General features: G+C 40.9%; 1 protein-coding gene across 1 annotated transcript; it reads right to left on the bottom strand.

Moving 5' to 3' along the window:
- Positions 1-40,103: 40,103 nt before the first annotated feature.
- On the bottom strand, positions 40,104-71,519 carry LOC140185872 (pancreatic lipase-related protein 2-like). Its single transcript, XM_072239667.1, has 13 exons — positions 71,502-71,519; positions 65,558-65,606; positions 62,365-62,519; positions 57,917-58,042; positions 56,366-56,500; positions 56,165-56,273; positions 54,349-54,468; positions 54,138-54,257; positions 53,873-53,991; positions 45,865-45,994; positions 45,657-45,768; positions 41,964-42,131; positions 40,104-40,176 (listed from the first exon to the last, which is right to left on the bottom strand). Exons 1-13 carry the CDS (start codon positions 71,517-71,519, stop codon positions 40,104-40,106), a joined length of 1,434 nt encoding a protein of 477 aa, XP_072095768.1.
- Between the last annotated feature and the right edge of the window lie 570 nt (positions 71,520-72,089).

Raw genomic sequence — 72,089 nt, 5'->3', positions numbered from 1 at the left:
CATTTTACTACTTCAATATTAATACCTAATGATTGAACCTTCCTAACTAACCTTCCGTGTGGAACCTTGTCAAAGGCCTTACTGAATACCACATAGACAACATCCACCGCTTTACCCTCGTCAACTTTCCTAGTAACCTCTTCAAAAAATTCAATAAGATTTGTCAAACATGAATTTCCACGCACAAATCCATGTTGACTGTTCGTAATCAGACCCTGTCTATCCAGATACTTATGTATACCATCTCTAAGAATACTTTTCATCAATTTACCCACCACTGATGTCAAACTCACAGGCCGATAATTACTAGGTTTACTCTTAGAACCCTTTTTAAACAATGGAACAACATGAGCAATACGCCAATCCTCTGGCACCATCCCCGTTTCTAATGACATTTGAAATATTTCTGTCAGAGCCCCTGCTATTTCCACAGTAACTTCCCTCAAGGTCCTAGGGAATATCCTGTCAGGACCCGGAGACCTACCCACTTCTATATTCCTTAAAAGCGCCAGTACTTCCTCTTCTTTAATCATCATAGTTTCCATAACTACTCTCCTTGTTTCCCTTACCTTACAGAATTCAATATCCTTCTCCTTAGTGAATACCGAAGAAAAGAAATTGTTCAAAATCTCCCCCATCTCTTTTGGCTTCGCACATAGCCGTCCACTCTGATTCTCTAAGGGACCAATTTTATCCCTCACTATCCTTTTGCTATTAATATAACTGCAATGCAAGTATTGTAAGTATTGTGCAATGAACAGGATTTGATAAGTGATCTTGAAGTAAAGGAGCCATTAGGAGGTAGTGACCATAATATGATAAGTTTTTATCTGCAAGTTGAGAGGGATAAGGGCAGATCAGAAGTGTCAGTATTGCAGTTGAACAAAGGAGACTATGGAGTCATGAGGGAGGAGCTGGCCAAAGTTGACTGGTCAGATATCCTAGCAGAAAAGACAGTGGAACAGCAATGGCAGGTATTCTTGGGAATAATGCACAAGGTGCAAAATCAGTTCATCCCCCGGAGAAGGAAGGATTCAAAGGGGGGAAAGTGGCCACAGTGGTTGACAAAGGAAGTCAGAGATAGCATAGCATTAAAAAAGAAGTATAACAGAGCTAAGGTGAGTGGGAAGACGGATGATTGGGAAATTTTTAAGGAGCAACAGAACTTAGCTAAAAGGGCTATACGGGGAGAAAAAATGAGGTATGAATGCAAGCTAGCTAGGAATATAAAGGAGGATAGCAAAAGTTCTTTTAGGTATGTGAAGAGAAGGAAGATAGTTAAGAACAATGTTGGACCCTTGAAGAATGAATTGGGAGAAATTGTTATGGGAAACAGAGAAATGGCAGACGAATTTAATAAGTACTTTGGATCTGTCTTCACTAGGGAAGACACAAGCAATCTCCCAGATGTATGGATGGGCCAAGGACATAGGGTAACAGAGGAACTGAAACAGATTGACACTAGGAAGGAAACGGTGATGAGTAGACTGATGGGACTGAAGGCTAACAAATCCCCAGGTCCAGATGGTCTGCATCCTAGGGTACTAAAGGCGGTGGCTCTGGAAATTGCGGATGCATTGGTGATCATTTTCCAATGTTCCTTAGATTCAGGATCAGTTCCTGAGGATTGGCGAATGGCTAATGTTATCCCACTTTTTAAGAAAGGAGGGAGGGAGAAAACAGAGAACTATCGCCCTGTTAGCCTAACATCAGTAGTAGGGAAGATGCTAGAGTCCATTATTAAAGATGAAATAGCGGCATATCTTGATAGCAGTGATAGGATTGGGCCAAGCCAGCATGGATTTACCAAGGGCAAATCATGCTTGACTAATCTATTGGAGTTTTTCCAGGATATAACCAGGAAGATAGATGCAGGTGATGCAGTGGATGTGGTGTACCTTGACTTTCAGAAGGCATTTGATAAGGCCACATAGGAGATTGGTGGGTAAAGTCAGAGCTCATGGCATTGGGGGGAGGATATTGACATGGATAGAAAACTGGTTGGCAGATAGAAAGCAAAGGCTAGCAGTGAATGGGTGTTTCTCGGAATGGCAGGTGGTGACTAGTGGGTTGCCACAGGGTTCGGTATTGGGACAACAGCTGTTTACGATTTACGTCAATGATTTAGAGGAAGGCATTGTGAATAACATCAGCAAGTTTGCTGACGATACTAAGCTGGGTGGCAGTGTGACATGTGATGAGGATGTTAGGAGAATTCAAGGTGACTTGGATCGGCTGGGTGAGTGGGCAGAAACTTAGCAGATGGCGTTTAATGTGAATAAGTGTGAGGTTATTCACTTTGGGAGCAAGAACAGGAAGGCAGATTATTATCTGAACGGTGTGGAGTTAGGTAAGGGAGAAATACAAAGAGATCTAGGAGTACTTGTTCATCAGTCTCTGAAGGTGAATGAGCAAGTGCAGCAGGCAGTTAAGAAGGCTAATGGAATGTTGGTCTTTATTACAAAGGGAATTGAGTACAAGAGCAAGGAAATCCTTTTGCATTTGTACAGGGCCCTGGTGAGACCATACCTGGAATATTATGTGCAGTTTTGATCTCCAGGGTTAAGGAAGGACATCCTGGCTGTGGAGGAGGTGCAACGTAGGTTCACTAGGTTAATTCCTGGGATGTTCGGACTGTCTTACACAGAGAGGTTAGAGAGACTGGGCTTGTACATGCTGGAATTAAGGAGATTGAGGGGGGATCTGATTGAGACATATAAGATTATTAAGGGATTGGACAAGATAGAGGCAGGAAATATGTTCCAGATGCTGGGAGAGTCCAGTACTGGAGGGCATGGTTTAAGAATAAGGGGTAGGTCATTTAGGACAGAGTTGAGGAGGAACTTCTTCTCCCAGAGAGTTGTGGAGGTGTGGAATGCGCTGCTTCAGAAGGCAGTGGAGGCCAATTCTCTGGATGCTTTCAAGAAGGAGCTAAATAGGTATCTTATGGATAGGAGAATCAAGGGTTATGGGGACAAGGCAGGAACCAGGGTATTGATAATAGATGATCAGCCATGATCTCAGAATGGCGGTGCAGGCTCAAAGGGCCGAATGGTCTACTTCTGCACCTATTGTCTATTGTCTATTGTATTGAGTGCAAGTAGTTTATAGAATAAGGCCTTGGTGAGACCACACCTGGAGTATTGTGTGCAGTTTTGGTCCCCTAATCTGAGGAAAGACATCCTTGCCATAGAGGGAGTACAAAGAAGGTTCACCAGATTGATTCCTGGGATGGCAGGACTTACATATGAAGAAAGACTGGATGAACTGGGCTTGTACTCGTTGGAATTTAGAAGATTGAGGGGGGATCTGATTGAAACGTATAAAATCCTAAAGGGATTGGACAGGCTAGATGCAGGAAGATTGTTCCCGATGTTGGGGAAGTCCAGAACAAGGGGTCACAGTTTGAGGATAAAGGGGAAGCCTTTTAGGACTGAGATTAGGAAAAACTTCTTCACACAGAGAGTGGTGAATCTGTGGAATTCTCTGCCACAGGAAACAGTTGAGGCCAGTTCATTGGCTATATTTAAGAGGGAGTTAGATATGGCCCTTGTGGCTATGGGGATCAGGGGGTATGGAGGGAAGGCTGGTGCAGGGTTCTGAGTTGGATGATCAGCCATGATCATAATAAATGGCGGTGCAGGCTCGAAGGGCCGAATGGCCTACTCCTGCACCTATTTTCTATGTTTCTATGTTTCTATGATCTGGTTGCACATTTAAAGATTGGCAGGTATGACATTGTAGGTATCACCGAGTTGTGGCTGAAAGATTATAGTTGGGAGCTTAACATTCAAAGATATGCATTGTTTCGAAAGGATAAGCAGGTAGGAAGAGGTGTTAGCGTGGCTTTGTTGGTAAAAAATGAAATCAAATCCTTAGAAAGAGGTGACAAGGGATCGGAAGATGTAGAATACTTGTGGGCAGAGTTAGGAAACTGCAAGGGTAAAAAGACCCTGATGGGAGTTACATACAGGCCTCCGAAAAGCAGCCAGGATGTGGCCTACGAATTACAAAGGCAGATTGAAAAGCCATGTCAAAAGGGCAATGTTTTGATAGTTCTGGTGGATTTCAATATGCAGATAAATTGGGAAAATTAAGTTGGTGCTGGATCCCAAGAGAGAGAATTTGTAGAATGTCTACAAGGTGTTTTTTTTAGGGGATTAGCCATTCTGGACTCAGTGTTGTTATGAAACAGATTTGATTAGGGAGCTTAAGGTGAAGGAACCCTTAGGAATCAATGATAATAATAAGATAGAATTCATTTAGCAATGTGAGAGGAAAAGCTAAAATCAGATGTATCAGTATTACAGTGGAGGAAAGGGATTTACAGAGGTATGAGAGAGAACCGAGAGAAGAGCTGGCCAAAGGTGATTGCAGGGATCAATCTCAAGCAGGGATAATGGCAGAACAGCAATGGCTGGAATTTAGTCATACTTTATTGATCCCGGGGGAAATTGGTTTTCGTTACAGTTGCACCATAAATAATAAATAGTAATAAAACCATAAATAGTTAAATAGTAATATGTAAATTATGCCAGTAAATTATGAAATAAGTCCAGGACCAGCCTATTGGCACAGGGTGTCTGACCCTCCAAGGGAGGAGTTGTAAAGTTTGATGGCCACAGGCAGGAATGACTTCCTATGACGCTCTGTGCTGCATCTCGGAGGAATGAGTCTCTGGTTGAATGTACTCCTGTGCCCACCCAGTACGTTATGTAGTGGATGGGAGACATTGTCCAAGATGGCATGCAACTTGGACAGCATCCTGGGTGTAATTCAGAAGGTGCAGGAAAGATACATACCAAAAAAGATGCAGTATTCTAAGGTGTGTCTTAGCTGCAGAAGAGAAGTTAAAGCCAACATAAAAGCCAAAGAGAGGGTATAAAATAAAGCTAAAAATTAGTGGGAAGGTGGAGATTTGGGAAACATTTAAAAACCAACAGAAGGCAATTAAAAGCCAAAAGGGAGAAAAGATGGAATATGAAGGTAAGCTAGCCAATAATATCAAAGGGGATTCGAAAAGTTTTGTTCAGGTATATTAAGAGTCAATGAGAAGTGAGAGTACATATTGGACTGCTGGAAAATGACACTCGAGGGTTAGTAGTGGGGGACAAGGGAGTGGCAGATGAACTGAATAAGTATTTGTAATAGTCGTCACTGTGGAAGACATTAGCAGTATGCTGCAAGTTCTAGAGTATCAGGGGGTAGAAGTGAGTGTAGTTGCTATTACTAGGGAGAAGGCGCTTGGGAAACTGAAAGGTCTGGTCCAGATGGACTACATCCCAGGGTTCTGAAAGAGGTGGCTGGAAAGATTGAGGAGGCATTAGTAATGATCTTTCATTTGCGTTAAGGAAGCAGGGAGGTTACAGGATGACTTAGACAGATTAGGAGAACGGGCAAAGAAGTGGCAGATGGAATATAGTGTCAGGAAGTGTATGGTCATGCACTTTGCTAAATGGAATAAATGACATTAGCCAATTTCTGCAGATATTGCACTAGGCATATGGCAGACATTTCTTGCATAACAACAGTGCCTATCGGTTATAAATCTTCATCCCTTTAGAGGATCTTGTTTGTAAGACTGAATCAGAATCAGAATCAGGTTTCAAATAATTAGCATGTGCTGTGAAATGCATTGTTTTGTGGCAGCAGAACATTACAGTATGTAATAGTTTTTAAAAGCTATAACTTACAATAAGAAATATATATTAAAAATTTAAGTAAGATGTGCAAAAAACCCATAAGACCATAAGACTTAGGAGCAGAATTAAGCCATTTGGCCCATCGAGTCTGCTCCACCATTCCATCATGGCTGAGTTATTATCCCTCGCAACTCCATTCTCCTGCCTTCTCCCCGTAATCTTTGACACCTTTAGTAATCAAGAACCTATCAATCTCTGCTTCAAATATACTCAGAAAGAGAGCAAAAAAATTGTGAGGTAGTTTCATGTGTTTAATGTCCATTCAGAAATCTAATGGCAGAGAGGAAGAAGCTGTTCCTGAAACGTTGAATGTGTGTCTTCAGACTCCCTCCTGTACCTCCTCCCTGATGGTAGCAATGAGAAGAGGGTGATGGAAGTCCTTGATGGTAGATGCTGCTTTTCTGAGGCATCACCTTTTGAAGGTCTCCTCGATGCTGGAGAGGTTAGCGTCCATGATGGAGCTGGTTGAGTTAATTTCTGCAGCTTTCTCCGATCCTGTGCAGTAGCCCCTTCATACCAGATGGTGGAGCAACCATTTAGAATGCACCTGCAGAAATTTGCAAGAGTTTTTTGTAAACATTGAATAATTGTAGATTCATGAGTCTAGATGCTCACTCCCAGCCAATTGCATTAAATACCTGCCATGGTAATGGTAGGACATCATACTTCTGTCTCCCTTATTCACTTCAGTAGACCTCAATGCTGCTGATAAAAGATGAACTTCAATCTATGAGCCTATTTGAATTATACAATCTGTCCACCAGGTGTCACTGCAGACCCAAATCTCACCACCATTAAAAATGGGGACAGTTATGCAGACATTGTCACTGCTCGGAAACATTCAGATTGGAAAGATCAGTCTGGGCAATACAGTAAACAAATTAAGTATAGCACTGAAAACGAGAATTTCACAGTTTTAAACTTAAGCCAGAGCATGCAAAATAAAAAAGAAATGCAATTTAATAGAATACAATGTAGATAATAGCAAAAATAGACAACAGCAGCAACATAGAAATTTTGATAATTTAATCAAATGATTTTCTTTCACTTCCAGTGGATTATTGAACACAACACTGACAATTGTTTCTTCAAAGCTTAGGAGTTGGGATCTCAGGTAGACTGTTGACTTCTTCAATATATGCTATGAAGCTGTGGAAGTAAGTGGTCTACCTCAAGCATTAACTGATCGGAAAACAGACACCCAGAGTGCAGACAACCCTTTAGTGAATTATATTTTTGTTGTTACATCACTTTCTAGTTTCCCACATTTAATGTGATATGCTATTTCTCGAGCAACACACAAATACATGTGAATATCATATTTCTTGTTTATTAATCAGATGACCCTTTAGAACAGATATGAGGAGGGATTTCTTTAGCCAGAGGATGGTGAATCCAGGGAATTCATTGCTACAGACGGCTGTGGAGGTCAAGTGGCTGAGTAGGTTAATCATCATCAGTATTGGCCATGTTGTATGATGTGGCCAAATTTCTCTACAGAAATGGTTTGCCATTGCCTTCTTTTGGTCAGTGTCTTTACAAGCTGGGTGTTCCCAGCCATTATCAATACTCTTCAGAGATCGTCTGCCTGGCGTCAGTGGTCACATTATCAGGACTTGTGATATGCACCAGCTGCTCCCATGGCTTCACCTTATGGGTGGCAGGGTGGAGATACGTCTCTACCAAAGGAGGGGTAATGTGCTGCTTTCCTCGCTAGCCTGCAGGTCACCCTTGGGAGAGGTGTAGCATCTGCTTAGCCCCCCCATTCAGGAGGTTGATGGGTTCTTGATTAGTCAGGGCATCAAAGATTACAGGGAGAAATCAGGAGAATGGGGTTGAGGGGGGTAATACATCAACCATGATGGAATGGCCGAGCAGACTCGATGGGCTGAATGGCCTAATTCTGTCTCTATGTCTTATAGTTTTATGGTCTTACATTCCCTTTTTAACAAGTCACAAAACAGCATTGAACATCCAAGAATTTTAGCAGAAATATATTTCTGTCATTGAGGAAAATATATTCACTGTTTTTATTTTAGTAGTAAATAGTGGAGAATTCCATAAACACACAGCAGGTCAGGCTGTCTCTGTAGAATGAGTGAACATTTCTGCTTGATAAAGATTCATCAGAATAATTCATGGACATGAAGTGCTTCTTGTTCCACAGATGACTGTTTCAACTGCCTTGGTTTTTGTTTCAGACTTCTAGCATTCACATTTTTTGAATTTTTTATCTCAGTCATTCATTTCTAAATCCAGTAAAACTAATCAGATGAAAGTTTCTTTTCTGCTGGCTGTGAGATTCTCACGCAAATTCAGTCTTATTCTATCTTTCAACAAGATGGGGTCCACAAGGCAATACTATTTATCATTCAGCAAAATATGATACTGGAAACTGCTTAGAAAAAGCTTTAATAAGGTTCAGGGAAGAGAATAATTCATAGAACTGTCCTGATTTCCTGAAGTTGGAGTTAAAATACAGAATCTATTCAGTTTAAATTGTTCTGTAATATTTCCTGAGGGTGGCGGGGTGGAGATCTGTCAAAAGAGGTGTGAGGTGCTTCTTCCCTCCGCTAACCTTCAGGTTGCCTTTGGCTAAGGTGTAATACCTGCTTTGCTCCCTCTCACCCTCCCATCAGGGTCACGTGAAGCCGTGGAAGCAGGTGGTAGATGGTCGTTATGAGTAGCTGGTGCATATCACAAGTCCTGGTTATGCAACTGCTAACGCCAGGCAGAAAATCTCCGAAGAGTATAGGGTCATCTGTCTTGTAAAAACACTGCCCAGAAGAAGGCAATGGCAAACCATTTCCGTAGAAAAATTTACCAAGAAGAATTATGGTCATGGAATGACCATTATCACCTATGTCATACGTTGCAGTACATAACAAACAAATGAATGAAGATATCCAATGGTTAATTTTATATTTTGTCACTTGGTAGAGTTCCCACTATCCCACTGAGATGTGTATTTTATTATTTTTATTTTGTAATACAGTGCGAACCATGGTGATCCAGACCTTCAAACCACACTGTCCCAACAACCCCGATTAATCCTAACCTAATCATGGAACAATTTGCAATGGCCAATTATCCCAACCTGTACATCTTTGGACTGTGGGAGGAAACCGAAGCACCGGGGAAAACCCATACATTACATGTGGAGAATGACACCACATTGAACTCCAAACTCGGGAATGCCCTGAGCTGTAACAGTGTCACGCTAACCTCTACGCTGCCATGGTGCTCTGTGTGAATTGGGTCTGATACACTATGGAAATTTGGTGCAATTAACGCAGCCTGTGATCTTGGGTGATCGAAGCTCATAGTTTTGCTAAATCTGACCATCTGTTGTATTAGCTCAACAGTCTTTCGCATTCCTACCATCATTTTACTGGGAAAAGATATTAAACAAGCAAATACAATGCTATCCCTTCCTATTGTTTTTATATACCAGTTGGAAGGTTGATTGGTCATTCTAAATTGTTTTGTGATTAGGCAGGTGTTAAATGGAGGGTTTTGGGAGCCGAACGGCTTGAAGACCAGAAGGACCTCATTCCCCACTGTACCTCTCAATAAAAATAAAACATAGAAGCAAAATGAGAAAGAAGGCATCTGACTCACTTATGAGTTCTTCTATCTTGTGGTGACATCTCATGGCCTAAAAATCACCAAGTCTTTCTGTATGGAAATGAGCAAATTTGAGCATTTGGGGAAATCCACAGCATTTAACTAAAAGTGAAACTACTGTATTTCCTGTAGACGATGCAATCAAAGTTCAAAGTCACTTTATTATCAGAGTGGATGTATGAAACCTTGACATTCATTTTTCTTGTGTGCATACTCAATAAATCCATAATAGAAAAATACCAAGAATACAATCACTGGAAGACCATACCAACCTGCGCGTTCAAACAGTGTCCAAAAGACAACATACTGTACAAATACAAAAAGAAAAAAGACTAATGATAAATAAATAAGCAATAAATATTGCGAACATGAGATGAAGAGTTCTTGAAAGTGAGCCCATAGGTTGTGGGAACATTTCAATGATAGGGTGAGTGAAGTTATCCCCTTTGATGTGGTTTGAGGAAGTCAATCCACCAGAAGTGCTGATGTTGGTAAAGAAATAACCAGTAAGACAAAAGTCTATTTTCATTTTGGTTTTGGAGTTTTAAACTAACAAACCATAAAACCATAGTCGTAGGCAGTCCTGGGTTATGTTATGGCTCTGGGTGCTCCAGTTTCCTCACACAGTCCAAAGATGCTCCGACTAGTAGGTTAATTGGTCAATGTAGATTGTCCTGTGCTTCGACTGCAGTTAAATCAGCATTTGCTGTGTGGTGTGGCTCAGGGGGCTGGAAGGAGCTGTTCCGTGCGGTATCTCTAAGTCAGGGGTTCGCAACGTTGGGGTTACGGACCCCTCTGTTAAAGGTAAGGCTTCATGGCATAAAAAAGGTTGGCAACCCACTGTTCTAAATATGCAATTATGGGTCAGATTGATGGTCTGTTACTGAAAAAGAAAAGAAGAATTTCCTTGAACTCTTCAAAACTCCTGAGGGATTTCGGGGTCAACCATGGATGTTGCGCCCCAGCTGTCTGTGAGATACGCAAGCTGGGGCAGGGGCAGTATGATGTTGAAAGCCAAGCTGCAGATCCAAAGGAACAGCAGAGAGCAGTGCAGTTTGGTACCATTGGTGTCACAGGAGTTGCCAGTTAGCATTGAACTCAATGTAGGTCTGCTTTAGAGAATCCAGCTCCAGATTTTTCTTTGGGGTTTACTCCTGAAACCTTCCCCATCAGGCTGTGAGGGTTTAAGGTCAGAATTTTCCTTCTCCTGGGTGAGCTGCCAAACTTGGCTGATGACCCTCATCTGCCAAAAGCAACTGGTTTTAAGGCACCAGGAGCCCACCTTTGCCCCTTCTCCTGTCAGTAAAAACAGAGTCACCAAGTTTAGTAGCTAAGCCACACGTGAAAGCCAGGAACTGGATCTGGTTATCAGTGGCTATTTGAGATGCATGTCATTGGGAGCATTTAATAGATAGAAAGTTAGAACATTGGAAAGAGTTTGACAAGAACAGGCTGTTCGGCCCAACAAAACTTGCCAAATTCTTACTCATGTACTGTGTTGAAATAACTATCGAGTATAGAGTTGAAAGCCTCTAAGGTTCTACTCTCAACTACATAACAACGTGTCCACCACTCATTGTGTAAAGAAATGCTTCCTGATTTTAGCCTGAAATCTCCCCTTAACTAATATCCACCTTTGGCCCCGTGTCCTTGATGATGGATTAATTTTGAAGTAACAGTCGGCATCCACTTTACTTATACCATTAATGATTTTGAACACCTCTATTATGTCTCATCTCATTCTACGTCTAGTTAGGCTAAAGAGATTTAACTTATTCAATCGTTCTTCATAGCTCATACCCTTGCAGACCTGGAATAAGTCTAGTCGTCCTTCTCTGGGCTCACTCCAGTGCCTTCACATCCTTCACAAGAGCATTATACAACTTAAGGAGAACGTCCCCTGACTTGAAACTCCACTGACTGCATTATGTAGCCCAACGTTCTATTAGCTTTCCTAATTGCTTCTGCGTATTGTCTAGATGTTGATAGCGATGATTCTTCCAGGATGCCCAAATCCTTCCCATACAGTGGTCTTTCTACTCAATACCGCCGCCCCCAGTATAAATTTATATCTAATATTTCTACTTCCTGTATGTAATATTTTGCATTTACGTACATTAAATTTCACCTGCCATGTATCTGCCCACGTCTGGATTTTGTTCAGATCTAACTGTATTGATTCTGCTGCCTAAATGTTATCAGCACATCCCCGTAATTTTGCATCATTGGCAATCTTTACTGTGTTATGTTCTTATTCAAATAGAAACATGAATTTCAGCAAGGCATTTGATAAGGTACCCCATGCAAGGCTTATTGAGAAAGTAATGAGGCATGGGATCCAAGGGGACATTGCTTTGTGGATCCAGAACTGGCTTGCCCACAGAAGGCAAAGAATGGTTGTAGATGGGTCATATTCTGAATGGAGGTTGGTGACCAGTGGTGTGCCTCAGGGATCTGTACTGGGACAGATGCAAAACTGGGCTGAAAAGTTGCAGATGGAGTTCAACCCAGATAAGTGTGAAGTGATTCATTTTGGCAGGTCAAATATGATGAGAGAATATAGTATTAATGGTAAGACTCTTGGCAGTGTGGAGGATCAGAGGGATCTTGGGGTCCGAGTCCATACGACACTCAAGGCTGCTGCGCAGGTTGACTCTGTGGTTAAGAAAGCATACGGTGTATTGGCCTTCATCAATCATGGAATTGAATTTAGGGGCACAGAATGTCAAATCTAGACAGGCCTCCCTTCTTGTTAGTAAATTTACATATTGGGCCAAAAAACAATCATTCAATAACTCAGTGAATTCACTTTCCTGTAATCCATTAGTCACTGGGTTCTCCCTCTCAATATTTGGGAAATTAAAGTCATCTATCACCCTCAGAACTTGCTTTTCTCATATTCTGATAGAGTTGTTTATTAAAACCACTCTCAGCATTAGGAAGTCTATAGCATACACCGAATCTTATTCCTTTACAGCTTTCAATTCTCAACCAGATGATGTGACTAAGTCTTGATTCATCTATCATAAGCAGCCTCATGTTTAAATTCCCTCTTATGTACTGTATATGACTACTCCTCCACCCTTACAATCTTGCCTCTCTTTCCTAGGTAGATTAGAACCCTTAATACTATATTCATCACCATTGGTTGAGGTTTCAATTTTTCCTATTATGTCATACTTACATACACGCATATAATTCAGGCTTGTTTATTTTATTTTTAATACTCCTTGCATTTATACAGGCCATCCTGTATTATTGATATTTTTCATCCTATTCCAACCCACCTTCATATTTTTGAAGCCTTTCGGTTTATGTCCTAACATGTTATTCTCCACTGAGTGTTTAAATATTTGAGCCTGGCCTGGTCTAACTTCCCTGCACTCCACCTCCCCCACCCCCATCCCGAGTTTAAACAGTCCTCAACTGATTGAAGCGCATACATCTGCCCAGTACAGTAGGACCCTCTGGTTCAAATACAACTCGTACCATCTGCCGACTACCCTCCACCCCGACTATAACAACCACAAGGAACTACATTATGAATTAGCTGCAATTTATTCATTTTTTTATTTAAACACATGCTTTTTAAAATTTTTGTTTAGTAAATAAGCTGATGCTTATTCTCTCCAGGGAAACAGGATCATTTTTTTTCAAGGCTTGAAGAAAATGGCTGGAATAGAATTCACTATCACTGCGTGTATCTTGGGACATGAGAGACAATATTGAACATAACCATCGAACTAGAGTTCATTTTAACCAGTAGATGACCGCAGAAGAGAGAGGGCACTGAATCATTCATTTCTGAATGAGGAACACTCCTTCACAATGATAAGGAGTGCAGATTTGCATTCCAAGATATCATTGCTATTTGTTGCTACATGCTTTATGGAAGTGCTTATGGGCATTGATGTAGTGATGCTTATTTATGATAAAAGCCAATAACAAAGAATGTACCAGCCTCAGCAGAAATGTCTCATCAGCATGCAACTGTCTTCCTTGCCCTGGAGATAAAAGACAAGTTTACAGGCCTCAGAGAGTATATCGAATGGTCTTGCCATTTCGCTCAGTAGCAGATTCACCTTTCATTAGTGCCATGTTCTCACAAAAACCATTTCCAGTAAATCTTTCTTGTTGTCGTTTGCAGTTCTTGAAATTCATAACAAAATGTTTCACAGCTGCTGAAATTGCTGTAATGTGATGCAAAGTGACATAATGAATTGTGAATGGTAGTCACTGTTGCAGGAAATGCAAAAACAACTTGTACCCAGCAATTTCCCATTTAAAACAAAACATTTAGATAAAATCAAGAATGTCTGTCTTTGGTGATGTTGGTTGAGCAATCAAGAGTGGGTAGGATAAACAGAAGAAGCTCCTCTGCTCTCTTCAAAGAATGGCACAGAATACTTTTCAGTTAAGTAATTGTGGCACATCAACAGTGCACCGTTAGCTAGTACAATGTCCTGAGAAAGAAGCTTAAACCTTCAACCAAGTAGCATATCAAGTTCCAGTTCAAGTTTAATTATTATTCAACTATACGTCAACACTGCCAAAAGAAACAGTGGTCATCTGAGGCCAAGGTGCAAAACACATTACCAACAGCACAAATAGTGCACATGGTTATGATTTCAGAAAAAAAAACATAGTCACAACAAGAAAAACATATAAAGGCTGTGTGGCATGACCAGATTGATGGTAAATTGTCCTGGTCCAGCTTATCCTTCCACTAGGCAACTGGGAAGGCAGCACTGGAGAGCAGTATCACCTCAGCATCTTCTCTCCTGGGTGACTATCACAGCCCTGGCCTAGACATAGTGTTCGTCACAACCAAGGCAACTCAACTCCCCTGCCATTGGTCTCACCAATGAGCCAGTGAACTGGGCTTGGAGTATTCTATGATACAGTCTTGCAATTATCATAAATAGTCCTAAACAATCATTCACACCACACACCTTCTCGGCACAATGCCACACAACAAGTCCATGCAACAACACAACAGAGGGATGCAGTACGTCCAGCTCCAATGCTATCGAGCATTTGCTGTTGGGATAGACCTGAAGTACTTGATGCTGCTGGTATCCAGCAGTGACTTGGATCATAGAAAAGACTTACAAGACAGAGAAAAACACCTTTGATTGGAACTGGAGTGGCCGCTACATCGCAGAGCACTTCCGTTTTACCAGATAGTTTACAATATGCTGGTGATATTAAATCTGATTCTCATTCTGATTAGAGAGTTAACATTCAATCGGCATGGTAGAGTGACACTTGGGGTATCATTTTACAGGGTCGGCAAGCATCGATCGGGCTTCAATTCTTGCCACTGTCGGTACAGAGTTTGTACCTTCTCCCCGTGAATGCCAGGGTTTCCCCTGGATGCCCTGGTTTCCTCCCACAGTCCAAAAGACGGCTACACTAGCAGGTTGCTCCAGTACAATCCTCAGACTGTTGCTCGTTGATGCATTTCACTGTCTGGTTTGATGTGCATGTGAGAAATCTTCAGGTAGTATATCATAGTAATATATAATATAAAAAAGTGATTTAAAAATTGGGACACATAAGATCCTGTAGATGTGGGTTCTGGAGCAAAACATAAACTTAAAAGGTCTCAACCTGAAACACTGACTCCCTTTTTCCCTCTGCGATGCTGTCTGATCCATTGAACCATCCCAGAGAGCTCATCTTTGAGTGACGAGTCGGTTGGAGTATTAATAATAAAAATGTCCATTAGTCAAGCAAAGCTGCTATTCTGGCACCTCCAAAGGTAATGTCCCAAGGTACTGGATTAACCAAATCCATATATGTCACCATATACAACCATGAGATATATTTTCTTTCAGGCGTACTCAGTAAACACAAGAAACACAATGGAATCGATGAAAAGTCACACTCAACAAGACAGATGAGATATCAATGCTCAAAGGACAACAAACTATGCAAATACAAAACAGAAGAGAATAATAATAATAATAATAAATAAACAATAAATATCAAGAACATAAGGAGAGTCCTTGAAATTGAGACCATAGGTTATGGGAACAGTTCAGTAATGGGGTGAGTGAAGTTGGGTGACGTTATCCCCTCTGGTAGAAGCTCTTGAAGCAGAGGGGATAAACAATAATTGTTCCTGAACCTGGTGGTGTGGGTCCTGAGGCTCCTGTACCTTCTTCCTGATGGCAGCAGTGAGGGGACAGCATGGCTTGGGTAGTGGTGGCCATTGATGACGGACGTTGCTTTCCTGTGACGATGCTCCATGTCGATGTGCTCAATGGTGGGGAGAGTTTTACCCGTTATGGACTGGGCCATATCCACTATGATTTGAGTTTTTCTGCCAGTGATGTGATCTGTGGAAGGTGATAAGAATAAAAATGGAATGAGTGTAAACGTGGGCTTGATTCAGGCCAGACAGTTAATCTCTGGGTTGGAGGGCTTGTTTCTATGTTCAATCATTCTACAAAAAGAGTAAAATAAAAACTACTCAAACGCATAAAGCAATTTTTAAAAATTAACAAATTAATCTGAAAATGTAAGCATTTTTTCTCTTGCTCTTGTCCTTCAGGACAAGTATTTTCAAGTGTAAGTATAAATGTAAGATGTTATGTTTTCTAACTTCGAAACATTAAACTAATTCAAAGGAAGACACAGGAGTCTGAAATGTGCATCTAAGTTCGTGTTTACTTTAACCAAGGTGCAGATGTATCATGTGGAAATATGATATATACAATTCACATATTTATACATATAAATCATAATTTAAAAAAACAAAATGCTTAATCAAACAATATATATGCAAGATAACTTAATTATTCCTGAAGTATTAAATACACAACAGAAGTATTTGTTCTTGGCTTGTAGGTCCAGCGGTAACTGTAATCAGTCACAGCCTCCAAAAGCAGAATCACAGGGGAACTACAGTAAGCTTACACTCCATTTGGCATCTAATGTCACAGTGAAGACAGGGAAAACCCCTGGTGAAGGATCAGTACTCACAAATTTGCCGAGGAAATTTGCTTGCTTCACTCAATTTCACTTGCTTAAGTCCACAACCTATGGACTCGCTTTCAAAGACACTTCATTTCTTGTTCTCCATCTTTATTTACTATTATTATTTCTTTCTTTTTGTATTTTCAGAGTTAGTAGTCTTTTGCACTCTGGTTTAATGTCCAAGTTAGTGCAGCCTTCAATGATTCTGTTATGGTTATTATTCTCAGAATCTGATTCATGCTTAATATCACCAACATATTTCGTGAAATTAGTTGTCCTTATGGCAGCAGTACAATAATAGAGAAAAAACTGTAAATTACAGTAAGTATATATAGCTGTATATTTTTAATATATATATAAATAACCCTCGTCATTGTGGCTATCCCTATCCCTCGAGGTCGAGGATGATGGTCTTCGTTCTGAAGAAGTGGCCCACAGAGTGAAGACGCCTGTGTGTGTATTTGTTTAACGTGTACTTGATGTTGCACTCCAAGAAGCACACGATACTTCACAAATCAACCAACTGATTCCAACGGCGTGGAAACCACGACGATTGGAGCTGATGGATTTGTTACAGCCTTCATCCGCCTTCACAGCCGTTGAGTTCGGAGTAACTTCTTCCGTCTGTTCCACCGTTGAGGTCTTGGTTGCATTGTTCTTTGTCAGGGACCTCACCCTCAACCTTACCGCCATGGGTGACCCTACCAGGAGCATAGCCCCAGACGGCGTTGCTCTCGGGATCACAGAACCACACAAGCCCCTCCACCGCGACAAGGTGACAATCCACTGAGAAGATAAAACCCTATCCCATATATAAAATAGTTAAATTAAATCAGTAGTGCAAAAATAAAAAATAAAAAGAAGGTAGTGATGTGGTGTTCATGGGATAGGGATAGGGTTACAGTTATAGATTTATTGAATATGCTGTCAAGAAAGTGAATCTCAGGGTTGTATAAGGTGACGTTTATACAGGGTATGTAACTTTGAACTTTGAAGTTTGATTCCCAGAATGTGCAACACTCCTGTGGAGGAATGTGCACTTTGCACGGAAATGTCAGTGTTTCCTGACAAGTTAAAGCTCAATATTGTCGCTTAGCATTTTGTGTGTGTGTGCGCCGTATGTGTGGTGGTCACCAGACTTCCTGAGCGACATTGAATACATTTCAAATGTATTTCTATTGCTGAAAGGTGAAGGCACTAAATTCTTTTTCCACCAGTGTCTTAGAAGTATTTTTTCAAACATAAAATGAGACACTGAACTTTATTTAATAACATGACCTGCTGTGGAAGAGTTTCCAGTTGACCCTAGAATTAGCTGTTGGGTTCATTTACAGTTTCATTTCAGCCTTTAATAGGGTCATAGAGTCATAGAAAAGTACAGCACAGAAACAGGCCCTTCTGCCCATCTAGTCCATGCTGAACACTTAAACTACCTACTCCCATTGACCTGCACTGGGACAATAGCCCTCCATACCCCCGTCATCCATGTACCTATCCAAACTTCTCTCAAACATTGAAATCGAGCTGGCATGCATCACTCGGGCTGGTAGCTCGTTCCACACTCACATGATCTTCTGAGTGAAGAAGTTTCCCCTCATGTTCCCATCATGATACCTGATGTACACTCCAAAATTCAGCTGAAGTCTGAAACAGTTTCAGTTTTTAATGATGATGTGAACGTGTGAATGCTCCATAAAAATCAAATAAAAAACTAAATTATAAACCAGAAGCCAGAATAACTTTTCCCAATACAATTCTTTCTCATAATTGTTGTATTAACTCAGATGACTCTCTGTACACACATATACACACTAAAATCACTATCTGCATTATTTCATTTCCAGTATTTTGATGTTATCAAATTTATTTATCTTGACATTCTGTTAATGCAGGAAGAGTTTTTAACTGGGTCTGAATAGTTTCTGGTAAAGTCACTTTAGATTAAAGTTCAATGAACCTTAAGATGGTCATAGTCACTGAATCATAGTCTACAGCGCGGAAAAATGTCCTTCAGCCCATCTAGTCCATGCCAACCTGTTATTCTGCCTAGTCCCATTGACCACATCTGGACCATCTATGAACATTCAATATTTCTCCATACCCCTGTCATCCATGTACCTATCCAGACTTCTCTAAATGTTGCAATCAAACTAGCATCCACCACTTGTGCTGGCAGCTTGTTGCACCCTCTGTCTGAAGAGGTATATTTGTTTTTTTATACAGCAATACAGCAAGGGCCCTTCCGGCCCTTCAAGCCACAGCGCACCAGCAACCCCGACAACCCCAATTAATGTACAGAAGCTCCTCACAGAGGACACTGGATTGAGTTCTGAACTCTGCCACCCTGAGCTGTAATGACATCACGGTATTCCCTTGATGTTAACCTTTAATATCTCACCTTTCCTCTTTAACCTATGACCTCTAGTTCTAGGCTCACCCATCTTCATTTGGAAAAGGCCTGCTTGCATTTACCCTTCATAATTTTGTATACCTCTGTCAAATCCCCTTTGTTCTTTTTATGGTTGGGACATACAGTAGGATTGTTACTTTGCAGAAGAAGAACATTAAGCCCGATGGCTCCCTCTGCTCTCTGCGTGACTGATTTGTACAGTCTCTGTTACCCTGCAGTGTTTTTCTCCTTCAAGTGTCTGAGGGTGGTTGCACTCTGTAGCGGACTGCCTGAGAAGGAGGTGGAGGCAGATGCTCCCACAGCATTTAACAAGCATCTAGAGGAACATTTGAATGGCCAAGACACAGTAAGCCACAGACTAAGGGCTGGTAAGTGGGATTAATAATTATAAATTTATTTATTGAGATACAGTGCAGAACAGGCCCTTCCAGTCCTTTGAGCTGCACTACCAGCAACCCCTCAATTTAATCCTAGCTTAATCATGGGACAATTTACAATGATCAATTAACCTACCAACCAGAGTGTCCTTGGACTGTGGGAGGAAACCCACACTATCGCAGGAAGAACATATAAACTTCTCACAGACAGAGGCAGTAAATGTAAATCATTCTGCGCTAATCACTATTCTACCATAGATGTGTACTTAATGGATGGCATACACAGGTAGGGGTTTAAAGTTTTGTCTCAGTGCTGCTTGATTCTACCCTGTACACTTCCGGAAGCGACAATTGAGCTTTCCTTCGCCACCCTCTCAGAGAGAGTACTATTCACTGTATGTTCAAGATACAGTATTCCTCATGCCAGTCTTACTTCTAAATCTGTCCTCTCATTCTTAGGAGATACAAGCAACCGCAGAAGCTGGAATATGGAGTGAAAAACAATGGTACTTTTCGAGTCTGTGAGGGAAATGGACAATTGTTTTATAGGTTACAGGGAGAAGGCAGGAGAACGGGATTGAAAGGGAAATGGTCTTGGTGAAATGGTTGCATAGTTCCCTGAAGGTGGAATCTCATGTGGATACGGTGGTGAAGAAAGCTTTTGGTATGCTGGCCTTTATAAATCAGAGCATTGAGTATAGGAGTTAGGATGTAATGTTGAAATTGTATAAGGCATTGGTAAGGCCAAATTTGGAGTATTGTGTTCAGTTCTGGTCACCGAATTATAGGAAAGATGTCAATAAAATTGAGAGAGTACAGAGGAGATTTACTAAAATGTTGCCTGGGTTTCATCTCCTAAATTACAGAGAAAGGTTGAACAAGTTAGGTCTTTATTCTTTGGAGTGTAGAAGGTTGAGGGGGGACTTGTTAGAGGTATTTAAAATTATGAGGGGGATAGATAGAGTTGACATGGATAGGCTTTTTCCATTGAGAATGGGGGGGATTCAAACAAGAGGACATGAATGGAGAGTCAATGGGCAAAAGTTTAGGGGTAACATGAGGGGGAACTTCTTTACTCAGAGAGTGGTAGCTGTGTGGAACGAGCTTCCAGCAGAAGTGGTTGAGACAGGTTCGATGTTGTCGTTTAAAGTTAAATTGGATAGATATATGGACAGGAAAGGAATGGAGGGTTATGGGCTGAGTGCAGTTTGGTGGGACTAGGTGAGAGTAAGAGTTTGGCATGGACTAGAGGGGCTGAGATGGCCTGTTTCCATGCTGTAATTGTTATATGGTTATATGGTTAATGGTGGAGCAATCTCAATGGGCCAAATGGCCTAATTCTGCCCCTATGTCTGATGGTCTTATGGAGATTTTGAGTCACTTTTTAAAAAAAAATTTAGCTCCTCCTCCAGTGAGAACAGTTTCTAATTGCAAATCTTGCATGCTTTTGAAAATCTATCTAGTCATCTCTCTCATCTGAAGAGAACATTGCCAGCTTATACTATGTGTTTGTCCAAAAACCTATCAGAAGATTAGTGTATCCTCAGTTGTGGCTTAAAATCATTTATCATGCACTCAACACCACTTGTAGTTAAACCAGTTTCAACAGTATCTTCCAACAGTTTGTACTCCACATCCCACTGGCTATAAAGCAAAGAATGTTCTTTTCAGAAAATGTAGCAGGAACAGCAATATTCACTTGGCTAGTTGGTATGAAATATGTGTTTTTTGGCAGTGTAGATTGCAACTTATGTCAAACTATTCACATTGCAATAGCAGAGAATGTTAAGGAAAGTAAGGAGAGCAGTTTTACTTCAAAATGTATTATTACCTTCCTTTCCAAATGTGCTGTACACTCTTCTGTTTACAGTACTTTCTTGTAAAGGATGTGCAGTGAAGTCTGTTTTGCAAATCTGCTCTGTTGTAGAGAAGGTTTCCCTGCCACGTTATTATCAAATACAGAATTTTCTTTCCTACCATGGGAATTTTTGTTGTCTCAAGGGATGCAAAGAAATTCTGGAAAGTTGTCATGTTCTCGGTGAAGTGGAGTTTTCAGCAGGACCTTTCCACCCACCAACGACTTTACCCCTAAACAATCCACATTAGATTTTCTTCAGAAAAATGGGATGTAAGACCCCCATGCATATTCGTCATAGCCTATGCTCCAAAAAGTTTGCTTTTTAAGGTTTGGTTTTCCTTAATGCAATTGAATGCAGAGCAGTCAATATCAGTGGCAGCATTTAAGGAAAATAGGCAGAGCGAGCATCAAAAAGAGAGTTACTGAGTTTGCTACTTATACCATCTGAACTGACAACCCAATGATACCAATTGAAGAATTTCTACTTGAAACATTGAAATGTCTCTGACCAGGAGATTGACTCAAATTCTGAGGACTTGCACTTGCCCAGAATTTGTTAAGGAATGACAAGTTCTGTCCTTTCACCTTTCTCAGTGACTGTAATTAATGATTTATTTGTTTGCATGTTGCAACTTTTGGATTAATGCGCAAATAATCTTGAAAGTTCTACAGCTGCTCTAACTTTTGGAGAAAACATCTGTCAACCTCAACTTACCTTTTGAAAGCTTCAAACATTAACTATCCACCTAACTGGTACATTTGAACTCCACAAATGGAAACTTCATTGATTTATTTCCAGCAGTTTTACTGAAGAAGTATAATTGTGTGTGGGGTGTCCATCTCTTTGTTTTGTACTCCATTTCCTTCTTTACGAGTTCTGACCCATTAAACCTTTGCTTTGCTTATCTGTCAGATCACCTCCTTGTGTTCAAATTCCTCTGATGTCCTTCCAGTCTGTGAGAATCTGACATTCCTCCGATTTTACACATTTCTCCAAAGCAGGCCGTCCAAACCCAATACCCATCATAGACAGCCATGTCTTTCGTTATTTAGGACCCAATATTTCTAAGTTCAAAGTAAATTTATTATCAAAGTACATACATGTCAGCATATGAGATTCATTTTCCAATAGGCGTACTCAGCAAATCTATTGAGTAGTAACTATAATGGGTTCAGTGAAAGATCAACCAGAGGACAGAAGACAACAAAATATTTGCAATTTTAACCCCAAACCTGTCTATTTCACCATTCCTTTGTCTCCCCTTATGGGTCCTACTTCAGACCTACCTCTTGGACCAAGTCTTTGCTCAGCTGATCTAGTATTTTGTTCTATTGTTTGTGGTCAATGTTGAATTAATTTGTCTATTATAGAGATACAGTGTGGAGTGGGCCCTTCCAGCCCTTTGAGCTGTGCTGCCCAGCAAGCCCCGATTTAACCCTAGCCTACTTACAATGACCAATCAACCTACCAGCCAGTACGCCTTTAGGTCTCCTACCCTTGGCTCAAGGCACAGTGGGACATTTTAAAAAGCAGCACCTTCTGTTGTGTACATACACCTACCGATGCCTCTGGACACATCTTCAGTGATGTTCCTGGAATCTTCGGGTGTTTTGGGTCTTTCAACATCATACAGCCTCCTCCAGATGACCCAGCCGGGGCTGATCAGACCCCAGCTTGTGTCCAGATGGCTAGCTACTTATGACTCCATGGCTCCCCTCTTTTGAGCCACAGCCATCTTGAGGCCCTCTCTGCCGCATCGGTGGTACTGCGGATGGCTCTCCTCTTCCTCTCTCCCTTGATGCCCAGAATGCTGAAGGCTCTAGCTAAGGAACGGGCTACGAATAACTATCGATCCCTCCCTTCACCGTTGCCTCCGGAATTTGGTTGACATCTTCATCAGACTGTTTCCACAGTGAATTCATGTCAGCTGCAGGCCATTTGATCTGCCTCCTGTTAGACTTGATGTTAGAGGTGTTAGTTTGCAACACTTGGAGGTTCCAGGCACTATGGGGTGACTCCAGGCCTGGCACCTCCTTCGTCTCATCAGGTTGGACACCTGCACGTTGTGCTGCTCCTGCTCCTGCCAAATACTTCATCCTCGCTTGGTGGATCTTCAAGCCGCGATCGTTCTTGCAGATTTTACCACATGCACACTGCTTCCTCATAGTTGTTTGTTCATTGCCGGGGTCTGATGTCGTTGTGTCCGTCCAACTGGGGTGCTCATCCTCCCCCCTTGTCGGGCACCCCTGGGGGTATATAATCTGTATTTTTTCTCCTCACCACCTGTGTTGGAATATCCTTTCCTCATGATCAAATTCCTTTTCTATTACAAGATAATTGCAATGTTTACAAGATGATAAGAAGCATTGTGGACAGATAAGAAGACAGCTATAGACTTTTCCCCAGGGTGGAAATGACTAATACAACAAGTTTAAGGTGTTTGGAAGGAAGAATGGGGGGGTTATCAGAGGTGTGTTTTTTACACAGAGGTGGTGGGTGCACAGAATGCGCTTCTGAGTGTTGGTAGAGGCAGATATATTAGCGACATTTAAAAACACTTACAAAGGCAATTGGAAGATAGAAAAATAGAGGAGTATTTAGGAAGGAAGGGTTAGATTGATCCTAGAGGAGGTTAAGAGTTTGGCACAGTATTGTGGGTTGAAGGTCCTGGACTGTGCTGTGATGTTCTATGTTTTGATTTCCTTTTAATTTGAAATGAAAAGCATCTTTGAGGGGAGCAAACAGAATTTTAAGGAAATGGTTCGGGAAATCTTGCCAGTGTACAATGGGCATTACTGAGTTATTTTACCAAGGGCATCTGTTAAACACTTAACTGGGCTGTAATGAGGTGGCGATATTTACACTTTCCGATGTGGCTGAAGTCCCTCATAAGCCGTGTTGCCTCAAAGTTATTATGTTGATGGCTTTGTGGACCTTGTTCCATTTAATTCCTTTGCTGTTTTCAAAGTTCAAGTTCAAAGTAAATTTATTTTCAAAGTACATACATGTCACCATATATGAACTTGAGATTCATTTTCTTGCAGGCATACTCAATAAATCCAATAATCATAACAGAGTCAATGGAAGACCATACTAACAGGGCGAACAACCGCTGTGCAAAAGGAACAAACTGCAAATACAAAAAGAAAGAAATAATAATAATAATAAAAAATAAATAAGCAATAATTATTGAGGCCGTGAGATGAAGAGTCCTTGAAAGTGAGTTCATAGATTGTGAGAACAGTTCAGTGATGGGGCAAGTAAAGTTGAGTGAAGTTATCCCCTTTGGTTCAAGAGTCTGGTTGTCGAGGGGTAATAATTTTTCCTGAACCTGATGGTGCGAGTCCTGAGGCTCCTGTACCTTCTTCCTGTTGGCAGCAGCAAGAAGGGAGCATGATTTGGGTGGTGGGGGTCCCTGATGATGCATGCTGCTTTCCTGCGACAACATTTCATGTAGATATGTTCAATGGTGGGGAGGGCTTTACCTGTGATGGACTGGGCCATAACCATTACTTTCTGTAGGGTTTTCCATGCAAGGGCGTTGGTGTTTCCATACCAGGTTGCGATGCAGTAAATATTCTCTCATAATTTGTCATATTTTGTAAAATATGAGAAATTTCATCACTAACTACACAAGCAAGATATGAAGCAAACATATGGCAACTAAGATGTCATCAAGAAGGTAAAGGTAGAATACGAAACTCAGCTAGCCAATAATATTAAAGAGGATACCAAAAGTTTCTTTAGATACGTAAAGTGTAAAAGAGAGGCGAGAGTGGATGTTGGAGAGTTAATAGACACTAGCAGTATGGTGGAAGTTCCAGGTGTCAGGGGGCTCAAAGTGTGTGAAGTAACCATAACAAGAGAGAAGGTTTTTGGGAAACAGAAAGGTCTGTAGGTAGATAAGTCATCTGGACCAGATGGGGTACACCCTAGAATTCTGAAAGAGGTGGCTGAAGAGATTGTAGAGGCATTAGTATTGCTCTTTCAAGAATCACTAGATTCTGGAATGGTTCTGGAAGAATGGAAAATTGCAAATGTCACTCCACTCTTCAAGAAGGGAGAGAGGCAGAAGAAAGGAAACTATAGGCCAGTTAGTCTGACCTCAGTGGTTGGAAAGATGTTGGAGTTGATTATTTAATTCACATTCTAAATATTCATAGTATGCATACTACAAAAAATACATTTAAAGTGCCATGCAGTTTTCAGGTTGGGTAAAAATTTTCTGCTCAGAGCAAGGACTGGTCCACGCAGCTGTAGGAGAAATTAGAGGGAACATTGCCAAGTGGGTGCATGAAACAGAATCATTCGAAGCATTGAAGGTGAATAAAATTTTCATACATCAAGGAATAAAGGTGTGTGGAAAAATGGCAAGCAGCATGGGTCAGCTCTGATCATATTAAATGGCAGAGCAGGACTGATGTGCCAGATGGCCTAACCTGCTCCTGTTATCTTGTGTTATTATTGTGTTATTATTGTGTTCTTGAGCATTTGAACAATATAGCTGAGAGATACATAGAATCATAGGGTCATAGACAAGTACAGCACAGAAACAGGCCCTCTGACCTGTCTCATTCATGCCGAGCCATTTAAACTGCCTACTCTCATCGTTCTGCAGCTCGCCCATTGTCCTCCATCCCCATCCCATCCAATTACCTTCCCAAACTTCTCTTAAATGTTGAAATCGAACCCACTTGTGCTGGCAGCTCACTCCACGTTCTCACTCCCTCTGAGTGAAGATGTTTTCCCTCATGTTCCCTTTAAATTTTTCACCTTTTTACTTATGAATAATAAATAGCGGGTGGGACAGAAGGGGTGGGGGGAAGGAGAACAGAGGTGCAGATCTGCTGGGAGAGAAGCTCCTGCAGGAAATTCTCTGTCTGCAAGTCAATAAATAGCAGGGAGATGGAGTGGCATTGACAGGGAGTGGAGGGTCATTTGCAGTGAAGGTAGCAGATCGGTGGAGAAGGTTGAACAAGGTTGGTTTACAAAGCCATAGAGAAGGTGTTTCATCAAAATGGCAGGTGCTACTTCAGTAATGAAGTTCAGGAATTCAAACGTTACACAACGTGAGAGGCAACGGAACTGTCCAGGAGTTTGCATTAAAAAGCTATGTTGGAAATGACTCATAGCTCAAAAAGAGCGGAGACAAAGATTGGGAATATTCAGGAGCAGGCTGATTAGAAAGGTTGTTGGGACATTCATGTTGGAAAGATCAATTAATGTTATCTGTAACCTCATGGAAAGAAAGGGAAGATGGGCATTCAACAACCTCCTTGTCCCAGTGAAGGACCACTTCGTCAAGCACCTCCACTCCATCTGCCAAAAGCGGTGCTTCCCAGTGGCTAAACATTAGGAAACCAAAGTGGGTACTTCACTTAACTTCAATTACCCAAAACTGAGATGTTCCCATAACCTATGGATTCATTTTAAGGACTTTTCATCTCATGTTCTCGATACTTAATGCTTATTTATTTATTATTATAATTTTTCTCATTGTTACTGTCAGGAAGGAGGTACAGAAGCCTGAAGGCACACACTCAGTGATGCAAGAACAGCTTCTTCCCTTCTGCCATATGATTCCTAAATGGACATTGAACCCATGAACACGACCTCACACTTTTTTAAAATATATATTATTTCTGTTTTTGAACTATTTAATATACATATATACTTACTGTAATTGATTTACTTAGTATTTTTTCTTTCTATATTATCATGTATTGCATTGAACTACTGCTGTTAAGTTAAATTTCACAACATAAATTTCAACACACATGGTGATAATAAACCTGATTCTGATTCTGATTTTATTTTTTCTCAGCTGAAGCTGGTAAAACCTGAGGTAGCCACACACGCTTATTTCTCAATTGCTGATAACATTTGGACTACTCTAGTGGTGTTTAGTGCTTTCTGAAGATTTACATAGATATTGCTGAGTAGCCTAACTGTTTAATACTATTGTGTAGTGCCTTTGTGACAACACCAGTTGCAGATATTACTATCGAGACAATGTATACCCTGTTCATGTTCCAAAGTTTTTCAATTTCCTCTTTTAATTCAACATATTTCTGGTGTTTTTTCCCTTATTGATTTCTGTAAGCTATGTGTGTTTGGAATGGCATATCTATTAAATAAATTGTTCTTGCTTGTTTACCCTGTGTTATTATATCTGGATGATTATTATGAATTGTTCTATCTGTAATAACAGATTGGTCATAGTATATTTTGTGGGACTCTGAGTCTAAAATTAGATCAGGCTTGTACTTATAGTAAAGTATGGTGTCTTTTATGAGTTTGTATTTTAAAGCAATATTTTGGTGAATGATGTTTGCCTCTTGATTGTGCCTGTGTAAGTAATCAGATTGTGATAAACTGCTACAGGATCCTGTAATGTGTTGGATTGTTACTGGGTTTTCCTTGGCATTTTCTACATTTATCACCTGGAATTTGTTGGTCTTCTGTGATGTATTTTTGGTAATTTTTTGTGTTAATCACCTGGTCCTGTATACCGACAAGGAATCTTTCTGTTTCTGGGAAGAGGTCTGAAACTCTGAGCCAGGTGTCTGACGTTTGCTTGTCGACATCTAGCCTGCTCAGATCGTGGGGATGTCTTCCGTGGAAAGTCATGCTCTTCCATTGTTTAACTTTTTCTTCAATAGTGATAATTTCTTATTTTTTCTGTGCTTTGGCAAGGCAGCGGTCAGTATCCAAGATGGAGCCAACTAAATTTACAACCTTCTGCAGCTTCTTTCGGTCCTGTGCAGTAGCCTCCCCCCATACCAGACAGTGTAGCAGCCTGTCAGAATGGTACATCTATAGAAGTTTTTGAGTGCATTTGTTGACATACCAAATCTCTTATCTCTTCAGACTCCTAATGAAGTCTAGCCACTGTCTTGCCTTCTTTATAACTGCATGAATATGTTGGGACTAGGTTAGATCCTCAGAGATCTTGACACCCAGGAACTTGAAACTGTTCACTCTCTCCACTTCTGATCCTCTGTGAGGATTGGTATGTGCTCCTTCGTCTTACCCTTCCTGAAGTCCACAATCAGCCCCTACCGACGTTGAGTGCCAGGTTGTTGCTGCGGCACCACTCCACTAGTTGGCATATCTCACTCCTGTACGCCCTCTCGTCACCATCTGATAGTCTAGCAACAATGGTTGTATCGTCAGCAAATTTATAGATGGTATTTGAGCTATGTCTAGCCACACAGTCATGTGTGTATAGAGAGTAGCAGTGGGCTAAGCACACACCCCTGAGGTGCACCAGTGTTGATCATGATCAAGGAGGATATGTTATCACCAATTGTCGTCTTCCGATTAGGAAGTTGAGGATCTAATTGCAGAGGGAGGTACAGAGGTCCAGGTTCTGCAACCTCTCAATCAGGATTGTGGGAATAATTGTATTAATTGCTGAGCTATAGTTGACGAACAGCTTCTTTTCAGTTCTTTTAAATATTCTTCTATTAAGTTTATATTTCGATCTCCCCTGGTCTGAGCCAGAATATTGATCCAATTTCAATTTACTTCCAAAACAAAGGGAAGAATAAAACACCAGTTGCTGTATTTGTCCAGATTTAATGATGCAATAAACAGTTGCTGTGTTGATGGAGCACAAAAGCTAGAAGCAATCTTGTTTAATTGAAGTACATATAGAAGTCACCTGTAACGACGCCTGAAGTGACAAAGTGACACGTTATTGCTTGTGTATATACATCTTAGAAGACTTACCAGATTTAGTCTCTTATGTGAAAGTATTTCAAATCTGTACTAATTTGTGGGATCCACCTAGAATGAAGCACAAATAGTCAGCGGAGATTATTCACTCTTGGCCAGTAGTGATTACTGTATATTTATGTAGGGAAAATTTATAACTCATATTCAATATGTGAATGATGATCAAGTGCTTTTATTAACATCACATAAACTAATAGTCATGCCTCATATTCCAATAAGTATCCATATCATCTGATCGGCCAAATCAAGGCAAACTGCACCCTTTAGGTACTGTGATTCTATATGCTGCAGTAAATGGTTAACTATTTCAGTGGAGCACTAGATTCACATGTCAAAATTATGCATAGAATTGTCATAGAATTATATGAAAATTGGTATTGTCACAGATCCTAATCTGATGGAATTCTGATTATGAGTGCAAACTTCTGATGTTGTACAACTACATTCTTTTAAATGCAGTATATCGAGAAGCAATTTTAATTAGGAGCCAGCAACATAATTTAGCAAACAAAGTGCAAAATGTATTGTGATTGATTTTTTTTTAGGTACCATGGGAAATGAGTTGTGGTTCAAAGGTTTTTAAAACTCCTTTTTTGTCTGCAGTTTGCAAAAAAAAAACTTGAAAATGTAACGTTTCTGGCCAAACTGCCTAATGGCACATGTTAACTGCATTATGATTATATGCAGGATGTCAGATGGAAGTATTCAATTAGTCATAATTGGTGACTTTATAGGAATCTAGGATGTATTTTGCACTTAAAAGGCAAAATTTGGTTGAGCATCGTACTCGAAATATAAATTTTATTCCAGTTAATTGATCAACCTGATTATGGTAATTTTTTCCCCTGGTTTGTCTATTATAGGCAGAAGAAAAATTAATTGTTTGAGGAAATATTGAAGGAAATCTGACTCACTATTGTTCCAGTCATGCTATCAATAAAAGTGTAAATCTACCTCAAACAAAGCATCATTTCTATTCATTGCAAGCATTTCAACATAGACGGATTTTTTTTCCCTCCCGTTACATGCATTTCGATACCAATCTGATGTTTGACATTGTGCAAGTACCTTTGACTTCAGTATTTACACAATGGTTATTTGCAGCCAAGTTGATAGACTGGGATGTTGAGGACTTCAAACTTTTAATCGAGGGAAGGTGTGGAGAACAATAATTTTCTGAGTTTGAGCATACTACTGCCCAAATACGAGAAGTGAAAATCTGTCTGTTTACTTATTTATTCATTCATTTACTTATTTACTCATTTATTACTTTATTTATCTATTATTCTATCAGTCCATTTATTTACTATATTTACACACTTTGTCCTCTTTTGCAAATTGGTTGCTTGTCAGACTTTGCTTATGCAGAGTTTTACATAAATCCTATTATATTTCTTTGATCTACTGTGCCTGCAAAAAATGAATCTCAGGGTTGTATATGGTGACTTAAAGTACTTTGATAATAAATTTACCTTGAACCTTTAAAGTTTGGTTTTCACCCACTGTCACTAGTCCACTGAGTGTATTGGGTGAATGTGTCAGTATGTTCCCAAACCTACAGGAATTCAGGTAGAGACCCAATGGAACTCATAAAGGATTGCCTATTCTATTTTGCACAAACCCCAGAAGCCAAAGAATTGCACATGGCAGGAAAGAGACCTTATTCCACAGTCAGGCCAGTAGGGCGTTGCCCCAATGTCCCAGCATTTTGATAGGACATGTGATCCCTGCAGAAGTGGCCATATATCTGAAGTATTTCAAAGGCCCAAAAGTTAAAATGGGGGTCAGCATCTTTTTTTTCCAGAATTCTCTTTAAATGCTATTCCACTGCCATTTCCTACAATTTTAGTGGGGATCTAGATGCTGCCTGGCCTGCTGCGTTCACTGGTAATTTTTATGTGTGTTGCTTGAAATTCCAGCATCTGCAGATTTTCTCATGTTTGCGATCTACAATATTCAGCGTGTTTTTCAGGAGATATCTCATGATGTAAATGTAGGCTTCAGATGATCAGAGTGGAAGTACAAAACTGTTGAGACGGTATGTGTTTGTCTGATGGCATGAAGCGTTGAGGTGCACAGAAACATTTATGAGCACAGGTATATTCTCATCGGGAGTAGTTCATTGATGTGCAGTTGTGATTACTACAAAATTTAATCGATTGTGCACCTGAGTACAATGAGGAAAGTTAGGTAATCAACAAGAAAATCTGTTGAGATATCACAGGTATTAATGAACTATGAATATTGGAGTTAACAAATTGTTCAAAGTAATTATGCAAGTGCACAACTTACAAAAGTACAATTTTTGAAAGAAATTACAGAATTTTGGCTATGGCAAAAACTAGTCATGTGGAACAGAGACCCTCAGCTACATTTTGACAACTTATATTGTGATTGTCTTGTTTCATGAGTGACATATTCATACAAACAATAGTTCTAACTCTTAAAAATAAACTTAAGCAGGTACTTTACTGTCATCAAAATACATCTGAAAGCCTTTCGCATTTCAGTTCATGTTTAAGTTGCTTTTATTACTCACTCTTCTTGTCTGATCACTGTTGCAAATAAGGTTTCCAAATATATTTTGGGATTTTTTTTGCCATTACTTGTATATTTTGTTCTTTAAAATGGAGAGTGCATTTAATATTCAAAAAAGGATTTATATTCAACAATATTGGGAAGGGAGCCAGAATCCAAAGTTCAAAGCTCTAAGTAAAATTTAGTATCAAAGTACGTTCAGTACTGTGCAAAAGTCTTAGGAACACACACACACACACATATATAGCAAGGGTGCCTAGGACTTTAGCACAGAACAGTATTTGTCAAGATGGAGTGGAGAGTGAGTTTGTAAATCTGGCAGGAGCAAAGAATGTTGGGAATGGTGAGGGTGGAGTATCGTGAGAGGGGTGTGGGACAGGTGGCAGAGGTATGCTAGAGGTGGAGGTGGTGGTGTGGGTATAGACGCACACAGTCCTGAGACACCAGACTAGGTCATTTGATTTTAAATAATTGGTTTATTAATTATTACTGAATGTCTCTCTGATGCTTCCCACTCCCCCCACTCTCCCTTTCTCTTTTCCCAACCATGATTCCTCTCTCCCTACCCCTTCCCACTCTCAATCCACAATAGAGACCCATAACAGAATCAAGTTTATCATCACTCACTTACATCATGAAATTTGCTTCTTTTTTGCAGCAGCAGTACATTACAATACATAAAATTACTACAGTACTGTGCAAAAGTCTTAGTCACATATATATATATATATATATATATAGCTAGGGTGCCTAAGACTTTTGCACTGTAGTAATTTTATGTCATCATATAAAACCCCTGAAATTCATTTTCTGCGAGCATCCTTGTGAAAGCAAGAACCATAATAGAATCAATGAAATACCATACCAAACACGATGGACAAACAACCAATGTACAAAAGATGACAAACCGTGCAAATATAAAAATAAAAATAAAGGAATTATGATAAATAAATAAATAAATAAATAAATAAGCAATAAATATCAAGAACACGAGATGGAGAGTCCTTGACAATGAGTCTATAGGCTGTGGAATTTAGCCATATCACTACACACAGGGCAGAGTGAGTTGGTGGCTGAAGTCCATCCTTCATTGTGTTTGTACCCATGACCTTCAACCCCATGACTTCACTTCCTTCAGCAGCAATGCAAACCTTCCATTTCCCTAAAATGGCTTTCTACATGGTCTGTTGAAGTAAGGATACCACCAAGTAAGGGTAGCTTTATGTATCTTTATTTAGTTTAGAGAGATATAGCACCTTAACAGGCCCTTCTGGCCCAAGTAGCTTTTAGCACCTAGTTACAGCCATATATCCAATGAATTAGCCAGTACGTCACTGGAATGTGGGAGGCAACTGGAGCACCTGGAGATAACACGCACAGCCTTGGTGAGTTTTAGTAGGGGTGGATACAGGTCTTTTAAGAGTCTCTTAGTTAGGTACGTGGAACTTAGGAAAATAGAGGGCTATGCGGTAGGGAAATTCTAGGCAGTTTCTAGAGTAGGTTACATGGTTGTCACAACATTGTGGGCCGAAGGGCCTGTAATGTGCTGTAGATTTTCTATGTTTCTAACATACAAACTTCTTATAGACAGAGACAGAATGGAATGTGGTTCGCTAGTGCTGTAATCGTGTTTTGCTAACTTCACCCCACCTCACCTCATTGCCTATTTGCACACTATGCCCTTTCTCCTCACACCATTGTCGCAGCCTCACCCACATTTGACTCATATCGTTAAAAGCATGCCTTATGATATACTTTATGATACTTTCAGCCAATTGGAGCTGAATTGAATTACCACATTGTGTAGTACAACCATAGCTGGCAGACAATTGGGACTTTAATCTGATGATGTAATGTTAGATTTAAACTGAGCTCTCAATGTGAGAGGGACTAGATGTTGTTTGTGTCATTATCCAGACCTATCCTTATATAAAGAAATTCTTTAGTCAGTGATTTAATTGTGGCTTTGTATGATCCTACTAAAAGCAGGTTGTCACAAGGTATTTGCTTGGTTGTTCAACTCTGGGTTCTGCAGGATGAAGTGAAGCTTTGACTAACTGCTATCCCCATGTCACTGACCACAACTCATTATCTGAGAGTTCCTGTTCAATCCATTCCTTTCAGTGAAACACAACATTCCAATTTATGATTAGTTTAAAAAGATACTACCTTTGAAACTGGTGTCACAATATCAGGTACCAAAATGTTTTTCTTATCCACTGATGTCTACTATAAGCCTACTGACTCTCACAGCTATCTGGACTATTCCTCTTCTCACCCTGTCTCTTGCAAAAACGCCATTCCCTTCTCGCAATTCCTCTGTCTCCGCCGCATCTGCTCTCAGGATGAGGCTTTTCATTCTAGGACGAGGGAGATGTCTTCCTTTTTTAAAGAAAGGGGCTTCCCTTCCTCCACTATCAACTCTGCTCTTAAACGCATCTCCCCCATTTCACGTACATCTGCTCTCACTCAATCCTCCCGCCACCCCACTAGGAATAGGGTTCCCCTGGTCCTCACCTACCACCCCACCAGCCTCCGGGTCCAACATATTATTCTCCGTAACTTCCGCCACCTCCAACGGGATCCCACCACTAAGCACATCTTTCTCTCCCCCCTCTCTCTGCATTCCGCAGGGATCGCTCCCTACGCAACTCCCTTGTCCATTCGTCCCCCCCATCCCTTCCCACTGATCTCCCTCCTGGCACTTATCCGTGTAAGCGGAACAAGTGCTACACATGCCCTTACATTTCCTCCCTTACCACCATTCAGGGCCCCAAACAGTCCTTCCAGGTGAGGCAACACTTCACCTGTGAGTCGGCTGGGGTGATATACTGCGTCCGGTGCTCCCGATGTGGCCTTTTATATATTGGCGAGACCCGACACAGACTGGGAGACCACTTTGCTGAACATCTACGCTCTGTTCGCCAGAGAAAGCAGGATCTCCCAGAGGCCACACATTTTAATTCCACATCCCATTCCCATTCTGACATGTCTATCCACGGCCTCCTCTACTGTAAAGATGAAGCCACACTCAGGTTGGAGGAACAACACCTGATATTCCGTCTGGGTAGCCTCCAACCTGATGGCATGAACATCGACTTCTCTAACTTCCGCTAATGCCCCACCTCCCCCTTGTACCCCATCTGTTACTTATTTTTATGCACACATTCTTTCTCTCACTCTCCTTTTTTTCCCTCTGTCCCTCTGAATATACCTCTTACCCATCCTCTGGGTTCCCCCCCACTTGTCTTTCTTCCCAGATCTCCTGTCCCATGATCCTCTCGTATCCCCTTTTGCCTATCACCTGTCCAGCTCTTGGCTCCATCCCTCCCCCTCCTGTCTTCTCCTATCATTTTGGATCTCCTCCTCCCCCTCCAACTTTCAAATCCCTTACCCACTCTTCCTTCAGTTAGTCCTGACGAAGGGTCTCGGCCCGAAACGTCGACTGCACCTCTTCCTACAGATGCTGCCTGGCCTGCTGCGTTCACCAGCAACTTTGATGTGTGTTGCATGTTTTTCTGTAGCTTGCCAAGGACACTCACTATGAACTGAGGGGTCCTAGAATTAATTAGAAGCAAGGTAAAGGAAGAATTAAGAGAAGTGTGGTGTGACAAAAATATCAGAGTACAAGGAGGGGAAATAAAATAAGGAAAAAATGAAGCTTTGCAGAAAGTAACAAGTATTGGCACAGCAACCGGATATATTCCCTAGAGTGTAAATTGTAGTGAGAGTGCAGAGTGTAGTGAGGGGAGATTTGACAGGGATATGCAAATTATAAGGTATAGACAGGGTAAGTGAATGCAAGATTTTTCCACTGAAGTTGGGTGAGACTAGAATTAAAGATCACTGGTTAAGGAATGTTTAAGGTGGAACAGGAGGGGGGAGTGTTTTTACTCAGAGGGTGGTGAGATTGTGGAGCGAGCTGCCAGCAGAAGTGAGAATGCGAGTTTGAATTCAACATTTAAGAAAAGTTTGGCTAGGTATAGGGATGGGAGAGGTATGGAGGGCTGTGGTCTGGTTGTACTCTGGGTCAATGGTACTAGGCAGCGTAATAGTACGGTATGGACTAGATGGGCCAAAGGACCTGTTCTGTGCTGTAGTGCTTGTTCGATGACTCTATGATTCTATAACTATAATGTAATAGTGAGGTAACTGCAAACTGTCAAACACGTAAGACAAGATGAAGACAAGCAGTACTGAGCTATGAAGCTTAGAAGAGACTGCAACTGAAACAGATGGAATCATAGTCAGGCTTCACACTGGCAAATCTGGAAAGAAATAACCCATCAGGTCACATCAGGGATGCAGTCAGACATGTTTGGTTTGATATGCACAAACAAGTGTTCAGAGCAAACCCGTGGACTTCCTCTGTGCAATGGATATAAAAGGGAGAACTGGGTGAAAACATCGCCAGAGGGAAGATTACCAGCTTATAAAATAGAAATTAAAAATTAGAGATTGTTCAGTTCACTGTATATTGTTTATTATCAGTTAATGTTCAACAATGTAAAATAAAAAAAATAAATTTTATCATTACCACTGCCCTAGCAGGTATAGAACTCTTCTTGTCCTTATCTACCATCCCATGAGCCACTGCATTCGCCATCTCATTCTCTGTCACAATGAGGGTGGAGGAGTATCACCTCATATTCCATCTGGGTCGCCTCCAACCTGATGACATGAACATTGATTTCTCCTTCCGGTAATTATTTCCCATCCTCCTCACCTCTTCCCCTGTTCCCTACTCTGCCCATTCTCACTTGCCTATCACCTCCCCCCCGGAGCCCCTCCTCCTTCCCTTTCCCCTATGGTCCACTCTCCTCTCCTACCCGATTCCTTCTTCTCCAGCCCTTGACCTTTCCTACCCACCTGGCTTCACCTATCACCGTCCAGCTATTCTCCTTCCCTCCCCCTTCCTTTTTATTCCGGGGTCTTCTGCCTTCCTTTCCAGTCCTGAAGAAGGGTCTTGGGCCAAAATATTCATTTCATGTTTGTGGAACATTTCAATTTGTGTCTACAAACACCACTCACTGCAGTACAGTTTACTGCTCCAACCAAAGAAGGTGATTGTTGTGTATGATCTGCCGTAGAGGCAAATGAGTCTGGGACTAGGATTGGTTGAGCGTAAGGTTGGGTGGCTGAGAAAGGGGCCAGAGTTCTTAGATTTTCAAAGTGTAAACTATAGGAATATCCTAGAGGAAATCTGAGTCCTCAACAGCAAAATCAAGTTTTACAATCCAGCCCACTGTACGACGGAACTGATGTTGCTTGATCCACAATTTCTACAAAGTTTGAATTCTAATAGATTCTGCAAGCTACAGAAAGATCTAATATACTAATGGAAAAATACATAAAAATGTAAGGAATTATATGTTGTTAATGGTGAGGAAGGCAGAATGAATTGGATCAGCTAGTAATTTGGTCTGGGTAATGACAGATGGAATTTAATCCTAATGACAGTGAGGTAAATGCATTTTGGGGGGAACTAAGGGCAGGGCATGTACTATGAATAGTAGGACCCTTGGGAATTTTGAGGAGCAAAAGATACCTTGGTGTGCAAGTCCAACATCTTCATAAAAATAGGGAGAAGAACAAGAAAGCTTTTATAATAAAGTCAGAAAATACCAGAAACACTCTTCAAGTCAGGCAGCAAATGTGGAAATTGAAACATTGGTTCAAAACCCTTCCTTAGAGCTGAAATAGAAATGCTGTTTTCCTTACCTCAGATGCCGACTGACCTGCTGAGGACTTCCTGCATTTTCTGTTTTTAATTCAGATTTCCTGTTCTATTTATATGTTCTTAATCTTTTGACTTTTGTTTCAAATTATCTTCTTTCTTCTTGAGCCCTTAACTCCCAGTGGAACATTGGCCACTGTTGACTTTCCATCTCCATTATCCAAAGTCAATGGTATGGCTGGAGTTCGTCAATGCTCTGGTAATCTATTGTATTCCACTGTACAGGACATTGGCCGACATAGATTCACTAGAGCTTTGTTGACCGGCCTACCACCTGGTGATTGAGATTTAGTCCTAAATAAGATTACAGATTTAATCTCCTATAGATTACAGTCAGATGTATCTTACTTTATGAAGTAGATGTAATTATGATTTAATTAAAATAAACCACAATGCTAATTCTTTCCGCGGTTTTCTGAATTGAATTTGGTTTTCACGTTTCAGGTTCCTGGAGGTTGTGAGGATTGTTATTGTTATTGCCAGTGTTGTTTCTTGCACAACTGTGCATGAAGCCCAGCCATGGCTAACAGTGTAAGAATTCTGTGATGCATCAGACACAAAGGATAAAGGAGGCGGCATGCTGTAATCCAGCCGACAGCCCTCTCTTCCCAGTGATATAAATGCAATGTTATGTGTTTCACTGGAACGGGGCTGCACGAGGACATACCCGATCAAAACTTCTCCATGGACGGCTTCCAGACCATTCGGGCTGACCGGAAGTGCACTGAGAGCGGTAAGCGTCAAGGAGTTGGGTGCTTACTGTTCTGGTTAACAACATATGCTGCAATCCGGGTCATATTACGATTGAGGAACGTGTTTGTAGACTGGATATTGAACTTTTTACTGTTGGACTTCGGCCCCGTGGAGGGTCAGACATCCTGAGCCAATAGACTGGTCCTGGACTTATTTCCATCTAGCATAGTTTGCATTTTGTTGTTTGATTGTTTGTGGTTTTTGTATTGATATATTTATGCTCTATTCTTGGTTGGTGCGACTGTAACGAAACCCAATTTCCCTCGGGATCAATAAAGTATATCTATCTATCTATCTATCTATCTATACAACTGCTGTAATCCAGCTGACGGCCCTCTCTTCCCAGTGATATAAATACAGCTGTATCAATCCCACAGCAAAACGCCTGCATGTTCCTGTGTTTTCTTAATGCTTCAGAAGGCTCCATTCATTGTGTATCATTTCCACACCTGACAGACCTGTAGCAGTTGCATCATTTATTCATTTTCCCAGCTGAATTTGTTGACGAACTGTTGTGTTTTTACATCCTTTGTGTCTTTTTGTCTATAAAGGAAAGTTATTCCGTGAAGTTATGATATTTTATGCTGGTCACGGCAGCAGGTGGAGCTGTGCAGCCGTTATCGCCAGAAAGTTTATGCTTTAAGCTACATTTAAATGTGTCTATAAAACAGGGTCTCAGCCTGGGGCCCACACACCCCCTGCTGAATAGCCATAGCATAAAAAGGGTTGGGAGCCCCTGCCATAAAAGAATAAAGGAATGGTGAAGAGGTGAAGGCCTCAAATTCAATTACAAATTTATGAGCATAACTATTGATGGTCTTCGTTGGTCGGGGTTGAATACAGATGTTGCACACTAGCTGTTGAAGTCAATACAAACTAGGACAGTACAATATGGAGAGCAAGCTGTTGCCCATGTAGCAGGATCCCCCTCTCCACGCAAGTGATGAATCCAAAGGAATGGCAGTAACCAACACAGTTTGGCACCAGTAGTGTCTCAGCAGTTGCCACTTAGCATTGAACTCAGCATAGGACTGCCTTAAGGACTCCAGCTCCGGACTTTTCCTCGAGGTTTACTCCCAAAGCTGTGAGTGGTTATAGCCGCAAGGCAGCGGAGGCTTGAGATCAGAGTTTTCCTTCTCCTAGATCAGCTGACAACCACGGCTGATGAGCCTCAATTGTCCAGCATAGTCATAAAAATATTGAAATATGCTTTTTTTTGAAATTTTCATTTGAATATCTCTGGAAAATCTGAGTAATTAATGTATAGTTCCACGGTAATTGATGATTTTGCAATTATTCTGCAATATGTATGCATCTTGGAATAAAGTATGTACATAATACACACATACTTACCTTCTAATCTTTTTCAACCAGTTAGGGTGGAGCACACATTGGTAAAAGAACGTAGCTGTTGTAGTCACTGTCCCCGGGAGCAACATAGCTCAGCAGACCACCATACTATTTGTTTTCTCCCCTGGTCATCTAACGATACTAGCCTTCTAGTTTAGAAAGGTGAACAAGCCATTCACATCTCAAACTATGCACATACAAGGCAACCTCTGAATAAAACCATTCTGCTGAGATATGAGCCCAGAATACAGGAGCAGCATTTAATCTCCTCTTGCTGAGATTATGTAGAGTACAATTTCCGATTTTGAGGCAAGAATGTTGCCATTAAGCACGTGTTTTACATAACGAGCACCCTTTAACACCTTTTCAAATTTGGAATGCCAAATCTGTCAGTCCCTCTCACCACTGGACATCAAATAAAGAAACTTGTGGAATAAATCTTGCTTTGGAGAAACTTAGAAAGTAGTACATTTATAAATATAAATATAATAATTTATACATTTTAACTGTGAGAAATTTAATAAATATTTTAAGCCATATCCTTCAATTTTGAAAGTATGTCAGATATTCAAGTCTCAAAGTCAAAGTCAAAATAGAATTTATTATCAAAGTAGGGATGTGTTACCATTTACTACAGCGAGAATCATTTTCTTGCAGGTATTTACAAGAAAATCAAGGACAATAGAATTTATGTAAAACCATACATAAACAAAGGCTGACAAGCAAAGTAAAATAAGTTATAGGTTTCTCAGCTGGAGAACTCTGGGCATTGGCTTTGCAGCTGACAGCACTTTCACAGAAAGTTCAGCAGTGGGGTCATCTCACACTGGTTAGCCTTCCCCAGTGTGGTCAAATCACAGACAATAGAGACCAAAGCATACTAAGCCAGTGGGATGGGTCCTCTATATCCAGAACAGGCGAATGCAGGTGTAGAGATAAGCAGGCCAAATATACTCAGAGAAACACAATTCAAACTGTATGAACACCTTTATTTCCAAATGGTCACATTATGAGAACAAAAACATTTTAAGCATTTGAGCAAGGCAAAACAGTTTGCAGAATATCTTCACCTTTAGCTCCAGATCCGCAAAATTTAAACCTGAAAAATAAAAACAAATAAAATATATCTTGAACAAGTAAGAGAATCTTACATCAACGAAACATTTACATTCATAGATTTCATCACCTTCATTGAAGATGTAGTGCAAAATGGTACTGTATTCATTTTTAGTCCAGTTCTGATGAAGGGTGTCAGGCTGAAACATTGACTATTTATGCTGCCTGACCTGCTGAGTTCCTCCAGCATTTTGTGTGTGTTGCTCTGGATTTCCAGCATCTGCAGAATCTCTTGTGTTTATGATTAGACTTCTAGTTGCATTCTTGTGGCATCATTCATAATAGTGAGTCAAACAGTTAATAAACACATTCCATTTTATGAACAGTCTAAACTAATTATATTATTCTAGTGAGAGTAGAGCAATTTATTTGGAAGCCACATACTTGGATGAATATTGAGTTTGACAATTTTAAGTTAATGAAAAGCGATCATAAATGTACATAGAATCTTTTTGTGTTTGTAATGATGCCCTGGATGGAATATTTAAAGCATATTTGCTAAAACCTATTACTGGATTGTATGTTCTGATCAGGTTGCTTATGTAGCTTTAGGAGCTGACTGTAACCAATAGTGGGTTTCCGGTGAAATGAAGCAAGCATCAGAACCGTCCTAAACCTGTCAGCAGGATCTTCCTGCATTTCGTCTGGTTCTGCCTAACTGAAACAAGGGCTGAAGGTCAGTGGTTCAACAGCCAGCAGTCGAGTTGTAACTTTATGGACTGTCTCATACCCAGTAGGGCGCCATGGTAACGTTATGGTTAGCGCAACACTATTACAGAGCTCAAAATGGTGCTCTCTGTAAGGAGTTTGTACTTTCTCCCCACGACTCCATGTTTCCTTCCACATTCCAAAGATGAACTAGTTAGTAGGTTAATTGGTCTTTGTAAATTGTTCTGTGACTAGGCGAGGGTTAAACAGGTGGGTTACTGGGCAGTGTGGCTTGCTGGGCCAGAGAGGCCAGTTCCACACTCTGTCTCCAAATAAATGAAGGCACAGAATAGCTGGGTGGGGCAGGCCCAGACTTGACAGTAATGTTGAATTGTGCTCTTAGATGTTTCCCTGATGTTGATGAGAAAGTGATTTCAAGCCTTGAAGCTACATAAGTTCATGACAAAAGACAATACTGTAGTTCTGCACACGGAGACTGATCGATGGCCAGGAGCATTCTGGATAGAGGAAACAAGGAATCGCTCAAAAACAGTTAAATCATCTGATGGAAAGATTCAAAGGAGGTATGAGTTAAGTTGCCTCCTATATCTTTGCAGTTCCATTCTCAACATTAATTTCCAGTATTTCAGCTTAAGTCTGGCACTTTAAACATCAGTACTTCATCCGAGCTATTGGCTTTGCCAGCAGTTTGTTAAGATCAGCTAAGTGTTCAAGAGCCTGTTACCTTCAATATACTGCAGTGTTTTCAGCTTATTTTCAGGAAAAGTATAAATGGACATTTGTCTTCCAACCAGAGGGACTGGGCAATGAATCACCTTTTATACAAGTTAGTATTCAGCAAAGCAGCTCACTGGCAAGTTTAATCATATTAGCAGAGTGTTTAGGGATTTCCATTCTTCCAGTATAATGATTATTCCCATAATGGTGAATTGGGAAAGTGTCCAAACTTGCTAGCAAAAAGCAATGTTTTAACAGCATTGCTACATCCAGCGTGCAGCAGATCTACTCTAGATACATAACACTCTGCAAAATACATTCAAAATATCTCAACCAATATTGATAAATAATGCATATTCAATAATTTAATGAATGTTTACTTACACTTTCTGATCATATATTCTCAATAAAGTTATAGTTTCTGCTCCAATTTTTGGCCCAAAAAGATTTGGTAACTTATTATTCCAAAGAAATTTGACTTTAGTAATATCTCCTACATCCTCCTCTACATCAATGTCAATTGTGAATGTTTTTCCATTCTTCAACAGAGCTCTGAAAAGCAAAACAGACTGGTTAGCATCCTAAACTGACCTAAGGAAATGTGCTCTGATACTTTTCCTTTCCTGAAATCCCATAGTTTCTGGTAACAAACCACCAAAAATACACTGAGTGGTCACTTTATAAGATATAGTACCTAATAAAGTGACAACTGAGGGTAAACTGAGGCTCAACTACAGGAAGCTCTAGAAAGCCATGGCATAGCCATTCTACAAATTTCTTCCTTTGGGAACCAGCACCAACCTAATTTTCCCAATCTACTTGCATATTGAAATCACACATGATTATCACAGCATTTTCCATTCAGAGATCAGATGGCAGAAAGGAAAATGTTATTCCTGAATCATTGAGTGTGTGTCTTTTGGCTTCTGTACCTCCTTCTGGATGGTGGTAATGAGGAGGTGGAATGCCCTGGGTGGTACGGGTCCTTAATATTGGATGCTGCTTTTCTGAGACACTGCTTCTTGAAGATGTCCTAGACACTATGGATGGAGGCTAGAGCTCATGATGGAATTGACTAATTTTACAATTCCTTGCAGCTTACTTTGATGCTGTACGGTAACCCTCCCCCCATACATGCAGTGATGCAGCCAGTTAGAATTTAGTTTACTCCTTAGTAATATTGATAAATCTGATTTTAGCTTCTCCTTTTCAAACTGCAGGGTGAATTCTATCACACTATGATCACTGTCTCCTAAGGGTTCCTTTACTTTAAGCTTCCTAATTAAACCCGGTTCATTACATAACAGGAGGGAGGAGAAGATGGCGGCACGATGCAGCGCGCGTGGCCATTCCGAATGAATATCGTATGTGTAACTAGGGGGCCGTGCACAATCCAGATTTGATGGAGACAGCCGTGAGAAGCGCGGAGGAACACTTGGAGTAACTTCTGAAATGCCTGCTTCGCTGCCGCTGCTACTGTGTGATCGAGAATCTCCGGAGACGAAGGCCCAAATCCTTGGCTTTGCCTATTGCCTGTTGCCGGGGCTGGGGTCAAAGCGCTCGGCAGAGGTGGTGTTCGGTGCTTGGTGTCGGAGAGCTGGTCGGAGGCTCGGAGCTTTCAGACGGACTTGGAGTCGGACGGTGGTCGGATGCTTCCAATATGCTGCATTGGCAAGTTGGCGGCGCTGGAGGTTCACCGTCTGTGTGAGATGATGGGACTTTCGAGAGACTTTGAGACTTTTACCGTGCCATAGTCCGTTCTTATCAAATTACGGTATTGCTTTGCACTGTTGTAACTATATGTTATAATTATGTGGTTTTTGTTAGTTTTTAAATCGGTTTGTCGTGTGTTTTCGTGATATCATTCTGGAAAAACATTGTATGATTTCTTAATGCATGCATTACTAAATGACAATAAAAGAGGACTGCGTGTCCTCATAATCTAATCTAATCTAACACCCAATCTAGAACTGCCATTCCCCTAGTGGGCTCAAACACATCACTATCAACATCATGTGCTGTATTGTATAATGTGGGTGGTCATGATTGTGATTGTTCTCAGCAAATTTTTCTGGTGTAGTTGTTTGCCATTGATTCTTCTGGGCAGTGTCTTTACAAGATGGGTGACCCCAGCCATTATCAATCCTCTTCAGAGATTGTCTGCCTGGTGTCAGTGGTCGCATAACCAGGACTTGTGATATGCACCGGCTGCCCATACAACCATCCACCACCTGCTCCCATGGCTTCACATAACTGCGATAGGGGGGAGCGGGGGCTAAGGAGGTACAACACTTTGCATTAGGGTCACCTGTAGGCTAGCGGAGGCAAGGAGCACCTAATACCTCCTTTGGTAGAGACGGATCTCCACACCACCGCAAATGGGTTCAACCTCAAGCTGCTCTAGAAAGCCATGTCATAGCCATTCTACAAATTTCCTCTCTTCATATCCAGCACTAACCTAATTTTCCCAGTCTACTTCCATATTGAAATCACACATGATTATCACATTTTCCTTTTAACATGCCTTTTCTATCTGCCGTTGTAATTCGTGTCCCACTTCCTGGCTAATGCTCAGAGTTCTATATATAGCTCCCATCAGGCTCCTTTTACCCTTACAATTTCTTAATATTACCCACAAGGATGCTAGACGTCAGGAGAATGGACAAACCACAAAAAAAACTAAACAGCAAATTAAATGAAAAGTGCTGGGTTGTTCTGAAAGAAGAACTGGATCACTAGTGCCCTTGAGTGCAACGATTACTATTGCCCTTCAGTGCAAGGATCACTATTGCCTTTCTGTGCAAGGATCACTAGTGTCCTTCAGCACAAGGTTCACAAAATCTCTTCAGTGCAAGGATCACTAGTTCCCTTCAGTGAAAGGATCACTAATGTCTTCAGTGCAAGGATTACTGATGCCTTCAGTGCAAGGATCACTAATGCCTTCAGTGCAAGGATCACTAATGTCTTTACTGCAAGGATCACTAATGCCTTCAGTGCAAGGATCAATAGTACCCTTCAGTGCCAGGATCACTAATGCCTTTAGTGCAAGGATCACGAATGCCATTAGTGCAAGGATCACTAATGTCATCAGTGTAATGATCACTAGTGCCCTTCAGTACAAGGATCACTAATGCCCTTCAGTGCAAGGATCGCTAATGCCATTAGTGCAAGGAACACTAATGTCTTCAGTGCAAGGATCACTAATGTCTTCAGTGCAAGGATCACTAATGTCTTCAGTGCAAGGATCACTAAAGCTCTTCAGTGCAGGGATCATTAGTGCTCCAGTGCAAGGATCACTAATGCCATTAGTGCAAGGAACACTAATGTCTTCAGTACAAGGATCAGTAATGTCTTCAGTGCAAGGATCACTTGTGCCCTTCAGTGCAAAGATTTCTGTCTGATCCAGATGTTACCCTTTATTGCAGCGACTCCTTATTGCCCCTTAAGTGCCGTTGCAAGTAACATAATTGCAAGAGAAATTATCATCTATAGATACAGGATAATCATGCTCTTTCCAACACAGCACGCAAAACAAAAATTAACTTTGAAATTATGACTACAATACTGTGTAAGAGAATTAGGCACATTAAATTTTTTATATGGTTTAAGATGGCATGACCGCCACAGAACCTTGATCTCAACATCATCAAGGCTGTCTGGGATTACCTGGAGAAATGGTAGCCAGCGAAACAGCCAAATTCTACAGAACAACTATGACAAGCTCTCCTAGATGCCTGAAACAACTTACCAACTGATTTTCTTACAAAACTGCATGACAGTGTCCCTAAAAGCACAGGTGCAGTTTCAAAGGGAAAGGGTAGTCACACCAAATATTGATTTGATTTAGTTTGTTTTCTATACTAATTACTGCTCTTTATTCTAAATTTTCTGATATTTGGAAATTTTTCATTTCATTATTTTTGAAATCATCTTTGCTTTACAGAAATTGTTTACATGTGCCTAAGACTTTTGCACAGTACTGTATGTAAATATCAGTTTAATTGGATATATATACATCCACTCTAATGCGATATTTACATTCAAACAATCACCTCCTGCCTTCACATTTTAACTTACTCTGCAATTTGATGTTGTCGCGTATTTCCATTGGGACCATATAAAGCCAAGTTGAAGAATCCCCTGATGCTCCGAGTACAGGTGATTTTAACTGAAACTCTGTATCTCCAGCCTATTGTGCAAGATCCAATTCAAAGGTTTTACTGCGGTCACCTTGCAGTGAATAAATATATTTGAAGCAATCTGAAAAACTTGATTTTATACATACGTGCAAAAGATGGAGCATCGCCAGTGTCCAGATAAAAGTTGGGCTCTGAAGTAGCATTTCCGAGAGAAAAGGTATCAGCATAGTGCCCCATTAATGGACAGCCTTCTGGTAGGCACTCATTGCAATTCCCCTTAGGGAAGAAAACACATCAAGAAGTATTCTTCATTAGCAACTACCTTCCTTTATTTTACATTTGCAATCAGTCCACGAAACCACAAGGGAGCTTAATCTAATATTAATAAAACAATCTAAAACCAACAATCCATTTAACCTTGATCGGCATGCTGATCAGAGAGCCCTGACGCGTCGTTCAAAGCGAGACTGGGAGCTTGAGCTCACAAGGGAGTGCAGGACACATCAAAAACTGGGAGCTCAAGGGTAGAAAAAGCAGATTCAGAAATATTAAGAACAACATGATCACATCAATGAAATGTCAGAACTAGTTCTAATATTATGACTTTACTGTCCCCATTTGCCACTTATTGTATTAACTTGCTAAAGGAGAATGGGAAAACAATGGTACAATATTAAACAAAATTGGGCTATAAATTTATTGTCTGTTGGATGTACCATATTTGAAGTATAATAACATAACTGTGTTCAATATGATAACTCCATGCTATAATTCCAACCAAACTTACTCTATATCCAAGCTCCTAGACCTGGGGCTCAACACTTCACTTTGCAACCGGATCCGTGATGCCTTGACCCAATGGACTGCAGTCTGTGAGAATAGGCAGCAACATCTCTGCCACAACTGACAGCGCAACCCCACAGGGCCACATTCTCATACCTCTCCCCTACTCATGACCGCAAGGCAAGATGCTGCTCTGACTCCATCTACAAGTTTGATGACACCATTGCAGTGGGTTGAATCTCAAATAGCAATGAGTGGGAGTACAGGAAAGAGCTAGAGAACCTAATGTCATGGTGTCATGACACCAGCCTTTCTCTCAATGTCAGCAAAACAAAAGAGCTTAGTAAGGGGAGCAATGAACTTGGTTCTGTTGGCATCAACTGTGCTGACGTTGACGTAGTTGAAATTGTCAGGAAATACAGAGGAGGCTTGACCCAAATGTGCAGCAGTTAAGATGATTTTATACTGTATAATGTATACATACATTAATAATAAATGGGCTTTGAACTTTGAAATAAAGAACCATGAGAATGGAACAAAATAAGAGAGAATGGATATTTAACACAGCACGGTAACAAGGTAACTGAAGGCTGGCTGGTTCGATGAGTGAACAAGGACCCTGAATAAGAACTAGGTTTAAATAGGCTGCAGGTAATGATTTGAAAAGGAGTGGCACATGACGTCTGTTAGCTGGGTGGAGCCTAGGAGGTGCTTGCCTGTGCAGGCCTGCCAAAAAGCTTCAAGTTCCTGGGAGAAGGCATCACCTAGCCTGCTGTAGTCTAATTGCATAGTTACCATGGGCAAGAGAGCTTACCAGTGCCTCTACCACCTCAGTAGGCTGAAGAACGTTGGTATATCATGTTTGACTCCCACCAAGTTTTATCAATGCACCTTTGAAAACATTCTTGGTGTGGCAGCTGCTCTGCCTGTGACTGCACGAAACCACAGAGAGTTGTGGACACAGCTCAGCACATCACAGACAGCAGCCTTCTCTCCATGGACGCTGCACTTCTATGCAGGCAGCATAATTACAAACCACACCCACCCTGAATATTCTCTCTTCTCCTCTCTCCCATCAGCAGAAGGTTGAAAAGCCTGAAAACACGTACCACTAGTCTCAAGGACAACTTCTATTCCTCTGTTATATATGGAACGGTACAATGATATAGAGTCTTGACCTCACAGTGAATTTGCACATTGTTGTCTGCTTGCACTGTACTTTCTCTGTAACTGTAATGATTTATTCTGCACTGTTATTGTTCTCCCTTGTACTGCAGTAAGGAAATGGCACACAAAACAACGTTTTCCACTGAACCTTGAAACATCTGACAAAAATAAACAATTTTATCAAAAATTTCCATCTGAAATTTAACACCAGTGACATCAATGCTACCTTGCATATTTAGCATTTAATTTCTACCATTTGCTTGATATATTCATACATTTAACAAGGTGGTTAGTTACTCTCATTAATATAAGCAAACTGCCATCTATTTAAAAACGTAAACGCGAAGGATTCTGCAGGTGCTGGAAATTCAAGCAACACACATCAAAGTTGCTGGTGAACGCAGCAGGCCGGGCAGCATCTCTAGGAAGAGGTACAGTCGATGTTTCGGGCCGAGACCCTTCGTCAGGACCCGAAATGTTGACTGTACCTCTTCCTAGAGATGCTGCCTGGCCTGCTGCGTTCACCAGCAACATGGATGTGTGTTGCCATCTATTTACCTATTTTCCATAGATAGAAAATCGTTAGCCTTCGGAATTGATAGCTATTATTAAATATCACTACACAAGATGCTGGAGGAACCCAGTAGGCTAGGCAGCATCAATGGAAACAAATAATTAGTTGACATTTCAGAACGCGAGTCTTCATCAGGACTGGAAAAGAAGGGAGAAGGAGACAGAAAAAGAAGGTGGGGAGAGGGGGAGGAGGACGAGCTAAAAGATGACAGGTGAAGCCAGGTGTAAGAAGTGGGAGGTGAGAAGTGGAAAAGGCAAAGGGCTGGAGCAGAAGGAATCTGAGAGGAGAGGAAAGTGCCTGTGGGAGAAAAGGGAAAAGGAGGGGTACCAGGGGTGGGCGATAGACAGGTGAGAAGAGGTAAGAGGCCAGAGCAAGAAAATGAAAAAGCTGGAAGGGGAAGGGGAAATATAACTGAAAGTTAGAGAAATCCATATTCATGCTATTAGGTTGGGGGCTTACTATTAAGTAACTCTGATAGAAAAAAAAGAATAGCTTTTAATCGTATCACTGGATTGGTGAAATTCTGTAAGCTATAACTTAGCATATTTTGCTTGCTCATTAGCACAAGAGAGCCTGCAGTTGCTGGAAATCCAGAGCAACACACACAGAATGCTGGAGGAACTCAGCAGGTCAGGCTACAGAGAGGAATAAACAATCGACTTTTCAGGCCAAGACCCTTCATTAGGACTTTACTTGCTAATACTTATTTTAAATGCAGAAAATTAATATAACTACAGTAATGCTGATCAGTGAGGGCATGAAAGGTTATGGGGAGAAGGAGGAGAGGGAAGCAGATCAATCATGATGAAATGGCAGAACAGACTTGATGGACAAAGCGGTCTAGTTCTGCTCTTGGGTTTCATAGGCTTATTGTCTTAAACATTGTCCATTGTTGATGTAACCATGATTTATTGGTTCAGACGAGTTTTGAATTGTTAGATTTTGTGTAACACAAGTTGGAGAATTAGCATGGTATCTTAGGAAAAGTAAAAACTGACTAACTATGTGTCTGCTGAGATAAGTGGTATTAAGTCATAAACCTTCTGCCTGGTTGAGTTTGATATCAGATATATGTCAAAGGTTCACAAGTGAACCTCGGGCAAGTGAAGGACCTGTTCTATGTAAACAGTAAAAAGGCATGGTTTTACAAGGAGGTATGGAGAAGAGGTTATAATTTCAAAGTGTGACCTATTAATTTAAGACGTGAACACAGAGGGTTTATTTTGAGACTATTGGACGGGGGTCAGCCATGGATGTTGCTTCCTCACTGTCTACGTGCTACGTAAGCCTGGTCAGTACAATATGGAGAGCAAGCTGTTGACCATGCAGCAGGATCCCCCCTCTCCATGCAGATGAGGAATACCGTGGAACGGAGGGACCAATACAGTTTGGCACCAGTGGCTTGGCGGGAATTGCCTGGCAGTGTTGAACTCAACACAAGACCACTTAGGGTCTCCAACTCCAAATTCTTCCTCAGACTTTACACCCAAAGCTCTCCCCATGAATGGGTGTAGCTGCAGGGTAGTAGAGATTTGAGATAAGAGTTTCCCTTCTCCCAGATGAGCTGCCAACCATGGCCGATGAGCCCCAACTGCCTGAAGTGACTGGTTTTAAGACACTAGTAACCCACCTTTGCCCCTTCCTGTAGAAATGGTTCTGCCGGGCTTAGTATCTAAGCCACACATAAAGGTCAGGTTCCGGATTTGGTTGTCGGAGGCTATTTGAGATGCATGCCACTGGGAGCATTTACTAGATAGTGGGAGTGTATCCCCACTATTTGCTACCCTTCCCCCGTAGCTATGACAACCTCAAAGAAGCAGACAGGTTGTTAGGTGCACACAAAGCTAAAACAGCCTGTTTTAGGTGGCTTGTGGAGGGAGATAACAGTTGTATGGAGTGTTGCCCTTCTCATCACTAGGACTACAGAGTAGTGAAATGACCTCTATAAGGTAGACAAGAAAATGACATCTAGCCTTCCATTCACTTCCAAAGACAAAGTCTACAAGTAAATCCACATTCTATATCTGAATACACATATTTAATTGTGTCAACCAATTTCTAAGCCAATATTTAGTTAGTGCACCTGATAACTAACCTATACGCAGTAACACACTAAAGCAAATTTAAGGGTCCATTGTAGGTATGTGACAGAGAAAGAAAAGATACAGAAATGGAAGAGTACCCAAAATTATAATTGAAAGTAGGTGGATGTTTGATGTAAGAGCATAACCTTGTGGGAAGATGTGGACTCTCTTCCAAATCCAGTGGAAGTTTACATCTTCATGGCACAGCTAGCCCTGCCTGTGACTGCAGCAGACATCAACCTGCTCCAGGTAAGGTGCAAAAACTCAGAACAGTACTCTATCACCACACTGGAGAAGCCAAAATCCTCATTGGAAAGGTAAGTATAAAATCCCTGCTCTTCATTCTCTGAAGACACTTGGGGAAACCTTTAATGTTTCTATTCTGAGAATAATTAGTATTTCTAGGAAGCATCATAAGGACTGTTAGGGAACTGAACTGAAATTCTTCTGGTTTGTCCCAAAGCCAAAAGAGATAAACTTGGGAACGTGGTTCCCCTTACAAAATCTGTAGTACCTTGTATGGGTGTTATCCTTGATTCAGATTTGAATTTTAAATCCCCCATAAAGAAAGTGACCTGAGCAGCATTTCTACACTTAATAGATATTGCAAAGGTACTTTTGTTTCTGTTATGTAATGATGCCGAGAAACTACTTCATGTCTTCATATCGAATAGACGGGATTATTGCAATGACCTTTTCAGCAGCCTTCCAAAGCAATCTATTCATAAACTTCAACTCATTCAGAACGCTGCTGCTAGACTTGTAACCAAAACCAGGATGAGAAACATATTACTCTCATACTAGTTACTCTGCATTGGCTTCCTGTATCTTTAGAATTGATTTTAAACTTCCCTTACTTGTTTTTAAAACTTGTAATGATCTGGGACCAGAGTACATCACAGAATTGTTTTTGTTTTATAATCCTACTCGAGCTCTCCGATCTTCTTCCACCAGTTTCTTAAATTTAAACAATCTCCCTCAAAAGATATTTGACAGGTCAGCTGTTTGAACAATGCTCCTAAACTGTGAAATTCAACACCTAAAACTATTTGCTTCTCAGTTGACACTTAAACACCAGCTCAAAACCTATTTATTTAAGCTTGCTTTTAACTAGTCTTTTTGTCTTTTATTTTCGTGTTTATTTTTATTTTGTTTTCATGTTTGTACTTTTATCCCATTGCAAATCACTTTGAACTACATCATCTGTATGAGAAGTGCTCCATAAATAAAGTTATTGCTATTATTATTAGGTGACAAAGATTGGGGAATATCCCAAGGGGTCACTTTTCATTTCTTGCTTTCTACCCCAATTGCCTGAACTGTCCCCATGAAGAAACATAAAAACATAGAAAATAGGTGCAGGAGTAGGCCATTCGGCCCTTCAAGCCTGCACTGCCATTCAGTATGATTATGGCTGATCATCCAACTCAGAACCCTGTACCAGCCTTCCCCCCCATATCCCCTGATCCCTTTAGCCACAAGGGCCATATCTAACTCCCTCTTAAATATAGCCGATGAACTGGCCTCAACTGTTTCCTGTGGCAGAGAATTCCACAGATTCACCACTCTCTGTGTGAAGAAATTTTTCCTAATCTCTGTCCTAAAAGATTTCCCCTTTATCCTCAAACTGTGACCCCTCGTTCTGGACTTCCCCAACATCGGGAACAACCTTCCTGCATCTAGCCTGTCCAATCCCTTTAGGATTTTATATGTTTCAATAAGATCCCCCCTCAATCTTCTAAATTCCAACGAGTATAAGTCTAGTCAATCCAGTCTTTCATCATATGAAAGTCCTGCCATCCCAGGAATCAATCTGGTGAACCTTCTTTGTACTCCCTCTATGGCAAGGATATCTTTCCTCAGATTATTGCCAGCATGTCCACACCTCTCTATAGCAGGACCAACACTCCCTCTTCTCCTCCCTGTTCATCCTAGCAGTTACAACAAATATTTGGCAAGCCCCCAGGTTCAATTCCCAACCTGCTTACTCTGATTGCACAGCAATCTTAGTAAATCATCAATAAAATGTGATTCATGGGGGAGAGGAAGGGTTTTAGAAATGAGGAACAATTACTGTTTGCTTTGTCTGGCAAAATCTTAAATGCTTTCCACTGAAATACTGTATGTTTACAAGAATGGAGCAGATGGCTCCAAGAACAATCAATCATTCTGGAAACTATAATGGTTTTTTGATCAAAGAGAAAGCTTATGCTAGAATGTGCCAAAGATATTAGTAGACATTACCAACTGTGGAGAGTTTTCTTAATTCAAAGTTACTTAATTCATATTTCCTATTTTTTGCATTATTTAATTCAATGTAATGAATAATTGAAATCAGGGCATTGTTCATCTTTTAAAAGTTAGTAACTGTTATAAAGCTCTGCTTTTGTTACTCTCCTCAGATTTCTTCAGAAACAAACGAATGACTGAACAGTGCTTAAAGTTTGTTAATATTTGATTATAAAGACTATAGGTAGAAATTTGCTGTTGGTCAGTTGGGCTGAATGAGTGTTATGATACTAAATGTTCACTGTGATAAGACCATATGGTTTGTTATATGAAATAAATCAGGCCATCTCTGTATCAATATTATCTCTCAGAATAATCCCATTAATCACACACCTCCACTTATTTTCCTGTAATCTATTCCCTCATATGTGCCTAGCTCTCCCTAGTTCTCCTATCACCAACCTACTCTGGAGGCAATGTCAATTCATCTGCACACAAACATGTCTGTGGGCAGTGGGAGGAAATTGGAACACGATGATGGACAGTTATGTAGAAAACATACATTCTCCAGATGGTGAGTACAAGTTTCTGGAGCTTTGTGCCAGAAACACTAACCACTGTGCCAACGTATTTGTCTACAAAGAGATACAGTATGGAAACAGGCCCAAAAGCCCAACGAGCCCATGCCACCTAATTAGACCCCAGTGATCAATTAATGTGGTAATCTTTGGACTGTGGGAGGAAACCAAAGCACCCAGAGGAATCCCATGTGTTCACGGGTAGAACGTAAAACTTCTTACAGATGGGATTTGAACCCAGTTTGCTGGCACTGTAATAGGGTTACATAAACCGCTACGCCACCATGCACCCCACTGGCGGTGAAGGTATTGGTGCTGCCTTGTTATTGTCTCATGCACTGAGATAATCATCCATACAGATCATCCCTTATATAATTACATCAATGTAGTTAAAAACACTGAGTGCAGAATATTAAATAGATTTAAGAGAATATCGTTAGTAATTCTTATGGCATTAGAACTGATTTTAAAAGTGGAACAATTATAACAAGTGTAATGATTACATCTGCTGAAGCCAAATTGCCAAGAGCTAGCATTCTCTCGCATGACCTTGGATCCCTTCTCCGCCTGGTCATACAACTATAAAACTCTTTACAGGCAAACAAGCTTGCAGAAACATAAATAATAACTTACTGCTGTAAAGTTAGCATTCTCCGGCATGACCCATCTCCGCCTAGCCGTACAACTGTAAAACTCTTTACGGATTAACAAGCTTGCAGAAACATAAATAATAACTTACTGCTGTAAAGTTATTGTAGCTGTTACATGGGATTCCTATGAATCCATTTTTGGTTGTAATGCTCTCTATATAATATTTATATGCCCGTAAGTGGTTACATGCCACAAAGTCACGAGTACCTTTAAAAGAACCAAAAGAAAAAATGGTACAATTTATTCCAAGGATATACATTAACAAACTGGATGTTCTTCAGTTCTAAAAGATAATTGCAAGAATCAGTAATAACAGGGGTGTGAGGCATGCATTGGGTAAGAAATACTTGTACCTCCCCAAATGCCACTGATATCAATTATTGTTGAAATGATGTTCTTGTCACATCCAGGCATTAGTTCTCCACCATTTGGATAGAAGTCAAGATGTCCAACAGGTTCAAGCAGTCCAAGACCTGTCACATTAATGAATTTGAAATTAGAAAGCACCAAATACTGTAACAGTTGTAGCTTAATTACTTCAAGGCGGTCTATAGGAAATCTTACCAACATAAGGAATCAACGGAGCACCATTAGTGTGGATGACATCAACAAGCAAAGCATCGGAAGGATCTAGTCTAACTTCCAGAGGTGTATTCTTAAAAAAGGGCCTCGCTGGATCAAGACCTATAATAAAAAATATTCAAGAACTCTGGCAAAAGCTAGTTTTTCACACTAACTTATTTGTAGTTGTTCTGCTTATTTTTACATTAACAAATATTTCATGTGGAATGCACTTGTTTTAACATTGGCTAGAACTATAGATCATAGGTTAAGGTTGAAAGATGAAATTTTCAAGGGGAATGTGGGGAGCTTCTTCTCTCAGTGCACAATGAATCACCAGCGTAAGTGGTGGATGTGAGTTTGATTTTAATGTGGATAGCTACATAGACGAGACGTCTGTGGAGAGCTATGGTCCAGGTGCAGGTCAATGGGACTAGACAGGTTAATAGTTCAGCATGGACTAGATGGGCTGAAGGGTCTGTTTCTGTGATGTCGTGCTTTATGACTCTACAACTCTGAGAAAATTTTCTTGAGCAAAGAATATGGAGTATACAGTCGCTCTAAATGATTAGATAAACATTTCTCTCTCTCTCTCTCTCTCTCTCTCTCTCTCTCTCTCTCTCTCTCTCTCTCTGGTAACACACACAAAACGCTGAAGGAACTCAGCAGGCCGGGCAGCATCTATGGAAAAGAGTAAACAGTCAACATTTCGGGCCAAGACCCTTCATTTGGACTGGAAAGGAAGGAGGAATAAAAAGGTGGGGGGGGGGGAGGGGAAGGAGGACAAGGTAGAAGGTGACAGGTGAAGCCAGGTGGGTGGGAAAAGGGGGGAGGAGTTGGGTGAAGTAAGAAACTGGGAGGCGATACTTGAAAAGGCAAAGGACTAGAGAAGAAGGAATCTGATAGGAGAGGAGAGTGAACGTGGGAAAAAGGGAAAGAGAAGGAACATCAGGGGGAAGTGATAGCAGCGAAGACAAGTTCCCAGGAAGGATACATGGCTGTGGTATTGAGTCTGGGAGAGAACATGGTTGAAGAGTCAGAGGGCAGCAGCAGAAGGAGAGTAGTGAGAGAGGGTCTCACTGAACTCCTGTTCAGGAGAAGATTTAATCTTCTTCAGAGCAGGCACACATTTAATGATGGACTCTGATTTAGTCCGCAGTGTCAACATTATATCCCCCGTTCTACTCTGCTCTGCAGCTCATTCCTTCATTTGACGTCAATGGTAATACAACACAGCAACAGCTGAATTTTGATTCTGTTTTGTGAATTCTATAGGTTTTACAAGCTCCTGCACCCAACGGATCATTCCCATGGCTCTTGTCATCAGAGATTTCATCTCCTTGTCAGAATGCCAATTAGAGACAATTTATGGAGAATGTTACCAAGTGCAGACTGGAACCCAGATTGACACTTTCCAAATTTACCTCACACAGAATCCTAAAAACTGGCAGATGCAAAACACTTTGACTCTCATCCAGATCCAAGTTAAACTCTAATCCCACTGCAGAATGTCAAAACTCTAAACCTTTGCAGCATTGGATTCTGCGGGCTTCTAAAACATTATTTTTATATTTTTGCCATACTTTGTACAAACTGATTTGACTAATTATCCGTCTGCTCTTAGACATGCATCAAGGGACAATATGAGTGTGACAGCCCTCGTCTACTGTTCACAGGCAACAAATCACAGCATTGTCAATAGAACTCCTTGGGGAAAATATTTTAGCTTCCGGTTCGAAATTAAGGACTGAGAATATAAAAATAAATTAACCTCAGATTTCATTTTATACAACTTTAATAAGTAGTGCAAGGTGCTTACCTGTAATTCTTCCAATCCCTGGCAAGCGTTTCCCTGCCTCTCCAGCAACATGGCTGCCAAGGCTGTGGCCAATAATGTGAGTTACGGAACGCGAGTAGTTAAAATTTTTCTATTATAAACAAATGTAGAGATTACAATGTGACAAATGTAATTGTTTTTGGGATGAAATGTATTGTAACACCTCAGTAAGTTTAACATTACCTCCAGTACTTCAATTAGATATGCAGTTTCTGCACCAACAACCCGAATGTTGTTCGAAGCTTGATCGTATAGAGTTCTTGAACCACCTACCCAGTCGATGCATATACAATTCACATCTTCCACTTCAAACATTGCCTTAGTAAAAGATCAAAAATAATAAATGCAATTTGAGTTGCAAACGCATGTTAAGATGATATTATCAAGGAGGCTTTACTCTTGTTTTGTGTGGTGATCTATTGTGTAGAAGGCCTTTGGCTACACATGTATAGGCAATGGACACCAAGGTCCTTCCTGTTTGATCTGTTGTAAGTGTGCATCATGGAGTAAGTAGAGAGAAGTGGGGATGAGGAAAGCGGCACTGAATGAGGCTGCAGAGGATTACTAGAGAACATTGCTGGCAGGTTGTGAGATGAAGATTTCATTGTGGAATTAATTTGAAGGGAGGGCATGGTCTGGAGACATTCAGAGTCTGTAGGGAAGATGAAATTGAGGTGATAATTAGGATGAGTTTGGGGGAACAGGTTGGAAGACAATCATAAACACGAGAGATTCTACAGAATCTGGAAATCTTCAGCAACACGTACAAAATGCTGGTGGGACTCAGCAAGTCGGGCAGCATCTATGGAAAGGAATAAACAGAAGATGTTTCGGGCCGAGGCCCTTCATCAGGAATCATGACCATTATGGTGATCATAACTGGGGTCAGAAAAGGAAGGAGCCTATCAAGAGTATGACCTGGAGATGTTTGTCCGTGAGAGGTGTTAAATAAGAGGACAATGAGTGGTGAAGGAAATGTTCATGACAGGGTGGTGGGGAAACATTCAGAGTGAGATCAGAGAAAGGATCGATGGAGGTACAGAACATCAGAAAGAGAAAAGTCAATGGCAGTCTGAAGTTGCTTTGGTCACAAAGCTGAGGCTGAAGGAGGAAAAGATCTCCGTAAGAAACAAACATGTGGCTTATAGGTGTGAGAGGCAATGAGGATCTTTAGGAAGATTGTCCAAGAGCAGATGATCAGAAGAGGAGAAAGTACCAGCATAGAAATAAAACTTAGATTTACAATGCTAAACATTTGTTCTCTCCAGTCCACTATGGATGTAGGATATGTCCTATACAAACTGCAATGCAGTTAATTGCCCAGGACACTGCAGTGGTACCAAACCACATGGTCCCCATCATCATGAAGTAATGAGCAGTGGGCAAGGGACCACCACCAGATGCAGTATCTCTTCCAATCAGACACTATCCTGACTTGAAAATCTATCATTGGTCTTTGGGTCCCAATTATGGAACTTCCTGCCCATTGGCACTGTGGAAATAACTTCACCAAATGGACTATACAATAACTCAAGAAGACAGCTTACTGCAGCCTTCCCAACAGCAATTAAGGACAGGTGTTAAATGTTGGTTTTGCCAGCATTGTTTGCATACTGAAAAATAAACACATATTTACTGAGAAGCTGAATATAATTCATTTTGAAATTAACTCTAAAGCCAATTCTAATGTAAATACATTTGACACATGAAATTAGCTCCATTTTGCATTTGTACCTTGCACATGTCACTCAGCCATGATTCTTCTCCCTTGTCTATATACCCATGAACCACAAACCGAGTTTTTTTGGTTCGGTCAAAGTTCGAGCTTTCAATTGTTGAAGGATTATTTGGAGAAATTTCCTGTGGAGAAAGCAAACTACAGTGTAATTATACTTTAACATATCTTTACCAAAACAACAATGTCAAGATGAGACTGCAGAAAGTTGTGAACTTAGTTCGTTCCATCACGGGCACTAGCCTCCATAGCATCCATGAGCGATGCCTCAAAAAGGCGGCATCTATCATCCATCATTATTGACCCCCATCACCCAGGACGTGCCCTCTTCTCATTGCTACCATCAGGGAAGAGGTACAGGAGTCTGAAGACACACACTCCATGATTCAGGTACAGCTTCTTCCCTTCCACATCAGATTTCTGAATGGACATTGAACCCATGAAGACTACCTCACTACTTTTTTTTTGTTCTGCTTATTTTATTTTAACTATTATATATAAACACACATACTTACTGCAATTTACATCTTTATGTATTGCAATGTACTATTCCACATAACAATAAATTTCACGACATATGCCAGTGATTAAATAAGTGGCACAAAAAGAGAGGAAAAAGTGGTGAGGGAGTGTTGAGGGGTTCAATGCCCATTCCGAAATCTGATTACAGATGGTAAGAAGCTGTTCCTGAAAAGCTGAGTGTGTGCCCTGTACTTTCTCTTTGACGGTAGACGGCATGTCCTGGATGACGGGAGTCCTTAATGTAGATGTGTTTGGGCTGTAAGGTAAAAATGAAGTAGAACTTTCAATAAGTAGATGGAACACCTTCATGTGAGTACAAAGTTAATTGAAATAGTACTTGCAATGAAAATGTGGTGGGGTGTTGGTAGGGGTGGGGGGGGGGAGTAAGAGTTACATAATGGAGGTTATGTCTAACTCCTGTTGCTTGGTGCTCTCCATAAAATGTCATTGCTCTTTTAGGATTACTTGCATGAATATAAATGATTTCTGAGTGACAATTCAATTTCCTTGTCAAATCCAGCTCACTGTTTCTTCCCATTCAAATAAGATCCAAATGTTCCACTTGTCACCCTGGCTGTGACTCAGATTTTGCAGGTTTGCCCTACTCAAGGATTTAAAGAATGGTATGACATCATTGCTTTGAAGGGTCTGCATTGTCAGAGATACAGCTCAAGAGCCAGATGCACTGGTAAGTACGGAGATGTTGGATGCGTGAATTTAAGGTGGGGTTTACTTCAAGTCCTGCTGAATTCAGAAGCAGAACTGAACAGCACACACAAAAAGGTGGCGTTGGGAGGCTGGTGAGATGGAAGACAAGGAACAAGACCAGGAGGGTTAGTAGTTTAGAGCTCTTGGGGAGGGTGAGGGGACGACAACAATGGATTAAAGGGCAGCATTCCATATCGTCCTGCAGGTGTGGTGGGAGATCAGTATTGCCTTCTGAAGAAGATCAGAAGAATATCAGAGGAGGTGAGATGGAAAGGGTGGTTGGAATGGCAATTGAAGGAGTGGGTAAGAATGCAAATTGGAACCATCGGCTTTCGCTTTCCACCTACCAATAGGTTTCCCAGAGAAGGAGGCCAGGAAAGGTTAATTTTAGAATAGTTTTGAATTCAAAGGCTCACTGCCTCATTATAATATTTAAATATACAAAGCTTCTGCAGTGGTCAGATTGGTTTCTCGCATTGCCAAGGAATTAAGACTAAGGGCAGGCTTCAGGATTCAGATCACTATCTACTCTTCCCGTCACACCACTTCAGCCTGCCAACCCCAACAAAGGTTTTTCAGAGCCGATGTTTCTCCAAATTGACATGAAATATCCATAGTTTTTCATTAGTTCTCCTCAAGCTCTCATTCTCTGGCACTGGTTTATAATTCACCAAAACCACAATATCTCATTACATGGTCATTGATTTGACCACTGTTTGGGGCTCAGCCAGCTTTATCATGGGCACAAGCCTCATCACCATCAATAACACCTTCAAAAGGTGAAGCCTCCACCATTAAGCACACTCACCATCGAGGACATGGCCTCATCTCGTTACCTCCATCAGAGGGGAGGTACAGGATCTCGTACATACTTGTTTTAGGAACAGCGCCTTCTCCTCTGCCATCAGATTTTTGAATGGTGCATGAACCCATGACCACTACCTCACTCTTCCTCTTTTGCATTTACTTTTGTTTTATTGAAACTTATAAGAACCTCTCATGCCTTGCACTGTACTGACATCACAAAACTACATATTTCATGACGTATGTCATTTATAATAAAACTGTTCCTGAAGATAGCTTTAAAACAATGTCCTAACATGTATTATAAATTTAGGCTATTTATTTCTTATTCTCAACACGCAATGAGGCTTTGAAGTTTACCAGAGACCACATTCACACCTTGTGAGTATTGGATGGAAAATGTCGACGTGAGGTTTTGCACATACTCCCTGTGACTACATGGGCTTCCTCTTAGTCCTTCAGTTTCTTTCCACATCGCAGAGATGTGTGAACAGACATTGGTTAATTGGCATCTGCTGTGTAAGAGTGGTAGAATCTGGGCAAAGTTGATGAGGATGTGGGAACATCAAAATCAGAATCAGGTTTAATATCACCAGCAAATGTAATGAAATTTGCTGTTTAGTGGCAGCAGTATATTGCAATACATAGTGATAAAAACTATAAATTATAGTAAGTATACATAAAAATAAATTAATTAAGTAGTGCAATAAGAGAGGGGAGGATTTTGAGGTTGTGTTCATGGGTTCATTGTCCATTCAGTAATCCGATAGTGGAGGGGAGAAGCTTTTGCTGACACATTGAGTGTGTGTCTTTAGGCTCCAGTACCTCCTCCCTGATGGTAGTAATGAGAAAAGGTTATGTCCTGAATGATGGATGCCATCTATTTGAGACTCCACCTTTTGAAGGGGTACTTGATACTGGGGAAGCTAGTGCCCATGATGCAGATTGTATATTCGGACCCTCGAATGGAGCTCTCATACACTAAGAGCTGAACTTTTAAATCTCTCAATCTACCTGATACACTTCATTTTTTATTTGCACTGCACTTTTTGTGTAGAGAAAGCACAATATTCAGTTCCCTTTCTCTGCATACTGATGTGTGGCAAGATCTGACTGGCATGCAGCTTCTCACTGTATCTTGGTGACTGGTTGGCCATCCTATCTGATGATGAACTGCACAACAGAACCTGTGCAGGAGAGTTTTAAAGTGGAAAAGCCATTGTACTGGGGCAGTTTCACGCTCTCAACTGCGGAAGTCTGAGCCCAATGGTATGAGCAGTCGTCACAGCTGGAGTCTTCTTTGGTTGCCAAGGATGACTGTGACCTTTTCTGTGCTTTGTCATGTCCCTCACTCCCCTCAAAGCTTTGCAGAATCGACGCCGGCCGTTGTATCTGGCTGTTGATCTCATCCATCCAGTCCGCTGGAGCTGTCCTAGCATGCAAGGAGAGGCATGTCCCTACCTCACCGGGGTATGAGGTCCACCAGCATATCTTGGTACATGTGACAATAATAAATAAATACCAATCTGCTCTCCCTTCATTCACCTCCTGCTCCATCTGTGAAAAGTCCACAGTGCCGATACCGGCCACCTCCTAACCCACAAAATCAGAATGGAAACAGGTTATCCATGAATCTGAGGGACTACAGAAGAAGAAGAAATATCTACCACACTCAGCTAGTATTTTCTTCAAATATCTCCGCTTCCCCGTTCATCTTCATTCTCTTTCCTTCCATTACATCAGCTTTCTCTTTTCTACTCTTGACAATCCCAATTCCAGTTTATCATTCAGTCTTCCAATTAACAGGAGGGGGAAAAGATCAACATTTTATAATGGAGGGCTGTGTGGGAGGGAAGGGATAGATTGCTCTTGTGGTAGGTTAAAAGGTTGACACAACATTGCAGGCCAAAGAGTCTGTACTGTGCTGTATGTTCTCAATTTGATTAGTCCTGAATTCCAGAGTTGAATTCAACATTTAGATCTGATGGATCTGCTGCATGTTTCTTGAACCTTCATTTTATTCTTTCAAAGTGTCAAGTTTCCATTTAATTTCTTTCTTTATTGTGATTATGTGGTAACCACATCTTATTTCTTTTTAGAGATGCAACGTGGAACAGTCCTTCAAGCTATGTCACCCAGCAATCCCCCGATTTAACCCTAGCCTAATCATAGGACAATTTACAATGACCAATTAGCCTACTAACTGGTATGTCTTTGGGCTAATGCGGAGGAAACCAGAGCACATGGAGAAAACCCACACATTCCACAGAGAGGATGTACAGACTCCTTAGTTATGATATCAGAATTAAACTCTGAACTCTGACAACCTGAGCTACGAAAGTGTTGCCCTAACCGCTATGACATTGTGGTGCTTATTTTAAGTTGCTGAAGAAAAGAATAACTTTAACAGTACCTGATAAGCTGCTGTATTCCTTCTTGTCCAAAGCAAGTAATGTATATTAATATCCTCTGGAGACCAGGGTAGTCTTTTAATAGGTCTTTCCTTTGTTCCACCCCATGGAACATCATCAGTAAAGCAGCCCAAATTGTTGAAGCAGATTTCATCAGCTGTAAAGAGGAGTTACTTTAAAAGTAAAGTGCATAAACAAGGATATGAAAGAAGCAACTTTCATGTTATCCTCCGTTAAGTCAGATAGTGTAAGTTACTAAGTCAGTTAGTAGAAAGGGATAAACAGAAGAAATTTTACAGATGCTGGAAATCCAGATCAACACATGGAAAATGCTGAAGGAACTCAGCAGGAGAGGCAGCATAAATAGAAATGAATAAACAGTCAGTGTTTCAAGCTGAAACCCTTCTTCAGGACTGGGAGAGGAGAGGAAAGAGGCCAGAATTAGAAGGTATTGGTGTGGGGGGGGGGGGGGTGAGGGAGAAGGAGATCAAACTTGAATGTGAATTGAATAGATGAAAGAAGTCTGTCAAAATTGAAAATCAATATAAGCAAATGAAAAGGTATTTTGATGAAAAGTTTTCAATGAAGTATCTTTTTTTCTCTTTGCCACAGGTCTCAGAGCTGGTGGTTTGGCTTTAGTAGTGGGGAATTATGGATTCAAAAAGTTAACCACATCATGAAGATCTCAGGCTGAGACATTAAACTGTATGTCCAGCTACCGCTGAGCATAATAAACCTGAGAAACTGCAATAAGGCTCTACTAATGGGGGTTGGCTGAAATTTATCCTTCAACACATACCAAAGGTACAGTTCAGTAACTTGGTGACTTGTGACTTAGATCAGGTTTATTGTTCATTCATGTCCCTACTGGTTGTTGTTCTCTTACAAGTATGCAATGGGTACCCTTTCTGCCTAAATTGTTACCGAAACTACTCATTACAATCTTTAAATTCAGAACATGTGCTGTGTAAATGTGGCTTCTATTCGTTCTTGTCACAATCTGACCAGCAAACAGAGTTTCCAACAAGTGAAATTTTTACGGCATCTACTTTACCACCTGGTTTGATCCACTCTATAATTTTTACTACTTTCCCACAAAAAAATTATTGAACTCCTTTTAACTTCGATTGGATTCTTACTTGGAGTATTGAGACCATAAAGTGAATTCACATAAATAACTCTGTGCTTTGTAACATGAATACGACTGTGCAGAAATCGCTTTGCTATATATTATATAGTATAATATTATGTATATTATACAATTTAATATATTCTGTAATGATCAATAAATCAATTGTTTGGAATCAAATGACATGGACTGGTGTCTCAGGGCTGGGTGTGTCTGCACCATGCCATTCCCCCTCCCCCACTGCCCCAGCACTCCTTCTCTGTCCCACACCACTCCAACGGCACTCCACCCTGGCCATTTCCAACACCTTTTGCTCCTGACAGATGTACAAACTTGTTCTCTGCTCCACATTTACAAATACAGTACTGTGCAAAGGTTTTAGGCACCCTGGCTATATACATTTGCCAAAGACTTTTGCACAGTACTGTGTTATATATTATACTGTAATTACACTGCTCTTTTGCTGACGTACTACAAATGGCAAATCCATCAAGAATCAAGATTCAAGATTGTTTAATGTCATTTCCTGTCCACAAGTGTAAACGAGAACAAAATAATTGTTATTCCAGATATATAGATTGATGGTTTGTCCATAAAGTGACACTAGGCACAGGAGTGTCTGTACGTAAAGTGATTGACAGGAAATGATAAAGTAGTAGAGGTCAGGAGTGTAGAGGAGTGGTTTAGTGGGTTTACTACTTGAGGAAAGTAACTGTTTTTGGGTTTGGTGGTCCTGGCCTAGATGATTTGTAGCCTCCTCCCTGATGGGAGTGGAACAAACAGTCTATGAGCAGAGTGGGTGGGATCCTTCATGATGTTATTGGCCCTTTTCTGGCACCTTTCTGTTTAAAAGACCATAAGACCATAAGACAAAGGAGCAGAAGCCGGCCATTCGGCCCATCGAGTCCGCTCCACCATTTTATCATGAGCTAATCCATTCTCCCATTTAGTCCCACTCCCCCGCCTTCTCACCATATCCTTTGATGCCCTGGCTACTCAGATACCTATCAATCTCTACCTTAAATACACCCAATGACTTGGCCTCCACTGCTGCCCGTGAAAACAAATTCCATAGATTCACCACCCTCTGGCTAAAAAAATGTCTTCGCATCTCTGTTCTGAATGGGCGCCCTTCAATCCTTAAGTCATGCCCCCTCGTACTAGACTCCCCCATCATGGGAAACAACTTTGCCACATCCATTCTGTCCATGCCTTTCAACATTCGAAATGTTTCAATAAGGTCTCCCCTCATTCTTCTAAACTCCAAGGAATACAGTCCAACAGCGGACAAACGTTCCTCATATGTTAACCCTCTCATTCTCAGAATCATTCTATTGAATCTTCTCTGTACCCTCTCCAACATCAGCACATTCTTTCTTAAATAAGGAAACCAAAACTGCCCACAGTACCCCAAGTGAGGTCTCACCAGCGCCTTATAGAACCTCAACATCATATCCCTGCTCCTATACTCTATTCCTCTAGAAATGAATGCCAACATTGCAATTGCCTTCTTCACTACCGACTCAACCTGGAGGTTAACCTTAAGGGTATCCTGTATGAGGGCTCCCAAGTCCCGCTGCATCTCAGAACTTTGAATTCTTTCCCCATTTAAATAATAGTTTGCCCATTTATTACTTCTGCCAAAGTGCATAACCATACACTTTCCGACATTGTACTTCATTTGCCACTTTGCCCATTCTTCCAATCTATCCAAGCCTCTCTGCAGACTCTCCATTTCCTCAGCACTACCGGCCCCTCCACCTATCTTCGTATCGTCAGCAAACTTAGCCACAAAGCCATATATCCCTGATGGTGGGTAGGCGGGTGCTGGTGATACGTTGGACAGTTTGGACCACTCGTTGTAGAACCTTCCTGTCTGTCACAGAAAAGCTAATATGTAAATCTTAACTACACAAATATACTGGAGGATGAAACAGTGAGCAGAATAAACAAAGAAATTATCTCAGCTTTTGAGGAGAAACTCAAGAAATATGTTGTTTTCATGATGGACACAAAATTGATAGCAGTAAGACCATTGTCAGCAATTTCTATTGTTCGGTTCTTACCTTTCGCTGCATTGCCCAAAGCAACCGCTGCGATTATAAACCACAACATCTGCAAGGAAATTTACAAGGAAACATTACCAACATTATCATGAATGAAACTAATGTATTGAATCTTACTCCACTTACGTTAGTGGATGCCTCAGCTGGAAGACAGCGACCAGTTGAAGGATCTATGTAGTGTGCATTCACATATATACACCGCACTCTTGTTTGCTCTGTGACTATTTTTATCTGTGTGAAATGGGCAGATGACAAATTAATTATTGGAGAAAATTTAACCAATGTCACATAGCTTTATGAGTACAATAAACTGTTACCAATAAACTTTTCAATTCAAAAACATTTCTTGTTTTGTTTCAAAATGCTTGTCTAGGAAATAATAAAGTGGTTTACACAGCTGCAAGCTGTCCAATATTGCTTTAACTGTAATAAATATTATCAAGCTGCAATAATAGCAAATATTTATAGCTTGAATATGTAACTATTTATGAAAACTGTTTTCACAAGGATTGGACCTGATGGAAAAACACTACTTCATATATAAAAACTTGTATTTCTCTTGCATTTCTCAGTTTCTTCCAAATGATTCCAAAATGCTTTCCAGCCAATTATGAGTTTTTTTAAAGTATTGTCACTGTTGTAATATCAAACACAATTCAGTGAGATCCCATAACTAGAAATGACCAATCACTTCTCACAAGTAGCAATGTCCAATAATCTGCTTTAAAATATTGATTGAGGGATAAACAGTTTGTTAGTGATAACGACGTGTACTTGGAAAATTGTCACGAGATCTCTGACAACCACTCAAGATGTCAAACCTTGGTTTAATGACCCAAAGATGGGTGGCACGGTTGGGGTATCACTTTACAGCTCCAGCAATCACTGCTTGGGGTTCGATTCCTGCAGCTGCCTGAAGGAGGAAAGGAGTTTGTCTGTTGTCCCCATCACTTGAAAGGAGTTTGAAAGTTGTCCCCATCACTTGAAAGGAATTTGTATGTTGTCCCCGTCACTTGACAGGAGTTTGTATGTTGTCACCATCACCTGGTGGGTTTCCTCTGGGTGCTCCAGCTTCCTCCCACAGTCTAAAGATGGAGGGTTAGGGTTAGGGTTAGTGAGTTATGAGACCACTGTGTTGGTACTGAATAGGTGGTGACACTAATGGGCTGCCTCGCACAATCCTCGCTGATTTAATGTGAATCAAATTTTATATTTTACGCTATGCTTCACTATTTTGTTGCACATGTAATCTTTATTTTTTAAGGCCAGAACCTCTAACAGTGATGACCTTTCTCAGGACTCAGCACAGGTCAGTTCTGATCTACATGCTTTGTTTTACCGAGGTGAGACAACCTTCTGATCTTATCCAAGCTTTAACAAATAAGCTACAATTTCTTATTGCTTCAATACCCCATAATAATTAGTTACATTAATGGATTGTTAAAGAACTTTATGGATATTGGTTTAAAAAATAGCAACTGGGAAGAGAGAGATTAGGTTGCAGAGAGACTTGATTTGGCTTCTAATGGCAGGTGAAGTGAGGAACAGATATACAGGAGAACAGAGAAAGGTGAATGTAAAACAACTGCAATAGATTACAGAAAAAAAGGAAGCAAGAACATAAGAGATAGGGGCAGGAGGAGGCCGTCTGGCCTGTTGAGCCTGCTCCACCTTTCAATAAGACCATGTGTGATCTGGCAATGAACTCATCTCCACCTACCTGCCTTTTCCCCATAACCCTTAGTTCCCCCACTATGCAAAAATCTATTCAACCTTGTCTTAAATACATTTGCTGAGGTAGCCTCCACTGCTTCATTGGGCAGAGAATTCCACAGATTTACCACTCTCTGGGAAAAGCAGTTCCTCCTCATCTCCATCCTAAATCTACTCCCCTGAATCTTGAGGCTATGCCCCCTAGTTCTAGTCTCATCTACCAGTGGAAACAACTTTCCTGCCTCTACCTTATCTATCCCTCTCATAATTTTATATGTTTCTATAAGATCTCCTCTCATTCTTCTGAATTCCAGTGAGTACAGTCCCTGGTAACTCAATCACTCCTCATAGTCTAACAGCCTCATCTCTGGAATCAACCTGGTGAATCTCTTCTTCACCACCTCCAAAGCCAGTATATCCTTCCTCAAGTAAGGAGAACAGAACTACACACGTTACTCCAGGTGTGGCCTCACCAGTACCCTGTACAATTGCAGCATAACCTCCCTGCACTTAAGTTCAATCCCTCTAGCAATGAAGGCCAACATTCTATTTGCCTTCTTGATAGCTTGCTACAACTATAAACTAACCTTTTGTGATTCATGCACAAGCACTTCCAAGTCCCTCTGCACAGCAGCACGCTGCAATTTTTTACCATTTAAATAATAATCTGCTCTTCCATTTTTTTCTTCCAAAGTGGATGACCTCGCATTTACCAACATTGTACTCCATCTGCCAAACACTTGCCCGTTCACTTAACCAATCTATATCTCTCTGCAGACTCTCCAAATCTTCTGTATAATTGGCTTTTCCATTCAATTTAGTATCATCAGCAAACTTAGATACAGTACACTTGGTCCCCTCTTCCAGATCATTAATGCATATCGTGAACAATTGCGCGTCCAGGACCGACCCCTGTGGCACACCGCTCACCACTGATTGCCAATCAGAGTAACTCCCATGTATCATAACTCTCAGCTTTCTATTAGTTAACCAATCCTCTATCCATACTAATACATCACCCCCAACTCTATTCATCCTTATTTATGGATAAGTCTTTTATGCAGCACCTTATCAAACGCCTTCTGGAAATCCAAGTAAATACGATCCATCTGTTCTCCTCTATCCACTGTGCTTGTTATATCCTCAAAGAACTCCAGTAAATTTGTCAAAAAGGACCTGCCTTTGCTGAATTGATGCTGCGTCTGCCTGATGGATCCAATTCTTTCTAGATGCCTCGCTGTATCTTCTTTAATGATAGCTTCAAGCACTTTCACAACTACAGATTTTAAACTAATTAGCCTATAGTTACCTATCTTTTGCCTACATCCTTTTTTGAACAGTGGCATGACATTTGCCATTTTCCAATTTGTTGGAACCTGCCCAGAGTCCAGAGAATTTTGGTAAATCATCACTAAAGACTCTACTATAACTTCTACCATTTCTTCAGTACTCTGGGATGCATTCCATCAGGACCAGGGGACTTGTTTATCTTCAGGCCCACAAGTTTGCTCAGCACTACCACTTTAGTGATAGCTATTGTACCAAGGTCCTCACCTTCCATCGCATCCATAACATCTCTCTTTGGCATGTTAGATGTGTCCTCCACTGTGAAGACTGACACAAAATAGTCATTCAAAACCTCAGCCATTTCCTCATTATCCAATATCAAATCCACCTTCTCATCCTCCAAGGGACCTACATTCACTTTAGCCACCCTTTTCTGCATTATATACTTATAAAAACTTTTACTATCCATTTTATATTTTGTGCTAGCTTATTTTCATAATCTATCTTCCCTCTCTTTATTGCTCGCTTAGTGGTATCTTGTTGCTTTTTAAAGTATTCCCAATCTCCCAGTTTCTCACATAAGAACATAAAAGTGTTTAAAATGAAGATGAAGGATTCGAACTTGATGCAGTATAGGTTAATGTGGAAAATTGCCAATATATGTTCTGTTGAGACATGCAATTCAACCAATTACATCTGATCAGTCTACTGGCAATCATTAGCAAAATGATGGGAAGCATCATCATAAATACAAGAGTTTCTACAGATGCTGGAAATCTTGAACAACGTGCATAATATGCTGGAGGAACTCAGCAAATCAGGCAGCATCTGCAGAGGGGGAATAAATATTTCAGGCCAAGACTCAGCAGCAGTGATTTCAAGTGCTTTTTAGTCATCATAACCCGCTCATCATTGTGCAGTATGGCTTTTGCTAAAGGCCACTCAGATCCAGATCTTATCAAACTCCTTGTCTGAAAATGGAGCAAAGTTTAAAGTAAATTTAATATCAGAGTACATATATGTCACCATTATACAACCCTGAGATTCATTTTCTTGCAGGCATGCTCAATAAATCCATAGAATCCTGATAGAATTTTTTGAGGATGTGACTAAACACGTTGATGAAGATAGAGCAGTAGATGTAGTGTATATGGATTTCAGCAAGGTACTCAGTAAGGTACCATATGCAAGGCTTATTGCGAAAGTAAAGAGGCATGGGATTGAAGGGGACATTGCTTTGTGGATCCAGAACTGGCTTGCCCACAGAAGGCAAAGAGTGGTTGTAGACAGGTCATATTCTGCATGGAGGTCGGTGACTAGTGGTGTGCCTCAGTGATCTGTTCTGGGACACTTACTCTTCGTGATTTTTATAAATGACCTGAATGAGGGAGTGGAGGGATGGGTTAGTAAGTTTACTGATGACACAAAGGTTGGGGGTGTTGTGAATAGTGTGGACGGCTCTCAGAGGTTGCAGCTGAACATTGATAGGATGCAAAACTGGGCTGATAAGTGGCAGATGGAGTTCAACCCAGATAAGTGTGAAGTGGTTCATTTTGGTAGGTCAATTATAATAGCAGAATATACTATTAATGGCAAGACTCTTGGCAGTGTGGAGGTTCAGAGGAATCTTGGGGTCCGAGGCCATAGGATACTCAAAGCAGCTGCGCAGGTTGACTCTGTGGTTAAGAAGGTATACGGTGTATTGGCCTTCATCAATCATGGAATTGAACTTAGGAGCCGAGACGTAGTGTTGCAGCTATATAGGACCTTGGTCAGACCCCACTTGGAGTACTGTGCTCAGTTCTGGTCGCCTCACTACAGGAAGGATGTGGAAACCATAGAAAGGGTGCAGAGAAGATTTACAAAGATGTTGTCTGGATTGGGGAGCATGCCTTATGAAAACAGGTTGAGTGAACGCGGCCTTTTCTCCTTGGAGCGACGTTGGATGGGAGGTGACCTGATAGAGGTGTGTAAGATGATGAAGAGGCATTGATCATGTGGATAGTCAGAGGCTTTTTCCCAGGGCTGAAATGGCTGCCACAAGAGGGCACAGGTTTAAGGTGCTTGGGAGTAGGTACAGAGGAGATGTCAGGGGTAAGTTTTTCACTCAGAGAGGGGTGAGTGCTTGGAATGGGCTGCCGGCAATGGTGGTGGAGGTGGATACGATAGGGTCTTTTATGAGACTTTTGGATAGGTACGTGGGGCTTAGAAAAATAGAGGGCTATGTGTAATCCTAGTAATTTCTAACGTAGGGACATGTTCAGCACAACTTTGTGGGCCGAAGGGCTTGTATTGGCTGTAGGTTTTCTATGTTTCTATGTATGTTTAATAATAACCATAACAGAATCCATGAAAGACTGCACCAACTTGCGTATTCAACCAGTGTACATATACAGAAAGAATGGAAAAATAATAATAAATAAATAAATAAATAATATCGAGAAGCTGAGATGAAAAGTCTTTGAACATGAGTCCATAGGCTGTGGGAACATTTCAATGAGGGGACAAGTGAAGTTGAGTGATATTATCTTCTTCGGTTCAAGCACCTGATGGTTGTGGGGTAATTACTGTTCTTGAACATCGTGGTCTGGGTCTTGAGGTTCCTGTTACCTTCTTCCTGATGAAGAGAGCATGACCTGTGTGATGGGGGAGGGGGCCCCTGAAAAGGGATGCTGATTTCCTGCCACAGCATTTTATGTCCATGTGCTCAATAGTGGAGAGGCCTTTACCCGTGCTGGACTGGGCTGTATCCATTACTTTTTGTTGGATTTTCCATTCAAGGGCATTGGTGTTTCCAGTCGAGGCTGTAATGCTGTAAGTTTGTTAAAGTTTTTTTTAGATTTTTTTTGATTAGATTTAGATTTTACATGTCATGCTGAATTTTTGCAAACTCTTAAAGAGTGGAATTGCAGAGGCAGCAGCAGGACTACCCCTCTGTAGTTACCTTTTTAAAGATCATCATGATTACGGAGTTCCTGACAGCTCAAAGCAGGTCCTGCTCTCCTCTGATACATAAGATGTGAAGTTGTGACTCACGTTGCTCTCCTCTAAGTTTTAGGACTTGAGCAAGCTCTTGTTTACCAGTGAGTCTTTTCAATACCTTGATGGTCAGGTGTGGTGTCAAGACCGAACCAACTAATTTGCTGTGGAACAGAGACAAGGGTCCACTTTAAGAACAGAGAGACAGCTAAGAGTCCTTGGAAGCATTCCTTCCAGCAGTGACTGACGGTCTCTCTGTCCTTGATAGCTTCACTCTGTTCTGGGCTCTTAACAGGTGGGCTGGGGCATTTGTACTACTGGTGGTCTTGATAGCACCAATCATTTGGCAATTGTCATGATGACCAGAAAGCTGTAGGATCTTCTGTACTCTTTCCACTGTTAATGGATTTCCTGCATTTCTGTAAAGCACTGATATTCCGCACTCTTTCCTCTGACTATCTATTTAGTAGATCATGGAATTCCTGCTGGACCCCTGCAACTTTATAATGCAAGAATCCATTGAAGACGATTTGCACACAGCAGGGTTTTGTGA

Source organism: Mobula birostris, chromosome 21 (assembly GCF_030028105.1).
Source record: "Mobula birostris isolate sMobBir1 chromosome 21, sMobBir1.hap1, whole genome shotgun sequence".
Taxonomy (NCBI): Eukaryota; Metazoa; Chordata; class Chondrichthyes; order Myliobatiformes; family Myliobatidae; genus Mobula; species Mobula birostris.
This window is presented reverse-complemented; position numbering and strand designations above follow the sequence as displayed.

Coding starts and splice junctions, on each gene's coding strand:
- LOC140185872 (XM_072239667.1), bottom strand. Junction 56,274..56,365: donor ATCTAATTGAAGTACTGGAG/GTAATGTTAAAC, acceptor TGTTTATAATAG/AAAAATTTTAACTACTCGCG. Junction 40,177..41,963: donor AGAATATATGATCAGAAAGT/GTAAGTAAACAT, acceptor TTTATTTTTCAG/GTTTAAATTTTGCGGATCTG.